The sequence below is a fragment of the Nyctereutes procyonoides genome, unplaced genomic scaffold (genome assembly GCF_905146905.1).
Source record: "Nyctereutes procyonoides isolate TBG_1078 unplaced genomic scaffold, NYPRO_anot_genome, whole genome shotgun sequence".
Lineage (NCBI taxonomy): Eukaryota > Metazoa > Chordata > Mammalia > Carnivora > Canidae > Nyctereutes > Nyctereutes procyonoides.
Genome location: NW_026575145.1, coordinates 22886712 through 22941093, shown reverse-complemented (window position 1 = coordinate 22941093; position 54382 = coordinate 22886712). Strand labels below are relative to the sequence as shown.

General features: G+C 45.1%; 1 protein-coding gene and 1 non-coding gene across 5 annotated transcripts; both read right to left on the bottom strand.

The window, feature by feature from the left end:
* Positions 1–2437: 2437 nt before the first annotated feature.
* On the bottom strand, positions 2438–49407 carry SLC7A8 (solute carrier family 7 member 8). Of its 4 annotated transcripts, XM_055309166.1 has the most exons (11): positions 48511–49407; positions 32799–33003; positions 31727–31878; positions 16551–16676; positions 14505–14658; positions 13742–13865; positions 12175–12278; positions 8655–8751; positions 6884–7033; positions 4885–5062; positions 2438–4401 (listed from the first exon to the last, which is right to left on the bottom strand). In XM_055309166.1, the coding sequence occupies exons 1-11, from the start codon at positions 48659–48661 to the stop codon at positions 4244–4246; spliced, it is 1599 nt and encodes a 532-aa protein (XP_055165141.1). In that variant the 5' UTR covers positions 48662–49407; the 3' UTR covers positions 2438–4243. The 4 variants fall into 4 exon arrangements, with proteins under 4 accessions (XP_055165141.1, XP_055165142.1, XP_055165143.1 ...); XM_055309167.1 differs by lacking the exons at positions 31727–31878; positions 32799–33003; XM_055309168.1 differs by lacking the exons at positions 31727–31878; positions 32799–33003; positions 48511–49407 and adding an exon at positions 22103–22215.
* LOC129499577 (U1 spliceosomal RNA) lies at positions 15693–15853 on the bottom strand. Its single transcript, XR_008662402.1, has one exon. It is a non-coding gene; the product is annotated as a U1 spliceosomal RNA (small nuclear RNA).
* Positions 49408–54382: the final 4975 nt, after the last annotated feature.

Genomic DNA, 54382 nt, shown 5'->3' with positions numbered 1-54382 from the left:
AGCCAAGCCATTCAGGCTCCCCTTTAATTAAACTTTGAATGAGAAAATGCATAGAGAGCACTGGTCTCAGTCTTTTTCTGCCCTTCCTCTGACCACCCCCTGTGGTTTATCTGGGTGTTTTAAACAGACACACTATCTGTAGCCTCACCTGATGCCTCAATTTGACAGGCATTTTTGGGCACATAGGTACCAGGCCCTGGGCAGGCACTCGGGACCTGGAAGATTCAGCTCCTGCCTGCAACAGCCCCCGCGGAGCGGGCAGTCAGCAGGGCCCCAAAGTTCACACGTATGTGCCAGGCACATCCTGCCTTCTTTTCCTTGTGGGCTCCTCGAGGGTAAGGTCAGATGCATTTTTTGGACCCCTTCAGCTGTAGTGACCATATTGCCTGAATTAAAATTAAGGGAAGGGGGATCCCTGGGTGGCGCAGCGGTTTGGCGCCTGCCTTTGGCCCAGGGCGCGATCCTGGAGACCCGGGATTGAATCCCACCCACATCAGGCTCCCGGTGCATGGAGCCTGCTTCTCCCTCTGCCTGTGTCTCTGCCTCTCTCTCTCTCACTGTGTGCCTATCATAAATAAAAAAAAATTAAAAAAATTAAAAAAAAATTAAGGGAAGGTGGATTGCCAAGTATGGGTATTTTTATGGAGACCATGGAACAAAGTATTTGACGTCTGTGCTGACTTGGAAAACTCAGGGATAATTTGCTATTCTCACGGCACACAGCAAACTCCTTGGACACAACGGTCATCAGGTGTGTTGTGTGACTAACAAATGAATGCTTAGGGAACCACAATTTCAGTGACCTCCAAATTTCCTAAGGTCTGAGCATCTGAATTCCTACCATTAAAGTGGCTGACAGGGTTAAGACAGGGTAAAGAAAAAAAAAAAAGAAAAGAAAAAAAAAAGACAGGGTAAAGGCCCAGGTTAAAAACAAATGCACATTGTCCTGGGAGAGACCCACATTTGCCCATTGACCAGGTTAAAAAGATCAGCACGTGTCACTTTATGGGGGAGTGGGGAGCTGCTGCTGGTGGTGGCGGATAGGAGGAACAAGTGTCTCCACAGTGTGAGAAGGCACTGGAGAGGGCAATGGGGCAACATGGAGAATATGCTGGCAGCCCATGGAAAGGAAAAGGGGAAGAGGGGGTTCAAAAGGGTGGATTTGAGACCTGGAGAACAGCCTCTTGCATAAGACTGACCTCTGCTTGGTTTTGATTAGGTTCAATCCTTTCCCCGCCCCTTTTCTTTTTTAAAAAAGTGCTAAATAGGTTAAGTGACTTGCCCAAGGACACACAACTGTTTAGTGGCTGCTGACCTGGAAATTAGAGCCAAGCCTCTGTGCCCCTGTGACTGGCACGCCTCCGGCGTCTAGAAGAATGCCAGCCACAGATGAGGAGAGTTGGGGCTGGCCCGGGACTGGGAGTGGAGGCATCTTGTCTGCCTGTGTCCTCACGTATCCCAGATGGTGGAGGATGATGTCATACCCCCCCCCCCCCCGCCCATGTCTGTCAGAAGTGCTGTCTCTGGAGTACTGCCACCCCAGGTCAGGCAACAGGGAGAGCTGCCCACAAAGGAGGCACTCCAAGCAAGGACTGGGTCTAATCCTATCAACTTCCTCCAGCAATTAACCCTAAATCACCAGCAGATGTGTCCCTACTGTACCTGTTCCTTTGTCCTCACTCAACAGCCTTCCTAGTCCTTGACTAGACACGTTTCTCTCATTAGATTCCATGCAGCTGAGGGGACTCCACCTCACCCCCTAATCCCTCCTGTCAAACCCCTTGGGTCTGGCTTTCCTAAGTCCCCCTGGCATCTCTCCACAGGCTCAGCCCGTCCCTTCCTTTCCTACTTGGTGCCAGCTGCCCCAGGGCCAGAAGTCTTTGCCGAGCAGTTTTGGAGCCACTCTGCCTCTGCCTCCCCCCACTCAGCTCGGTGCTGTCCTCCACCTTCCCACCTGTGCAGTAACGCGGTTCTTCTCCCTAGCTAGTTTCCAGGCTCTCAATGCAGTGCACAGAGCAGGAACTTACTTAACACTTTGTGACTTCACTGAAGAAATGAGAGGTAGTTAAAAAACAAAAACCAACTCCTCCCCCCAAAACCTGAGAGATAGATGTTTGGATGTGCTGGCACCGGGTTCCTGGGACAGAGCAAGGGCTTTTGGGAATGTCATCCTGGAAGGAACCTGGCAACCAGAGACCTCCTGAAGAAGATAGGAAATGCCTGGGGACTCTGTCTCAGAAGACCATTGAATTGTCACCACCATCACCTTCATTTCCATTTAAAATTTTATTACATCAAAAGAAAAAAAAAAAAAACCCTCCACAAAACAAACTCTAACTCTAAACCAACTCAACAACGGAAGATTATTCTCCAGGTATAACTAATGCCTTCCCCATCCCAAACAACCTTACATTAAAAAATCCAAAAGAAATAAAAATGCCAGCTTCAAAAATATTTATCCAAAAAGTAAGGCATTCACTTTACGAAACAAACAGACAAATAAATCCCAACAATTGAAGGAGGGATGGAGGTTGGAGGAATGAGAAGAGGGAACAAGAGGATGGTCCCCTGACCCACCAGGGGCCAGCCCCAGCCCACCTGGGGTCCACTCAGAAGGGACCAGAACTCAAACTAAACCTGACATCTCACCAACCTTGGGGGGGTAGGGGTGTCAGGCAGGTGAGGAGGGAAGCTGGGAGAGCCAAGCAAGCCAGGAGGATTCCCCACATATTCTAGTCTAAGCAGATAGTACATGGAGGTAGGGAAGGGGGGACTCCTGCTTAGCACAGCAGGTATGGCAGGGAGGCTGCAAGGCCCAGGGTAAACACAGTGGCCTTCCTCTGGAGGGCAGGGAAAGGCACCCTCTGCCCACAGGACGGCCAGAAGTCCATATACCAAAGAGAACGTGTCTCCAAGATGGGTACCTTCAGCCACTGCCCTTTCATCCTGCGTGGGAGGCTGTCTGAAGACAGGGGGCAGCGGTGGGACCAGAAAGGGGGGTGTTGGGGTTGGGGGAGGAAGAAGGAACTGGCCTTCAGAAGACACTCCCTTCCCAGTCTCCGAGGTTAGGGGATGGGCACTTCTGGGAGGTGGGGGAGAAAGCACCCTCCATTCCAGGAAGGTTTTTCATACCAAGTCTGTCCTGAGGGCTAGAAATCAGGGAGTATTTTTAGGTCCAGTTCTTGGATGGGAGGCGATTTAAGGCTGATTTGGCTTGGCTTTCGGGGCCTGAAGGGCTGAGGGAGCCCTCACACCGGTTGGTCCCACAGCCAAGCCGGAGAGGGGGGTGAGGGCATGATGGGGGTGCTGGCAGTGCTGGCTCCATGGGGGTGTGTTGGGGGTGTAGCTGCAGGGGTAATGGAGTGACCACTCCTCGGTGGAGCAGGGAGGGAGGAGGAGCTGAGCAGCTTTGCCATTAGGAGAGAAATGTCCACTACATTGAAAATAAGAAGACTTTCTGGCTTCAAGAAGCTTTGGCACCGAGTGGGGGTCAGGATGCAGGAGAGAGGGGCAGGGCTGGGTTTCTGCAATCTGAGCCTTTCCCAATCTGTTCCACAGGCCTGGCTTGGGGCTAGGAGGAGGGGGCAGTTCTCCTGCTCATTGGTCCATAGCTCAGTAGGGAGGTGGTGTCCTGACAGGATCTTTGCTCTGGACAGGGAGCCCAAGCTGGGGTGGGGGTATGTTACCATGAGGACGGTGAGGGGAGGGTGAGAGGGAAGTATCGCTCTGATTTCTTGGGTCCCTAGTGAAGGGAGGGTGATATAGCTCTCTCCAGCTGACCTTTAATGACGACAGATTTGCTTGAGTCTGTCCCTCCCCAACTGATTCACTGTTGTTCCGTTCCAGTTCTCTGAGCAGAGGCCTCTGTTGGGCTCAGGAATGGGGTGGGGGGAAGGCAGTATTGAACTGGGCTCCCAAGGATGCAAGTGGAGGAGTGCGGAAGGCCCTGTAGGGTACCCCCAGCAGCTCCACACTTCTCCCACTGCTTAGAGCAGCCCTAGTGAGGGTGTTGGATACAGGCCCTGGTGCTGAGAGGCTGGTTCTTTGGGTACAAATGTCAATGTCTTTGTTTATAGTTTCTTATCACACACACCCAGGTCCTGCCCCTGCTTGACAGAAGCAGAGGCGTGTGTGTGTGTGTGTGTGTGTGTGTGTGTGTGTGTGTGTTGGGGGGACCCAGGCAGGAAAGGAGGGCAAGAGGGAGTGTAGGAGGGAGGAGCCAGCTGAGAGGGGATGGCAGTCCTCAGGGCTGGGGCTGCTCCTTGTCCTTGGAGGCAGTGGGTTGGTAGATGGGCTGCCGCTGCTCCTCTGTGTCCTCATTCGTTTCCTCTGTCCTCGAGCCCGCATCCATCTCGGGGTACACAGCCACACACATCTTCTGGCTCACCAGGGTTAGTGACTCTATGGGAGGTTATCCAACAGGTCAGTGCTGAGCATCCCACCGACCCGGCCAAGCAGACCAAGGCCCCACTCTGCTCCCCTATGCCAGGTGTTGCCTCAGTAGGGCTCCCAGTGTCCTCAGGAGACTCCTATTCCAGGAGACAGCCACCTTGTCTCCTCCTGGGTCTCCGGGCAGCCAGCAGACTGCCCTAGTCTCCCACCTTCCCTAAGCCTGGGCACCACCAGTTCGAGGCTCCCCACTGGCCTCTACTCAGAACAGCTCCTGCAGAATGGCTGTCAGGTTGCCTATGCCTCCAGGACTAGGGTCTGTGTGCAAACATCAGCAGTTCTCCTCTCCTCAGAAGTCTCTGGGAAGGCACCCACCCTTTCCTGCTTCATCTTCTTCTTCTCCAGAGCTCTGTGCACTAGCCTAAGCCTCCTAGACCAAGAGACCTAACCCAAATGAGGAGATCTTCTAGCTACCCGGCACCTTTAACAACTCACCAATGAAGTTATTGAAACACTTGGGCTTGTGTTGCCAGTAAACACCCAGGAAATAGACAGGCACTCCCGTCAGCATGATGGCCAGGCCAGTGCCACACACCACGGGCTCCGACCACAGGCTAAAGATCAGCAGGAAGGCCCAGAACAGCAAGTAGATGATGGGGAACAGCAGGTTGATCTGTGGAGCAGACATGCTATTAGCTATGTGGACTCTGTGGCTCGCCAGGATCAGGGCATCCTCCTTCTTTTCAACCCACAGGGAAGTACCTTTGAGGGCAAAGGCTGGGCTTCACTCAGCTCTGTGGCTTCCACACCCTAAGCCCTGATAAATCAAGTGCTATGTCAATAAATATTGGTAAACTTAGGTACTGGGACAGTAGAGGAGGGGCAAACTAGGGAGGGAATGATCCTCACTGCCCATCTCTTTACTCCTGGGTAGGCTCAAACAAGGCCTTATCATCTATGCCTCAGTCAGGGAAGCCCATGGGAACCGATAAGCTTGCTGGTATCCTGATATATATATATATATATATATATATATATATATATATATATATATATATAAATATGCTGAGGACCTAAAGTGGAGGAAAGGTGGAGAAATGAGTGAGGGGCAAGAAGGAAGTGGCCTGGGTCTATCAGGCTCCTTCCCCTTCCCTGGTTCTAGGTAGGGCTCTCATGTGGGCACCACATGGCAAATGTCCATTTTTCTTGCCAGGACCAGTCTCAATGTTTTTCTCTCAAGCAATCTGAGATGATGAGTCTGCCAAGCTCTGAGAAGTCAGGAAACCTACCACAGTATAAGGTAGTCTGGGGCCTTGATTTTATTCAGAAAGAAGCATTAGCTCTATGGGCTTGTTGGCCACAGGTGGGAGTTACCAGTAGAGTCTTCTTCAAGACTCTAGATTCAGCTGCCTTTCTCTTCCTTGTCATCTCCTCTCAGAGGATATGCAAGGGTTGGGAGAGGGATGGGTTATCCTACCTTGTCATCCCTCTAGCAGGCTTTCTAAGAGTGGTAGGAAGGTGGTGGTGGAAAACAGATTTGGAGAGCTGGAATTCCTTAGCTAGAAGAATCTTCTGGAAGAATCTAGTCTCCTCTATTTCCAGAATAGGATGGTTCAAATAGCTCAGGGCTGTACTCTAATTTGCAGGAGATCCTATAGCGCTCTTGCATATTTTGTTCTGAGCAATCCCGTTCATCCCCATCACATAGTTATTTCTTGCAGCCATTAGTAGGCTCACCAGGCACCCTACTACATATAGGGCGATAGCAGTTTAAAAAGGGAGGCTCGTGGGGGGCTGCAGTGGGCTGGGAAGCTTCAAGGAAGAGGAGGAACATGAGGCCTATGTGGTCAAAGGTTCTAATTTGGATATAGGCAAATGGGAGAAGGAAACTCCTTCTGGGATGGAGACATAGCTCAAGTGAACTCAGACACCTGGAGGGATGAGAAGAAGACTGGCTGTACCAGGGGGTTCAGGGAAATATTGGAAAGATAGGAAGCCTTGAAAAATCAACTGGAGTTCATAAGAGTCGTAGAAAACAAAGGAACCACCTGATGAAAGTATCATTTAATCTAACTTATTCTTCCAGCTACAGTTTGCTCTGGTTCTGTCTCCAGTGGAAAATGGAAATGGGGACGCCTGGGTGGCTCAGCGGTTGAGCGCCTGCCTTCAACTCAGGGCGTGATCCCACGGTCCCGGGGTCGAGTCCCACATCGGGCTCCCTGCATGGAGCCTGCTTCTCCCTCTGCCTGTGTCTCTGCCTCTCTCTGTGTCTCTCATGAGTAAATGAATAAAATCTTAAAAAAAGAAAAGAAAAGAAAATGGAAATGCCGTCCCCATTCATACATGGCCCTTGCTGTCCAAAGGGTCTGCTCCCATCATAGGGATGGTAGATCATATCTGTGGTCAGCAGCTGAGAACAAGCTGATTAAAAATCTCAGCTGCCGCTAGGACCAGTAGAGAAAGAGGAAGGGATCTCAAGGGGAGGTTCTCGCACCTTGATAGGTCGGGGGATATCAGGCTTCTTCCAGCGAAGAACTATCTGTCCAGCAATTGTGACTCCATAGAAGAGGTAGTTGATGAAGCCCACATAGTTGATGAGTGTGTACATGTCGCTGGTGACCAGCATCAGCAGGGTTGAGATGCACTGTGGGGAACGGGAGAAGCTCATCAGTGATCAGTAAGGTATTTGGATGCGGGTGGAGCTGTTTACAGGTCAGGGGACTGCCTCTAGGCAGATGATGCTATTTTATGATGACTGTCTCAAAATAGACACTTTGCAGCCTCCCATAGTCACCCTGGCCATTGCTAACACCTTTAGTGCCAGGAAGTTCTTTCTCACTGTAGGAGTGATAATCAAAATATTTAACCAGTGGCATGGCACAGGCACTAACCAAATCAGAATAGATACTGGCTGTAAACAACTGGATTGGCCACACCAGCAGCACTAGCTCAGGGAAATATTTCTTCGCTGGTTGTAGCTCAAGTTAATTTAGGTGGGTCCCCCCCACCATCTCCGCACCTTAGGGAAGATTGTTAACTACAGATTAAAGCTTTATTCTTGCCCTCATCCTCTTCTGGCTGAGTCATCTTTTTATCTCTTTTTATTTCTTTTTATCATAAATTATAGTTATAAAGCATTTACTAGGTGGCAAGCCCTGTTCTTAGTGTTCTACAAATATTAACTCATTAAACTCTCATAACATTCTTGATAGGCTCCAGTATCCAACTTCAAAATCAGTTCCGTGGCTCCCTAGGAACCATGTTTGGCCCCTCTGCTCATCTGTTAAGGCCAACAAAAGATTCAGTTCTCATATAAGATCTGATGGTGAAAATAATCTAGAAGATTTTAATGGTTGAATAAGCCAGATACTGACTGGACTTGCCTTGCAGTCACAGTACTGTACCAAAGGTTAAAACTGGAAATAAGTCTGTGTCTCCCTGGGAGTACTAGGTGGTCTCCAGGCACCCTTCACAGCTAACCAATCACCAAGGCCTTCGTCCTGTATCTGAACATTCTGAAGCTCCCTCTAATGTACAATGAATGCACTTGATTCCTGAGAGTTCTATTGTCCTGATCTAACGGCTTCTCTGATGGACCAAAGTCATTTTCAATATTTTATTCAGGATCCAGAAAGAAAAAAAAATTAAAAGACTCAGTGGGGACAAGTCTTCACTTTTTCTTTTTACCCCCTAAATGATTCTACTCTGGGCCATTCTATCCTTATTTCTTCCCTATTCCTTTTCTCCATTTTTAGTTGCTGGTCTTCCTTTCTTATGATTTTTCTTATGTACCTGTAACGATGCATTTGTTTCAGTGATGTTGCCAGAGAGACAGACAGGCAGAGACTCCTGGGGTATGAAGACTGATGGGAGGGGTGGGGGTATATGAGACTGGCCAGGAGTGGGGGCCCGAAGCTGTGACCCTGTGGGTAACAGGTGCAGGGGAGAGCCAAGAGAGGAGGTTTCTTTCTGAGACCATAGCGTTGTGAGACAGTCACCTCAGTCTGACCCAAAAGAATGGGAGAATGGAAATGAGCCAGGGTGAGAGCCTAAAGGTGTTTCAGGACTCAGGGTCTTTCCTTGTTATTTTTCTTGATATTCACACAGCCTATGTGTACCATCTGCCTGATTATCTAAGATTCAGTGAAACCTAGGAGTGGACCAGGAGGGTGACAGGGGTGTGCGTGGGAAATGTGAACTCCTAGCTCACAGCAAGTGCAAAGAGGGAGGGTGTGGGTAGGCCTGGCGGAAGGAGAGGCCCTTACTGTGAAGAGCAGGGCTGGGATTGGGGTGCAGCGCTTCACATGGATCATGGCCAACACGCTGGGAAGGTGGCCCTCTCTGGCTCCAGCAAAGAACAGCCTGGTAGAGAGAAAAGCAGGTCAGCCTGGGATGGCCCACAGACCACCCAAGGAAGCTCCCTCCCCAGCCCAGTCTCCCTTATCCATACCCATCTTCTGTTCACATAGGAGCATCTCCTCCACCCCAACCAGGTACCCACCTTCTCATGCACACTCGAGCCCACTTGTCACGGGACCCATGTTTATAAGTGCAGGTGCAGGCAAGCCAGAGGCAGCCAGTGAATAATGGATGGACTCTGGGGGCATGGAGACCCTAAGTATGGTCTGGGTCTCCTGGGGTTACTGATAATTGTGCCTTCAGTTTATAGGTCTCACTAGACCTTAGTCCCTTTAAAAATGGGCTTCCCCCATCCTCATGGGATATAGGTTCTTTGGTAGATGGGGACTGAACTGTCTGTCCATAGAAAGCCTTAAAAACATTGATACTCTAGTCAGGAGGTAGTTGCCACTGCGGGGATGGAGAATGGAACCTGATGTGGGACTCGATTCTAGGACTCTGGGATCCTGACCTGAGCCAAAGGCAGATGTTTAACCAACTGGTCCATGCAGGTACCCTAAATATTTACATTCTTTTTTTTTAAGATTTTATTTATTTATTCATGAAAGACACAGAAAGAGAGCGCACGCAAGACGCAGAGACAGAGGCAGAGGGAGAAGCAGGCTCCATGCAGGGAGCCTGGCATGGAACTCGATCCCAGGTCTCCAGGATTAGGGCCTGGGCTGAAGGCGGCACTAAACCACTGAGCCACCAGGGCTGCCCCCAAAATTCATACTCTTAAGCTACTTTTTCCTCCCAAATAAGTCATCTAAAGGAAATAAATAGTTAGTGAAAGTTATATATAAAAGATATTTTGATGATAAAATAAGATTGGAAATATCATAAATGCCCCAAAGTAAGAGATTGATTACATAAGTTATGATATATCTATAAAATGGGATATTTCACAGTCACAATAATGTTTTGAAAAAAAATCATTACATGAGGACATGCTCACAATACAATGTCAAATGGTAAGAGCAAGGTTGAGAACTGTATGATTCCATACAGTATGATTCTAATTAATTTAGAAATTATGGTCATATAAAAAGATACCAACTGATTATCTCTGGGTGATGGGATTATGAGTAATTTTAATTTTCTTCCTTAGGCTTTATTAAAAAATTTAATTTCTAAAGTAGATATGAAATTTTTAGTTGGAATAAAAATGATTTTTTTTACCCTTTTTAAAAATTAAACTTTTTTTTTGTGTGTGATAATTATAGACTCACATGCAGTTGGAAGAAATAATACAGAGAGATCCTAGGTATCCACCTTGTTTCTACTGGTAACATACTGCCAAACTATAGTACAATATCATGACAGGATGTTGATGTTTAAAAGTTATTTTTAAAAAGATAAATTTTAACATAAAAGGGAGCCCTTCTTCCCCTTCCCCAGAGAAAAGAATATTATAAGCCATTGAGAGTCATTTACATATTAGTATGAATTAGACAGCTTTTTCTTTTCTCTAGGATTTTGTAGGGAGAAAGAAATACCTAAGGGGTAGGAGGAGGGAGATGGTGTAATGGGGACAGAAAGGCACAGAATCAGCACACTGTGTGTTCTGAAGAAAAAAAAAAAACCCTGTCACTTCCTTTGTAATTTGTGTGTGAGCAGGAGTGGAACTAACAACAGCAGTTTGGCAGAAGTGTGGGAGTCCATTATGGCCCCAAGTGCATCACCTTCAATTGCCATCAACTACCTAGGCCACTGTTACTAGTTTCATGCAGCCACACAGCATTGTCCCTCTATGGTGCAGCCTCATGCACTCAACGGAGCCCCAGGTGCTCTGCGGGCCTCATCATGCACATAGCCAGGGCCCCGCATTCACATCCTTCCGCCACATGCAGCCAGGACCAAGTGTGATTGTCCAGATCCGACAGGATTTGTAAGTGTCAAGTTCACAAGAGACATGTCCTGCTAGCTGACAACAGAGGAGACGATGACATTAAGCATGACACACGCGCACACACACCCCTATTTCTCAGGAAGGGTCATCCTCTCCATATACCAAATACAAAAGAGTAAGAGAGAGGAAAAAAGGAGGGAAGGAAGAGGAAGGAAGGAAGGAACTGGAAAGATAAGCAGAGGAGGCCTCGTGGGTGAGCTGGGCTTCTAAATCAGAGGCCTCGTACACCAGGGCTGCCATGTCCTGCATGCACATACAGCTATACCGCATGCATGCAGACCGCTGCTTGGCCTGCCCGAGGGACAAACCCCACTCTAAAGTGACTGTAGCCAGTCACTCTCTTCCAATAGATCCCAGAGAGCCTCATGGGTCACTGCTCTTCCACTGCTCGCCCTCTGCTGGGGACTCCAGGTGGCCACTGCTCCTGTGTAACATGCACATGAGGTTGCTGTGGGTGAGTTTCATTGGGTCCTGGGGTACAGGGGACACCCACGCGCCCTCTTTCCTGCCCTGGGTCTTGAAAACATGGCACTCCCTTGACATTTTATGAGAGCTCCTCCCTGATGTAATGGGTGGCTTTGGAAGCAGCTGAACTCACAGACTCATTGCTTTTGCTGTATTTTTCAAGTGGTACCGTGTTTTAGGGGCAAGGGAACTTTCCCAGAAATGTGATGGGACCCTTGAACACCACCAATGGAAACCATCCAGCGTCTACTGGCCTCAATAGCTCATTCTAGAGATGGAGAGAAGAAATTCTGAGTAGGGGCCAGATTCCTTGGGGTATAGAGTCAGGAGCTAGGGATTCCTAGACCCACTTGAGCTTCTGGCTTCCCTGAGTTTGGGAGTTGAGAGCCTGGCTTTAGACAAATGCTCTCCTTCAGCTCTTCCCCACTTCCCTCACTTTACACCCTCTGCCTGAGTCTCCTGAGTGGCCATGGAAAGGCCGCCCACAGCCACCTGTCTAGAGCAGGGAGAATGATCCATCCCACCTCCAGGCTGGTCCCAGAACTTCCATGAGAGGTCAGCCCAGAGGTCCAGGCTATGTCCCTCCTGGTCCCTTGTAGAGTGGGGTTGCTTTCAAGCCAGTGTAGCCTGTTTGTAGGCAAGTAGCAAAGGGGCTCTGGGGGCTACTGCTGAGATGCTGTCCTGCTGCCAATCAGAGTGCCTAGACCGAGGGCTGCATCAGGCAGCCTGGGACCTCCTCAGCCCTCTGCTCCTACTGAAATGAGGTGGGACAGGGCTTCTCGCCACTACATGTGAAGCCACACACATCGCAGGTAACCACGTGAGCAGCACACACCCCTCTGCGTCCAAGCTGATACACAAATGCCCTTTTGTGAGCAATCACCCCCTAAAAGGGCACCACCCAGGTGCCCACACAGACCCCTGCTGACGGAGACAAGCCCCTTACATATACACAGAGCGATATGCACAGCAGAATGGCCCGTCCCAGGAAGGACTGGGATAACACTCACCGGGAAGAGGTGAAGAGAGACCCATTGACTCCTCCAAATGTGGACAGGGCAACAGATATAGGCATGATCCAGGCCATGACCCCTAAGAGCTTCTCTCCAAATGTCTAGGAGAGAAAACAAGGGGATGAGCAGAAAAAGTGAGGTTACAACCCTCTACTTGTACATCACTGCTGGGAAGGCTCCCTCCCATCTCTACCCTTGCTGAGTCTTTCCTACTAGGGTCCTCATGGAGGGCTGCATGCCCCAGCTCCTCCTGTACCATACCACCACTTCCCTTTCCACGGTAATCACACACAATGGGGATTTAATAAGTGTTTGGGGCTATTAACTGAAGAAGACAGTGCATGGTGGTAATAATAATAAGAACAACAGTAATGATGATGATGTGCTAACATTTGTTCTCCTTGTTTTACAGATGAGGAAACTAAGGCACAAAGTAATTAGGTAGCTTGCCTAAAATCACAAACTCAGGGAGTAGAGGGCCAGGATCAGAAGCCAACTGTGTGAATCCAGGCCTCACGTACATTGTACACCAATTAGGCAGGTTGGGGTTCAAATCTTAGTCCAGCAGTTTGGGGCTGTGAGACCTAGAGCAAGGTCCTTAATTTTAGAGAGTCGGTTTTACCATCTGTAAAATAGAAATGGTTTCTAATTCATAGGGTGAGAATTTCTAAATGAAATAATAAGAAGGGAAACATGATAAGAACAAGCTACTATGTAGGCTGAGAAAGAGGCAGTAAAGCTATAGATTAGTCTGCCTATACTGAAGGAATGTAAAATGTCAAGGGCCTAGCCTTTTCTATATTCTCTGAGCCAAGGACAAACTCGATTTCTAGCACATTATGGGGGACAGGTTGTTTAGAATATTCTGCTGGGTTAGGTTGGTGGTCATGGAAATAGGCTGCCACAGGACCCTGGAGGGTCTCCTTATTTACAGTCTTTTGAGATGAAACATGTGATGACAGTTTGGCAAGGTGGTGTCGGGGCCCAGGTGAAGTCAGGTGAGGGGACTGCATGGTTCCCAGGTTTTCCCTGGGTATCAAAGACACCACTACCTCAGATCTGCATGATCTCTTTCCCCAAAGAGCACAGATCATTTCTACTTCCTAACTGTTTACTGCCACACACTTTTCCATGATGAAATAAGGGGTCAGGCTGCATGATTTCCAGAGGAAGAAACGAAGGCAGAGAAAAATGATGTTGTCTTGTGCAAGATTATATCTTTCTGAGGAGGAGCCTGCCTCCTTTATACAACCATCACATTTAGAGTTTAAAGTGCCCCAGATCAGGAGCTGGCAAACTTTTTCTGTAAAGGGCCATATAGTAAGTAATTTAGCTTTGCTGGCCATATAGCCTGTAGCAACTAGTTGGATCTGCTTTGTCACTGTTCTGTATTCAATATGGCTGTCCGTGTGTGCCCGGGCCCTGGACTTGTGGTTTCTGCTCTGAGAACTTGGGATGACTTCCAATTCCACAAATTCATGGATCAGGGAAAAGTGAGTGGGGCCAATCAGGCAAGTCTATGTCAACATTCCTGGTTTCAGGGACTGTGAGTTTGATTTCTTACCACGGCGACTGCGTTTGATGCCAGCAGCTCCTGGGGGGACATTGCAGTGACATAAGCGACATTGGCAAAGACATACACAAATGTGACCAGTGGGATGGAGATGAAGATGGCTCTGGGAAGGTTCCTGTAGAAGGAGAGGAGGTGAGAGGGGAAAGGCCTGGCACCTGCCTCATCTCGGGGCTTTGGAAGTGCCTTGTCTTTCTGCTTGAAACTGACCTTGCAGCCTTTTGTGACACTCCCTATCTGATTTTAGTATATGTGCTGCCGAAGCAAGCACAACACTCCCTCTCACTGGGTGGGGGGTGGGTGGGTGGGGATTTTGTCTTAAAATGGGCAGGACAATTTAAAGGAAATGAAACAGTATAGGCTGCATATCTGTTGATCTCTTCCTGCCATCTCCAGGATGCACCCCTTTCCCCCAACTTTAAGACACAAAGACCCTCCTGTCCCAAGACAGATAAGTAAGATGTCTAGAGGCCTCTAGCACATTTCATCCTCTAAGGCAATGGTGCTATCTCACCACTCTTTCAGCTTTTAATCTGCTCTGGGACAGTCACAGGATCACTTTTCTCCTTTTGGCAGGGTGGATGGCAAATGGTTTAAGTTCCCAGGAAATAACTGTTTCTTCAGGATAGACCAGGTCATGGTCAGAACAGGGGCTGGAGGTGGAGAAGTGGCTAGTAGACACCTGGCTCTCTCTTCCTAGTAGCAGGTTCTGTGGCCTTTCAAGGGATTTGGGAAGAGCTGGGCTATTTCAACTCACTTGTAGGGATCAACAAGTTCCTCAGTCACGTAATTAAGAAAGTTCCAGCCTCCGTAGGCAAAGGAGCCCTGAAGGAAAGCCAGTGCGATGAGGCCGATGTCGGGTTCTTGGAAATTCTCAAATGCATTCTTTGGCTCCAGCCAGAAATACTCTCCTGTGGATGCAAGGGGCAGGAGGCTGCTCAGAGAAAGGAGCCAGAGGCCTGGTGGCCTCTAGCCTGACTAGTCCCATCTCAGTTCTTCCCTGCAGTGATGATCCAGCTCTTTATCTTGTTTCCAGCGAACCCCACACATTGGAGAAGTATGACCAAAAGGAGCAGGGAAACAGAGGTTAGGACTTCCCCAGAATGTGGGAACCAGAAGTCCAAATTCAGGCTCAGATTCAAAGCACAGTTCTCAATGTTCTTTTAAAACGGCAGATTTAGAAACACCTGGATGGCTCAGTCTGTTAAGCATCTGCCTCTGGCTCAGGTCATGATCCCAGGGTCCTGGGATTGAGCCCCATTTGGGGCTCCTTGCTCAGGGGGGAGCCTGTTTTCCCTCTCGCTCTGCCCCCAATTCCTGCTTGCTAAGTGCTCTCTCTCTCTCAAATAAACAAATAAAATCTTAAAACAATAATAATAAAGGGCAAATTTACTTGGAAGGAAAGGCCAGGGGAGGTCACTGGGCAGTGCAGGGGGTGGAGGGTGGGGGTAGGGGGTGGTATTTGGACATGCAGAATCAGGGCCATTGTCAGTCTCTTGACCACCTTCCTGTATATCCAAGTCTATACATTTTCACAAAGAAAGCATGAAGAACAACAAATACTCAAACATAAGTTCCTATAATGCCATGTTAGTTTATGGCTTACTCTGCTTTGTCAAGAACCTCCTGTCTCTTTCTAGGGTATCTGGTCTCTCCCTTCATGGTATAGATTCCCTGAGGACAGGGTCCTTCTGCAAAGAGCTTTTCCACTGTCTTCCTAACATTAGCACAGGGTCCTGCGCACAACTGGGCCCTCAAGAAAGGTCACTGACGATGTTGTAATGAAACACAGAGCAACTGCCCATTTTTTACTTATTTATCTGCAATATAACCTTTGGACAGGAAATAAGGAGATTAGAGTGATCAGGAGAAAGCATTAGGGCCAGAATAGGAGGGACTTATTATCTCTGAAAAGATAGCACAGTAAACCACTTTCTTTTTTTTAGGGGAAAGCATGAACATGGGTCCCCACTACCACAAATTATGCAGTTGCAGTTTTCACATTTGGGGAAATTGCAGGAGCCAGCACATCCATAGTGCAACAGATAAGCCTCGCCCTAGGAATACCACCTTCATGATCATGGTATCTCCCCTGCAGGTAGGTATGCACAGTGATTTAAGTTTACACAATATGACCTGGCTAGAGAACTTAACACAACTGGTTAAAATAACAGCAGAACCTTAATTATATTTTCTGAAGTAAATATCCAGGCACCCCACATGGCCTTCAGGGCTTGTAGGCAGGTGGGAGCTCTCTGTCATCTGACTTTCTACAGGAGGCAGTGACACTGGGCAGAGCCTAGTGGTGCCATGGTCCCCATGGAAACCAAATACAGACTCGGACTTGGAAGGGACCAAATCCAGTGAGGAATGTTGGCAGGGGCCCCAGGAATGTCTAGCTCTCTCTTATAGAGATTATGAGTAATTTTGAAATGTGTAAAAGTCTCCTCTGTTCCACATTTTAAGATACAGACAACATACAATATAAGATGCAGGGAGCTTCCCTGGGGATGTGGTAAGAGGACAAAAGGAGCCCAGATATCTGGGGTCTACATCTTGCTGTGCTAGAGTCATGAGGTCAGCATGGGAGAACTGAACTCTGAAAACCAGGTGGGGCATGCTCAACTTCCAACCACCCCAGGGAAAATGGTTTCTCTTCCCCTTTGTCAAGCAAGTGAAGAAAAATCATTTAAGGCCAGAATTGGGAAATCTCAGCATGCACATGTCCAAAGACAGTGTAGGGGGTATGTACATGCAAGGAGCAGAAAGTTCAGTGGGGCCCAGTTGTTTGAGTCATACTCACCTTTGCAGATCTGTACAACTCCCATGATGATGATCAGGGCCAGGGCCAGGAGCTTCCCAGCTGTGAAAATGTCTTGAACCCGGGTGGCCCACCGCACACTGGCACAGTTGACCCATGTGAGGAGCACTAAAATGACAGACCCACAAATATACGCTCAGGGCTATGATGAGGCTGTATGTGGCCCTCTGCACAGAAGCAGAAATGCTCCTTGCTTCTGATGAGGGGATTGTAACAGGCAAGCCAAATTTTCCTCAAGCTCAGCCCCAATGTCCAGAAACTTTGGCTAGTTTAATGGGTTACAAATGGGGATTAAGTGCTTCAAATTAGAGTTCGGTCAGAGCATGCCCTGCCCAGGGCTGGAAGCCAGAATTAGGCATGGAAGTGTAGGCACTGAGTTTGAGGAAAATCAGCATCTGACCAGGGTGCAAGTATGGGCTTTTTTTTCAGGCCATTGTATGTTCAGGCCCCCCACCCCAGCAGCTGGTGTATCCTAGTGTCATCTTCCTCAGCCTAATTTTGGAACAACAGAGGGTTAGGGGGAATCTTTTTATACATGAGAGACACACACACACACAGAGGCAGAGACATAGGCAGAAGGAGAAGCAGGCTCCATGCAGGGAGCCCAATATGGGACTCGATCCTGGGATCACGCCCTGGGCTGAAGGTAGGCGCTAAACCTCTGAGCCACCCAGGGTCCCCTCTTTCTTGCTTTTTAAAGATTTTATTTATTCATGAGAGACACAAAGAGAGAGGCAGAGACATAGGCAGAGGGAGAAGCAGGCTCCCTCTTGGGTGCCCAATGTGAGACTCGATTCCAGGACCCCCAGATCTCATGACCTGAGCCAAAGGCAGACGTTCAGCCACTAAGCCACCCAGGTGCCCCTATACAGACCCTTTCCAACACTCCAAAAAGTTCACTGTCTTGCACGTTGAGCTCCTTTGAGGGTCAGTTCCCTTCCCCTACCTCTGGCAGCCGCTAATTTGGTTTCTCTCCCTATAGTTTTGCCTTTTCCAAAAATGTCACAGGAACAGAATCATACAATATGTAGACTTTTGTGTCTGGCTTTTTTCACTTTACATGATGCTTTTGAGGTCCATTCATGTTGCTGTGTGTATCAATAGTCCCTTTATTGTCAGGTAGTACTCCATTTTATGTATCGGTTTTCTACTCACTGGCTGATGGACAACTGGGTTGCTCCCAGTTTGGGGCTATTATGAATAAAGCTGCTATAAACATTGCATAGAAGTCTTTAAGTAGACTGTAGATGACTTTGAGAAAGGTTTTCCTTTCCCTTGAATAAATATCCAGGAGAGAGATTCTGAGTTATAAGGCAAATGTATAACTTTATTTTTAATTTTTTTTAAAAAAGATTTTGGTATTTTTTTTTTAAAGACATCTCTACACACAACGTGGGGCTTGAACTCAGAGCCCTGAGATCAAAAATCACGTTCTACTGACTGAGCCAACCAGGTGCCCCCTAAATGTATGTTTTTGTAAGAAATAGCCAAACTGCTTTCCAAAGTGGCTACATTGTTACCATTTCCACCACCAATGTGGGTGAGTTCCTATTGCTCTGAATCCTTTCAGCATTTGGTATTGTCAGCTCCAAAAGTTTGGCTATTCTAATAGGTATGTAGTGGTGTCCCATTGTGGTTTCAGTTTGCATTTCCCTCATGACTGATGACGTTGAGCATGTTTTCATGTGCTTATTTGCCACTATCCCTGATTTTTCTTTAGTGGCATGGGGGCTTTTAACTCTGCCTTCTAACCTAGGAATCATAGAGCTCCTACAGAGATCCAACAACATGGAACCTCCAAGGGCTGGAGGAGAGTTCAGAGGCTGAATCCTAGGACGGAGGGATTCCAATTTCACAGCCACACTCTGCAGGCAACCCAGGGAGCCTGTGCCACAGAAATGGGACTCTCACCTTTCTGGTGCTAGGAAGTCCTTGAGAACAAAGGGAAGGAGTTAAAACTCTCCTGTTTCTCCTTCCTCTGAGACAGTGACCAGGATGCGCCCCAGTCCTCCACAGTACAAGTCACACATGTAGAAGCACCAGGCTTTCTTCTCAAGCTCTAGCCAGGCCTCTGACTTTACTTGAACAGTTGATCAAGTTATGTCAATACCTGATCCTCAAACTGTGTGTTTACTTTTCAAGTATTTTCCAACCTTACTTGATTTTGAGACCACTTCAACAGGGAAGGACCTGACATTATTATCTATCTGTAACCTTTCTCTCCACACCATCCCTACCTGGCAAACTCCTCATCTTTCAAGATACAGCTCAAATGTTGCCTGTTCTGTGAGTCTTTATTATTTCACTTATTCCTGACAATGTGCTGGCTGCAAGGTAAGATGGATCAGCCACATTTTATAGACAAGGAACAAAGTTTGTCCTTCCTCTCTATTCTCAGATCACTTTGTTTATATTTAATTTTGGCATCTACTTCTTTGTATTATAATGATGTGTCTTCATGTAGACTAGGAGGGTAGGGACTGTGACTTCACATGCTTTTAATCCCAGGGCATCATTAACACCTGCAAATAGCAGGTGCTCAACAAATATTTAATACTTGGATACAGAAAATGCCCCAATTCATTAGCCCGGCAATCTCAGATCAGTCTACACATTCTACAATTGCACACAATATCCTCTGCTCCCCAGGAATCTCATCAAAAGGAGACATGATCCCTAGTTGGTTGTACAGAACCAAAAGAACAACAGGAAACTTGACTTCAAGAGTAGACACTCTTGACTCCTCATGGAGGAGCTGTTTTCCAAGATGGTGTCATATAAGGAGAACCAAAACATGTTGTCAGAGGAAGGATTTTAAGTGCCTGAACAGAGAGAACAACTTGTAAATACTCGAATGTTCCAGATGGACTGAGACATTCTGATAAACACACATTTGGTTTATCTTACTCAATTCAAAAAGGATTTCAGGATCACATGCCTGGTGACAATCTAACCCAAATCACTGTAAGCAACAGGGCCTGTGATCTGTTTCTCCTCAGGGCCCTGAGGACTACTAGGTACAAGACTGGGCCCCCAGGCCCTAGGAGTTGAGGTAGACACAAGCAATGACTTAAGGATAAAGGAGATTGATTTATGAAAAGATTAGTACACAAAACCCATAGGGTTCAGGGATAGGTAAGGATTACAGAATAAGGAACCAGACTGTGATCACAAGGAAGAAAATTGTCTTCTACCAAGGGGAGGAGAGGGCACTGTGGGAGATGATAGGAAAGTATTTGGAGGGAGGGAAGTAAGGGATGAGCAGGACAACTCAGACATTCTTTTCCCAGCAGGTGGGGGAATGTGGCCACCTCCTGGTGGGCTGGGATAGAAAACATAAAATCATCTATCTCTTTAAGAGAGGTACCTTGTCAAGGCAGTTAGAAAGATTCCTTCAAACAGCTCCACAGTATTCCTAGGGGATGGGAGATGTTTGAAGGAAGGGATTATTTGTCAAACAAACTTGTTGTGGGTGTCTTGTGTCCCACCTGACCTTATCTTCACAATTTCACAAGAACCCAGCCTTGACTAATATTTAACCTTTTACCATTACAGAGATCTTCCAGAAATAAAAAGAGAAATCCTGAGAATGAGGTGGGGAGACATTTTGCTTGTGACACTAATCTCCTTAGAACAATGGCTGCAGGCCCTCACACCTGACCTTTCACCCTGCAGTTGGGTGATCACAGCATGTGACTGAAGGGAAAGAGGGCACTTTCAGTCTCCCGCTACCACAGGATAGATTCCCTCACAGCAGGCTGAAACCTGAGCCTCCAGAGAGGAAAGGTCAGTGAGGGAAGGCAACGACTGTCAGGTGCTTGCCGAGTCCCTGCCTTGTTCAGGCATCCTGTTTCTGCCTGTCTGCTACCCAGAGCTCCTTTCTGTTGTTAATGGCTATGCCCTCTCTCTCTTCTTAGCCAGACCCTGCATGCTACATCCTTGAGAAACAGTGACCTCAGGGAAGCCACATGTAGATGGGACTAGTGGCCACTGCAGCTCGAAATGTGAGGGTTTTCATCCATCCATCTATCTACCCAACCATCATCTACAAAGGGCCTACATGTGCTTGGCACTCTGGTAGGTGGGAGAGTTATAAGACACAAGTCTCTGTCCTCAGGAAGTTGAGAGCATAAGGTGGGGGAAATGAGTGAGCCCATGGGAGGGCCAATGAATGCCTTCCCACATGGATCCCTAAACCAATCCCATTCCTTTTGCCAAGCCAGCTTCTCCTTCCTGGACCACACTGTTCTGGTGTGATGGGGTGAAAGCCAGGACGTGGCCATTTGGAGAGGGGACTGGACTGATTGTTCTTTTTTAAGATTTTATTTATTATTCAAGAGGAGACAGAGAGAGAGGCAGAGACACAGGCAGAGGGAGAAGCAGGCTCTATGCAGGGAACCTGACGTGGGACTCTATCCCGAGTCTCCAGGATCATGCCCTGGGCCGAAGGAGGCGCTAAACCGCTGGGCCACCCAGGGATCTCCATGGACTGATTGTTCTAAGAAGAGTGCTCAGAAGAATGAACTGTGCCCTACTATCCAGAGGCACATTTCTAGCCTCATGAACAATCAGAGCCAGGAATGACCTGAGAGATTCAGAAACTCATTTTATATGCGAGTGGAGTAAGACCCCAGCTAATGTCCCCCTGCCCTCCCTCCAATTCCCAGTTGCTTATTCTGCCCCTATGTCAGCCTTTCTTTTATCACATACACATTATTCTACTTACTCTTTGCCCATTCCCACATTCTCTCTCACCCTGCTCCTGTCAATGGTACCCATGATCATTGCTCAAATGCTTGAGTCAGTCACCTGAAGATACCAGCCAATTTTGTTTCCAGGACAGCGGGAAGTAAGATGCCAATGTGGCAAAAGGGGGAAGACTAAGATGGCTACCCCTGAGAGACTGCTGCTTCCAGAGCTTTAGAAAATTATTTCCCACTGGCAGACCTGACTCCCTGCCTTGTATTCCCTTCTCTGGCCCCTTGTCTATGTCACCATCATGTGTTCTCTTGAACTCTGGGAACTTCTTAGGATTTCTTGGTCTTGCTGGCTTCTATCTTCCTCGGGAGTGGGCTGGAGGCAGCTTGGAAAGGTTTGTTTTCCTTTAGCATTTCCAGAACTAGGCCTCTCTGTCTCTTCAGATAAGAGAAAACAGGCAATAAAAAGGGGGGAAAATGCCCAGACTTGCCAAAGTCCATAAAGACAGGTAGTGGGGAAGAGAGGGGAAGAGTGAGCCTGAGAAACGACAGCAGGGATTAAGGAAGAGGAGGAACAATACACAGTGTTATGAGTGAGGGAGAAAGAGCTCGAGAGAAGGCAAGGACAGAAAAAATAAAGATGTAATGGACTAAGCAGACAGCTGCTGAAAAGGGAAGCTGTGACGCCAAGTTGTAGAAGTCAGAACGCCCTGTTCCTCTCCAGAACTTCAAAATAAGCACCTTTCCTGGGTGGAGCGCCCAGCCCTCTGAAACAGCCGTAAATTTCACCTGGGTTATGGGGCCTGCCTGCCAGAAGCACTGGTTTCTTAGCCTCACCTTTTGCTGGAGCACACTTTTCCACCTTCAGCCTTCTGCCGTGGTGCCCTGCCTCCCTCCAGACCTGGAGCTAAAGGGGTGAGGTGCCGCCCTTCAGACCAACCCCCTGGTGTCCATGGTGCCCAAGCTGGAGCTGCTGGTGAGCACCCAGCCCCTACGAGGGGGGGTGTGGTGACAGGGCTCTGTGATAGGCTGGACCGGGCTACTGGCTGCCTCTCCCCCTCCTGCTCCTGGAAGGATCTGGGCACGTGTTTCTAATTGGGGAAAGGCTGCCTCGGCTTGGCCTGCCTAACCTCAGCCGTTTCCAGATCTAGCAGGTTACCAGTGCTGGCTGCCAAAAGGCACTGATAGGCAAAGAAAACACAGAACCCTGTTTGAGTTCTAACGCACACAACCCAGGGCCCTGATAAGGTTCCAGGCCTGCCCATGCCGGCCAGCCTGAGCTATCTTTCCTTCTCCGAGTCCTCAGACAGAGCTGGAGGGAAAGTGGGGTATGAGTGCAGAGATGCAGCCAGCTTCCTCGAATCCTCTGCTGTGCCCAGGGTGAGACATTTTTCATCTGGGATGAGGAGCTGCATTACAAAGTCTCAAGTTGTTGCCTACCTAAAACAAAGGTTGTATTATGATACATGTAAATAACTTGACAGATGAAAGACACCAAAACAAAGCAACAGCAGTTCTACTAAAATAAATCAAATGAGCCCTTCCCTATAAACTATGCTTTGATCCCAGCTTCTGTAAGGCCACAAGGAGGCTGTGAAACAGATCTTGCTACGATGCTACAGTAACATTTTGTCCTTCTCCAGCCCCTTTCATCTGGAAGCATTCTTCAAGCTAAGCTCTCACCCATGCTGCCCCACCCCCCTCCCAGCTCTCTCTTCCCCTTCTTTCTTCCCCTGACCCCTCTGTGCCAGTTGCTAGACCTGGAGTTTCTGCTGAATCACCATCTGGTACTTAGTTTAGCCAAGAAAACCCAAACTCCCAGCTCAGCATTTTCCAAGAGCTGAGTAGTTCTGTCTTCAGCATAAGCTAAACATGGCCTCCGAGCTGGGGGCAGACGGGGGAATTGGGAGGCAGCTGGAAAGGAGGGGAGACAGACCTGTTTCAGGAAGCCTCAATTCCATTTGTTATTCTCCCAAGTAGGGCTAGATGCATTCCCAGAAACAAGCTCCTCGTTCCCCAATTTCCAGGACTTGGCTATGTGCACCCTTTGAACACCAAACTCTAATCTGAGAGTAAAAGTTGGAGACCAGAAAAGACGGTATGGAAAGCCAGGAAAGAGGAGGTGATCTGGACCAAGAGAAGCATATTGAAACTAAAAAGACCCTAACTTCTCAGGTAGCTGGTGGGGACAAACAGCCTGGTCTAAGAATGAAACTGGATTTAGACCAATGGACATCATCAATACATCTCTAGGGAAGAAGACCTCCATGAAAGTCTAGAATTCACTGTGATATTTATAATTGCATACTGTGATATATAAACTATAAAGCACTTACCAATAGTTATTCTTCTGAGAGTTCAAGACTGGGTTGGTCTTATGGAAATGTAAGATGAGGATAATGAAGATACCTTCACTCCAGGGCTGTAAGCATAAGGAATACTCCAGAAGCCATATAGGGCAGGGAGGAGATGAAATGGCCCTGAAAAGCAGGTGTTCACTCTGCCATTATAGGCGTGGAGTCCAAAGCACATGGAATGCCTTCTTCAAGTCCCAGCATCAGATCTTGAGTATTAGAGAGTGAATGGGAAGGGTCGCAAAGGCAGAGGGGCTCAACCCAGTATGAACCACACCAATGGCAAGGCATTAAAATATGATCCAGTGTTGTCCTAGATTTATTTCACCTGCGTTCCAACAAGAATGTGCCATCCTTGACTCCCTAAACACTCTAATCACCAGGTCCTGCCATTTCTACCTTGTAAATGCCAAATACATCTTTCTGTTTATTCCCACAGCTCCATCCCCAATACACATCATTGTCATCCCTATCTTGGATTTCTGTAACCACACTGTAATTGGTCTCCTTGCCTCTGATCTTATTCCCCTCTCCAATTCATCCTTTACCCTTGCAGCCATGAGTCTTCTAAATAACATAAATATGATCATCTCAGTTCTCTGTTTGAAACCCTTTAATGCCTTCCCGTTGCTCTTAGGGGAAAGTCTAATCTCTCCAACATCACTTACAAAGCCCTTTCATGGCTGAATCTTCACTTCTATCTATACCTCCTACCTCCTAGTCTATGCTGTGGCTATACTGAAATACCTCGAGTTCCCCCAGGGGGCCATGTTCTTTCTTGTCCCCAGACCTTGGCACATGCTAATCCTTCTCTCTATAACATTCTCCCCACCCTATCCTGTTTGACTTTTCTCTCCATGCTGGATACTGCCTGGCTATCTCCAACTGGTCTTTCCTCAACTTACATGTAATTTTCTCCAAGATTTTCCTCAATCACGTCCCTACCCCTATTTCTGTTATATCTAGCTCAGCCTGGATGTTGTCTTCTTGGGGATTTACAACACTTAGAACTGAAATTCCCTGTGTACTTGCCAGAATCATCCAGTGGATAGTGGGTTCCTTAGTACAGGAACTAAGTATCCTTATGCCTAACACAGTTCCTGGAGCAGACACTAATATTTGATAATGATGGAATGATTCTGTATCCTCTGTGGTACTTAGAGGACACAGAAGTGGACTCAATAAATGCTGATTAAGGCTTAGTTCCCTACTGCTGCTGCAAACAAGAATGAGGGTTTTTTGGTTCACTGTTGTATTTCTTGAGCTCAGAAAGTATCTAGCACATCCCAGATACTTGGCAAATGTTTGTTGAATGAGCAGTGTTGAGATTCTCGTTTATATAATGCTTTCCAAGAGTCTTAACCTGTTTCTAAGCCATACTGCTCTAGAGCAGGCTTTGGAGCAGCAACCTGAGGTGGCCATCCTGAGGAAGATTTCCAACCAAAGACCTGCTAAGGTCTCCCCAGGGCTTTGTGGGGGCAGTGGAAGGCAGAAATGCAGAACACATTGTGACTGCTCATTGTAAATGGTAGACAGTTGAGATATTTCATTTTGATTTGTACTAGATAAACTAGATTGCTCTCTCCTTGTAGTCAATCAGTCACTATGTACAGCTAATTCTACTCTGAAATCTTTCTTTTTTTTGCTACCTTGTAATTTCATTTTTATTTCAGGCCAGAACTTCTCCAGCCTGGACAAAATGCTTAGCTTGCTAACTCGTCTCCCTGCTTCAAGTGTCATAGTCCTTTTTTCACTTAAATGTGAACCTAATCATGTTACTCTTCTGACCAAAATCCTTCAGTGGTTCCCATGTCTTGGACGAAGCCTACTCTCTCCTGCATGATATACGGGATCCTTTCAGATCTTGCTCCTGCTCACCTGCTCAGCCTCATCTCCTGTACTTGTCTCTACACAAAAGTACTTGCTTTTTTCCAACAGGTCATTTCTCTCTCGACGCCAGGTCTTGCTTGTGCCCTTCCCTCTACTTGGCTGTTCTATTTCATGCTTATCTGGAGCTATCTATTTATCTTGTGAGACTTAGCTTTATCTGGGAGCCTTTCCTAGCATTCCTCCCCCAACTTTAAAGCACCTTTCTCTGTGTTGCAAACACTTTTATTATCACATTGTATTGTAATTATTTGTTTGTACACCAATCTCTTCGTTAGCCTTTACTCTCTTCTCAGACTCTGTATAAATAATGCCTTATCTCCACTCTCCATGTAGGAGCTCAGTATGGTGATTAACTGATAGATTTGCAGTTTCTTTTTTCCTAGGAAAGCCAGTCCTAAGCAATCATAAAAATGAAAAATGGGGCTTTAGTCAAATTGACCTTCGGTAAAAAATTAAGAGATTTTTCAAAATGCAGTTGACCCTTGAACAACATGGTTTTGAACTGATCAGGTCTACTTATATGTGGATTTTCTACAGTATAGTACTATAAATGTATTTTCTTCTCCTTATATTTTCTTTTTTTTTTTTAATTTTTATTTATTTATGATAGTCACACACACAGAGAGAGAGAGAGAGAGGGGCAGAGAAACAGGCAGAGGGAGAAGCAGGCTCCATGCACCGGAGCCCGACGTGAGATTCGATCCCGGGTCTCCAGGATCGCGCCCTGGACCAAAAGCAGGCACCAAACCGCTGCGCCACCCAGGGATCCCTCTCCTTATATTTTCTTAATAACATTTTTAGCTTACTTTATTGTAAGAATACGGTATATGTAATACATGCAACATAGAAAATATGTGTTGGGCAGCCCTGGTGGCTCAGCGGTTTAGCGCCACCTCCAGTCCAGGGTGTGATCCTGGAGACCCGGTATCAAGTCCCATGTCGGGCTCCCTGCATGGAGCCTACTTCTCCCTCTACCTGTGTCTCTGCCTCTGTCTCTCTCTGTGTGTCTCTCGTGAATAAATAAATAAATAAAATCTTTAAAAAAAAAAAGAAAAAGAAAATGTGCATTAATCAGCTGTTTATGTTATTGGTAAGGCTTCCAGTCCTTAGTAAGCTAAGAGTAGTTAGGTTTTGGGGAGTCAAAAGTTATATGTGGATTTTCAATTGTTCAGGAGTCAGTGTCCCTAACCGCTGCATTGTTCAAGGATGAACTGTATTTAGAGTTTAAATGCTGGCTAGCTAGAAGATGTACAGAGAAAGAAGATGACTTGGATGTATGGGAATCAAATGTAGGCAGTCTGGATTTGTCTGGATTCATATGTACAAGGATAATGAGATACCCAAAGAACTCTGGGGGCTAATGAGGGCAAGAAGGCATTGTTGCTCAGGCATCTGAGGCAACAGGTTTAGTTTATGGTGATAATTTTGGGGCTAGAGAATGTGAAACCTCAAAGGAAAATGAACCGAGATTAAGGGACTTAGAAGTTAGGAAAGACTAGAACCCTCTGATGTCAAGGGATTAATTTGCAAGAGACTTGCAAAACAACACACAGGTTTATCGATCATAGCATTCTGCATCAAGGACCTAGGAACTTACCACAGAGGAATTGGAAAGCAATTCAGGGTTAAAAGTTATATGTACAATAAAGTCCTTTCTCTTCTAAATTGCTTGAGGGAGAAGAAGAAAAAGAAGGAGAAGCAGGAGAAAAAGGAGAAGAAGAAAAAAGAGGAGGAAGAGGAAGAAGAGAAGGAGAAATCTGAAGCCCTAAAAAACCAGCCTCTTAGGAATCTCAGTAGAAAGATAGAAAGCAAGATAAGAAGCAGGTTTTTTTGTTTTTTGTTTTTTTGTTTTTTTTGTTTTGTTTTGTTTTGTTTTTGACTTGTGACATGCATGCAGGGCACTCTTGTTCCCTCAGGGAGAGAAATGAGAAGGAACTTCTGTAGTACAGGTATTCAGGGGGAAGAGGAGACTTGAATGAGAAGAAAAAAAATTCTGCTTCAGATCCGGACATGACCCCAGCCCCCAAGAAGAGGAAGGAGGCCAGAAGTTGCCTGAGTGGAAGGGGCCCAGTCCCAAGGACAGGGAGACAAACAGATCCTGAAGGAAAACCCAGAGTAAGGAAGCAAGAAGCACACATGGGGGACCCCCAGAACACCTGATGCTGCTTCAGTGTCACTGGGACCACTTTGTTTATAGCCAGAGACTCAGGAAATAGCCAAAAGAGATAGCTAAGTGATAAAACAGCAAGCTGAAGAAATAATCTAACAATATATATGTCTATATGCCCAGGCACACGCGGAGAGATGTATTTTACTTAGAACTGGGGGCAGCCTGGGTGGCTCAGCGGTTTAGTGCTGCCTTCAGCCCAGGGCATGATCCTGGAGACCAGGGATCAAGTCCCACGTCAGGCTCCCTGTATGAAGCCTGCTTCTCCCTCTGCCTGTGTCTCTGCCTCTCTGTGTCTCTCATGAATAAATAAATAAAATCTTAAAAAAAAAAAAAAAGAACTGGAAGGATACCTGTCCACTGCTAGCAAGGCTCCTGGGCAGGGGAGAGGGGTGAAGATAAGGGGAAGTTTTCACAGTCGACTCTCTCTCTCAATCTCTCTCTCTCTCTCCCTATATGTGTGTGTGTGTGTGTATATATATATATATGTATATATATATATATATATATATGTATAGAGAGAGAGATTGAGAGAGAGAAAAGATAGTCCTTTATTTGCAAAGTAGTGAAAAGAGAAACTTTCCAAGCAAATCACAGAAGGCACCCAAACCACTTTAAACCAAGTTTCAACACCTCGTATTACTTTTTCCTAAGTTCCTCCTCCCACTAATATGCATGCTCTGGAGAAGGGAGAAAGCTTTTTATTTAATTAAAATGTAAAATATGGTCTTTTTTTTACTGCTTGGTAGCTAGGGATATTCTGCTGACTCAGCAGTGAATAATCAGCTTTGACCTACATAATAGAATAACTCAAAGTGGCAGCTGCAGTTGCATAAGCAGATCCAAATCTGCAGTTCCTTCTCCCTCCCCCCAAGGCTCCTTGCAGGCAAGCCAGTTCCAGCAGGTTCTCCCCACCTCTCCAGCCCCATCTGGCTGTCCCACCACCATTTTTCATCCAAAGTACTCTGGCTCTACCGCAGAACCAGACTTGACCTCATCTCCTCCCTCCCACAGCCAACTCCAGCCAGGGGTTTTGCCACAGGGCTTCTCCTTGCTAGGATCCCTACCTTGACTTCTAGCTCCCTCCATGACACACCAGTAACCCCTGCAGAGGGTGGCCTTTCCCTCAAAAACTCTGTCCTACAGTGGGTGGAGCTTTTCATCTGCATGCCCAAATGACACAGCAGAAAGCAGAGCTTCTTGTTTAAATACATTCAGAAGAGCCCAAGCTCTCCAGTGATTCTCTCAAAAATATACCTAGACTGGGCCACTCTTGGTTCTACTGCCAAAGAACACCAGGCCTATTTTCACACAGCCGGCTGGCCTGGCACCTGCTAAGATGAAAGCATTTAGGGAAAGTAGCACCCATCAAGCCTTCCTGACTGTTTGGCTATTTCATTTGATATCTTAAGAGATGATTTGAGGGGCCTGTAAAAGTATGTTTAAAAAAAAAAGTATTCAACAAACCAGAAAACAGAACCTTTCTTGGCATAGACTTGAATAGCTGGGAGTGTTTGGATGAGAAAGTGTGAGTGTGTGGCTACATCCACATGAATACCTCTGTAGGGAGAGGGGTTATGGGTTCCACATGGCCTTCATATCTGGGAGGAAGGGGGTAGCACTTGGACTGAGGTGAGGAGCTGTTTCCCATCTCCTCTAAAAGGAATGAGGATAAATAAGTTTGGGTTTAAGAAAGGTTTTCTGCTCATGAAGGTCAAAAAGTACTTGAATACCTATCTCAAGGACACTGAAAAATTCCTCTCTCTGGAGGACAAGATTGACCAATGTTAAGTTTGAGATAATCTCCTTGCAGTTCTATTTAGGAGGCAGAGGACAAACCAGATAAGCTTTATTGAACTTCGATGGTAGGAATTGAGAGAGGAGAGGACTTTGTTATTTTGTCATCAGAGTTTCTAAATTCCTCCTTCTCTTGGTGCTAGGATTGTCTAGGTGAGGGATGGGCTGCAGAGGGGACAGCATACAACCTGTCTTTCTGGAGCTGGGCTATAGGCAGTAGCAGTCCTCATCTCCTGTCTGGCCTGAAGGGACATCTATGGGGCTATTTTAGTGTAGAGGGTCTTTGCACAAGGGGTCACCTACCCTTGGCAGATTAGGGGAAAGACAAAGGAAGCTGTAGGTCAGCTGCCTAGGAACTCTACCCTATGGCCTGGTTTCTCTTCTTAGTGACAAGTCTTAGGGTTCTCAATTTCCCATTGGAGACTAAGGGTGGCCTCTTGTCTGACACTTCAGCAGTATCAGCAGGAAAAAGGAAGCCGAGTCTTCATGCACGAGACACTGAAATAGCAGTGGCCAGCACTTATGGGGTGCTCCTTCCCACCCTCACTAACCTGACTGATGGCAGAAACAGAGACTCTTCCTGCATTCCCACGCTCCTCCCTGCCACCGCTCCCTCCCACATCTGGATCCAGCTAGCAAGCAAGGACTGAGTGACTACACTCAGTGACCACCCTCAGTGACTATGTGACCCTGTGCTAAGAACATGTGTTATCTCATGCAACCCTTGCAACCATGACCTCCTGTGCAGGCAGGGTTACAACCCCCATCTCACAGTAGGGTGGGATACAGAATTTGGCCAAGCACTTGGCACAATTAGAGAGCTGTGCAGGGATACAGCCTCAGGCAACCTGGTTCTGGAGCCCCCATTCCTTTGCCTTAAGGGCCATAAGCAGGCCTGACTAAGCACAAGGAATACAGCCCAAACAAGTCTCTTGACCCCATAGTACCACTTGCCTGTATGGTTGGGGGCTATCCCAGAGCTGAATACCACTGCCAAAGAGGGCACACTTGCCAAGGAGACTACTCATTGGATCCAGCTGACTGCCCTGTGAGAGGTTTTGGGGTGACCCCTCCCTCCCTTTCCCACCAGCATGACAGAAGGAAAATGTCAAGACCTAGGAAAGGCTGTGACCTGGATGGTCACTGGTCTCAGCTAAGTGTATGTGTGTTGAAAGGTATGGTAAGGCAGGGATCATGTTAACTCCAAAAATGGACCCTTTGAAAAAAATCCAAATATTTACTTTAGAAATTAGTTTTGTGGGGAGCACCTGGGTGGCTCAGTTGGTTAAGTGTCTGACTCTTGATTTTGGCTCAGGTCATGATCTCAGGGTCCTGGGATCCAGCCCTGTTTGGTCTCCCCACTCAGCAGGGAGTCTGCTTGTCTCCCACTCTCTCTGCCCCTCCTTCTGCTCACATTCATGCTCTCTCTTTCTCAAATAAATTAAATCTTTAAAAATTAGTTTTTGGTTAAAAGATATAAAAATACCCCAATCCATTGAGATTCCTGAGAATTCCTAAAAATATGGGTTGCAGACCTTCTCTACAACAAATCTCTAAACTATCCCAGCTCACAGACATCTTTCTCCCTTCTCTGAATTTTTATTGCAATTGAATCCTCACCGCAGAACCTGTCTATATGGCTTTTCTCCCCAGTTAGACAGCAAATGTATCAAGGGGGGGGGGGGACCACGAATAATGCATTTATTTTCTCCCAACTCCCGACTTCACACTCTCCTCCCATAGAGTTTTAAGATGAGTGAGCTGGCAGGTTGAGGTAGAGGTGGCTGAAGCCAGAAAAATCTCCCTGTGTGCAGCAGGGAGCCTCCAGCACAGTGTACGGTGTACATAGTGAAGGGATCAGGAGACCTGGGCTCCACTCAGGGCATGCCACCTTGGGTATGTCACTTGCCTGGCTCCTTTCCTTATCTGTTCTAGGAAAGTGATAATACTGGCCCTGCTTACCTCATGGATTTGTCATGAGGCTCAGATCAGATAATATAGATGAAAGTGCTGTGTATGATGTAAAGAGCCTTGCTGGTGAAAATTACTGTGCCTCTGAGCTGCTACCCACGTTTCTTCTTTTTTTCAACACCACCTGATTACATGCAGAATGAATTCATCCAAAGCACCCATGTAGGAAAAGTAATGGGGAAAAAATAAAGGAGGGAAGGAAAGAAAGAGGGAGAGGAAGGAGAATTGGAGACATGTGGCCAAAGAAGTCCATCCTGAGAACAAGGCCCAGATGGCACTTACATAAGCAGATGGCAGCCAAGAGTCGAAGGCCAGACTCGGGGGGGAAGCAGGTGGGGAAGAGCGGCTGCAGCACATAGTTGGAGAAGGTGAGAGCGATAACAGCCTGGTTGGTGGGGTAGATCACCAGCACCGCAATCCATAGCCTCAGGAACCTGAAGGGGAACAGGACAGAACTTGACTCAAGACAGCTGCAGAGACCCTTACCCCCACCAACTGCACTGCAAGGATTCACAAGTCATTGGGGGAAGCCTGGGCATGTCACTGGGCAGCGTTAGGAGAGGTGGGTGGGCGAAAGGGGCGAAAGAGGTATGTTTCTTTTTTGTTTTCTGGAATGCTGAGAAGCCCAGCCCTTGCTCAACAAGACAGCTGGCTGTCTGCAATGACAAAGTGGTGTGATGATGAGGAGCTAAGTGTTTACTAGTATGAACACACGTCTTGGCATTCCTTCTCTCTCCTCTCTCCTTTGACCATCTTTTCTCTATTCTCTGGCCCCTCACATCCAGCAGTGGAAAATAAAATTGGAAATCCCAGAATTCTGATAGCCAGAACATGCTTAGGGTGTGGCTGCTTAAGCAACTGCCAGGTGCCGCCCAGAGTGGGGTGGTGAGGGGTAAGTGCCCTCCACATCCTTGGCACCTTGCTGAGAGTTCAGCTCCCCAGTAGCAGGGCTGCAGAGGCTGAGGAAATTCAAGATCAGGGCCTGGCTCTGTAGGGAGGTATCATCTTTGGTCATGTGAGATGAGGGTACCCTGTTTCTCAGGTGGCCACTCTAATTTGTCAAGAGAAGAGGGCTTTGTTTTGTGAGGTGCTTTCCCTGAAAATTTATGGTCAGAGTTGTCATAAAGTTCTGTTTGCTGTCACCCATTGAATCTTGCCCACTGAGATCAACAGAGAGGTCAAGACTACAACCTGGTTCTTCCATCACCCTCAGGAGAATCAAGGGGACACAGAGCTACACTAGCAACCATGACAGGGAGGCAAAAGAGGAATCCTATTCTGTAGCTCTCCTTGGCATACTGGAAACCACTGGCCTCGGTTTCTAGACCACCCAGGCCTCTACAGATCCTCTTACCCAGCCAGTCCTCCAAAGATGTCCTTGACGTAGGAGTAGTCACCTCCAGATTTGGGGATGGTGACCCCAAGTTCAGCATAGCACAGGGCTCCCACAGCTGTGATGAGACCAGTCACAATCCAGACAATGAGGGCGAGGCCTACAGAGCCAGCATTCTCCAGCACACCTTTCGGCGAGACGAAGATTCCAGAGCCAATGATGTTCCCTGCATGAAGTATCAAGGTTGCCAAGGGAGACAGGAAGTCAGCACAATTGGCAGGACTGGCATTTGCAGGAGTCGTCTCATCTCTGGTTTGATTCTAAAATGCCTTTGGAATGTGTAAATCCCTTCAGGCAGGTGTGTCTAGTAATAATTTACATGTCTCCTTTAGTCCTCAGGACACCTTTACAGAGTCAGATATCATTTCTCCCATTTTACAGAGGAGGAAACTAAGTCTTAGTGATACCAAGTGCATTGCCCAAGTCCACATGGTAGTAAGTGGTGGCTTGGGTATTGAACCTCAGAACCCTCTTACAGGGTTGTACCATGGTCCACCCGAGGTAACAAAGGTCATAAGACTAACTGGAAATGGCAGGACTGGAAAAGCAGGCTGTTCTCAGAGATACTCTGCAGGGTAGAAAGCTTCAAAAATGAGCCTAAAGACAATATGTTTTGGACAGATTGTGGTCATATCCCATGACTGGGATTTTTTAAGACCTATGAGTGTCGACAGCACTCCTGGAGGTTGGCTTTCACCCGAGACATGTCAGCCCCCTCTTGGTGAGGAACATGAAATAACCCTATAAAAACAGTCCTAGTCCTACAAAGTGGTTTGTAGAAGTGCAAAGGTTCAGTGTTATATCCTTTAAAGGTCATCCCCCTCCACTGTTTCATGTGACCCTCACAACAACCTTATGAAGTACAGGAAGAGGAGGAAAAGCATGTATTTCTCTCTCTATTTTACAAAGAAGCTAAGACACAGAGGGGTTAAGTGCCTTTTCCAAATTCCATGGCTACTGATGGATAAAATTGGATCCAAAATTTGGTCTCCTGATGCTTAATCCAGCACGCTCTCCACTAATCTATTTCTCCTTCCATGTGCAAGAGACTGGCTTTCTCCTGAGAGGTGAGGCTGGCAGCAAGGACTGAAGGTTGGCTACTGGAAGTGTGTTGGGCAGGGGAGGAGTAAGAGGGTAGGGGCAGCTCCTGACATACTCCTTCCCAAGCTTTCCTCTACTTCTTATGATTCAAGGTGGTCATCAAGGTGCACTGCACAGGTGCTCTGAAAGCTCTCTCCTTGAGCCCCATCCAGCTGCACTACTAAAGGTCTGAGGGAAGAGGCAGAGACTAAGTGGATCCAGGTAGAAGTGCAGAACTGGAGTATTATGAGGCCAGCTTGGTTTAACAGTGTTCTGAGGACATCTCAAATTTCTACTGACTCTCTTAAAGGGTCTGGAACCAGGTCTGGGCTGAACAAGATGCAGAGTATAGGATTTTATGCTCAACTTTCAAAAATGAAAAGTTTTCAAAAAGAACTTTCAGATCTTTTTTTTTTAAGATTTTACTTATTTATTCATAAGACACACACAGAGAGAGAGAGAGAGAAAGAAAGAGAGAGAGAGGGAGAGGCAGAGGGATAAGCAAAGCAAGCTCCATGCAGGGAGCCTGACGTGGGACTTGATCCCGGATTTCCAGGATCACACCCTGGGCTGAAGGCGGCGCTAAACCGCTGAGCCACCTGGGCTGCCCAGACCTTCAGATCTTAACCATAACTCAACCTCAGTCCAGTCCTGAAACTTTCACTTCTAAATCAAAATTCATTTTTTAATCCCAGGCCATGCATCTGGTTATTTTGGTCAAAGGGGACAAGAAGAGAATTTTCACATCCTAAAAGCAATATATTTTATTCCTCTGGGATACAGAATATACTTTTCACACTGAAAAGTTGTAGGATGAGATTGTGAATGGGAGAGGGAGGGGGCCTAGGCAGGTGGAAGAGCAGCAACCATACATACAAGATCTGAGGCTGGATGGAGCTGGAAAGGAAGCACCTTTGTCTCAAACTTGCCTTCTTCCTGGGCGGATAGTCTATCTCAACAAAACTGGGCTGCATATAGAGATGAAGCTAAAAGAAGAAACAATCCCTCATGTTCAACTGTGTGATCTATATACCAGGCAAAAAGAGATAGAAAAATGAGATTCTGGGCCCCACCAGTTCTTAAAGGCCTTTCCTTTTTTTCGTACATTTATTTAAAGTCCTATGATCAGAACAAGAGGACATCTTTAAGCAACCCCCTCTTCTACAAGTCTGCATATGTCCTTTGCATGGAGGTTGGGCTAGTGGAGATTAGGAGGCCTTGTGGGAGTATGCCAGGACTCAGGACACAATTACCCTGGCAAGCAACCTTTAACCTGCCAAATGAAACGTGCAGCTGTCCCCTGGAAACTAAGTGCCGGAAGCTGAGAACTGGAGACTAGATTGCTGACAGTGCTGAAAGGTGTCCGTAAACTCCTTGTCTAGCAGGAATTTATCAGAAGAGTAATTTGTAGTGCATTTAAAAGCCAGCTGTGAAGACAGTAACACACCTAGAGTTATAAAACTAGTTCAAGAGATTAGAAAAACAATCAATAGGAGAAAAACAAGGTTTGTCTTTGGTCTGCAAGGTCCTGAAAAGGAAGGTGGTGAGGGAACAGCTAGGTGTTTCTCAGAGCCAGGAAGGGCTGTCACAGGGAGGAAGTAGGGGTGAATGTTATTAAGAGATCCTGTCTTCTCATGAATGAAGTGTCAATGTCCCACTAAGGATTCTTGGAAAACAAAGAGCACAGTGGGGATCAGCAAGCACTTTTGCTCTCCAGCTTTTGTTCTGGCATTTTCAGAGTGTGTGCTTCTTTCCTCATTCCAGGTGGAGGCAGCCACTGGAAAACGGGATGTGCAACACTGACAGCCATTTGCAGGGTTCAATCACTTACTGCCTCCCCTTATTCTTCTATAAACATGTCCTTCCATGGAGTTGCTGGAGTGATGGTGAGGGTTGTAACCTCAGGTTGGCACTGGGGCAAGAGTCTTCATTTTATAAAAACTGGATTCTACCCCTCGCCCTGCAATCTTAATTCTGACCAAAATAAAATTACAAAGCTAAAAGCTAAAAGACAAAAAAAAAAAAAAAAAAAAAGAATTATGCTAGCCAAAACAGAGTGCTAGAGAACAGGAAGGAGAGGAATGTTTCTCTCTGATTCTAGGAAGCCACTACCTAGAAAACCAGAATCAGATAACATTTCCTCCACCTCACAGCCTCTGGAGCTTCTGCAGGGGGAGGAATGTCACACATAACTGAAAGAACATTCACATTACATTTACTCAAAAGTAATGCCTACTATCTACAATCTTAGTGTGATTATTTGATTAATATTTCTGTCTTCCACTTGACTATAGGCTTTGTGACAGCGGGGGTTCTGTTGCTTCCCTTCACCTGTAAAGTGTCACACAGTAGACACTCCATAAATGTTTACTAAATGAATGATGTCAGACATCCATCTAGAACTTTCCTCCACAGAGCAATATATGTGCTTCTTTGGAAACTCCAAATCCTGTGAAGTATGTCAAGGATGTACTGTAGGCAAATAAATAAAGCACCCCATTTATTTCACTGCTGGAGAGAGTGATCTGGCTGATATTCTTCATTTTTTCCCCAAGATTTTATTTATTTGAGAGAGAGAGAGACAGAGAAAGAGTATGAGCAGGGAGGAGGGAGTGGGGGGGGAGCAGAGGGACAAGCAGACTCCCCAGGGAGCAAGGAGCCCAATTCAGGGCTCCATCCCAGGACCCTGAGATCACCTGAGCCAAAATCACACACTTAACTGACTAAGCTGCCCAGGTGCCCCTACCATCTCCAATATATAGGGTAAGAAAGTAGGGCAATTACTATTCCTATTTTCCAAATGGGAAAAAAATGAGGGAGATATTACTATCCCTATTTTATGGATGAACAAACTGAGACCAAGAGAGGTAGTTATTTACCTAAACTACAGAGTAAGTTAGTAGTAACTGGATTAGAGCCTATATTTTCTGTTGTAGCCTCAAGCTTTTCCCAGGGAATAGTCAGTTTTACTAAGATGATGCTTATTAAGGAATGCTTATTAAGAGAAGATGCTTATTAAGGAACTAGAACACAGATCTGATTCTTTCCTTCTACTGCACCACCTTCAATGGTGATTTACAAAGTGGTCACAACTGTTACTTTATTTGATTCTCAGAACTACTTTTTTAGGTGCACAGGGTGGGTACTTTCATTTCTATTTACCTTTGGTAAGACTGAGTTTTAGAGAGGTGAGGAGACTTGACCAGTCACATATTGCATAGGCAGCAAGGCCTGGACTAGGGGCCAAGTCCTTGGACTTCCAGCCTGGATTTCCTCCGCTCCTCTGCATGGCCTCTCCTCTAGAAATTGCACAACAGAGGTTTTAATTGCAGGACTTTTACACTTGGTCCCTGTCCAAATGAGGTTTTTCTGGAATGGCTTTGAAAAAAGGAGAACTGTAAAAGGACTTGTCTATCTTGACTATGAACCTTTCTTGATGAGAGGTTGGAAGAAAGCTGATTACTGTGGAGATATTTCTCTAGACTGTTTTCCTCTTAGACTCCTTGTTTATAAAACCATTCAAAAATGAGATGCCCAGGCAGCCCCGGTGGCTCAGCGGTTTGGCGCCGCCTGTAGCCTGGGGTGTGATCCTGGAGACCCGGGATCGAGTCCCACGTCGGGCTCCCTGCATGGAGCCTGCTTCTCCCTCAGCCTCTGCCTGTGTCTCTGCCCCTCTCTCTGAGTCTATGAATAAATAAATAAAATTAAAAAAAATGAGATGCCCATCCATCTGGTAGCCAAGGTCTGAATCCTGCTTTTCATCCATCCCAATTAGAAAAATAATCATCTTATCATACAGATCTTCTTTGGTAAGAAAGGGTCCTAAGATGCCTGGACAATGAGGCCTGGCTTGGCTTCTTCTGCCAAAGAAGAGCCAAGCAAACCACTCCATTAAAAAGGGGCCAAGTTGTAACAGTGGGCAAGTCTTCACTAGAAAAATGTTGGAATTAAGAAAATCCATTTGCCATGAATAACCACTGACTTCCCTACATGTGGGCCAATACTAATGTGACTCCTATTAAGGCCTTACTCACATCCAGGCCTGTCCACACTAGAATGCTGTAGGCATCAAAGAATTTCCTAGGGCATAGATTTACAGACTTCTAATGCCCAACGGGCCCTCAGATACAAAGAATTTTGTTCTTCCTTAATAACTCATGCTAGTCTTGGAGTCTAGTCAGAGCTTCTCCTAGGGATGATGTTTAGAGAAAGCCAAGATGAACTTTATGCTTCTTTCTTGAAGTGGCTAAGAAGATCTCAGGATTTTCAGGACCGGGGGAAGCATAGAAGCAGGTCTGGTATGTTGGGGGCTTTGATCCTCATGGTAGGAAGCTCGCTATGCTTCTTACCCTGTATGTACTTTCCCATCAGGACCGTGCAGGACCCCCAAGCAGCCCCCCAACCCCCCTTTCCCCTGGGGGAGCTGGGGAATTCCTGCCAAGCACCTTGAAGGGCAGGGGCCTCAAGTGGGCAGGGCCAGGGTCCAGCGGGGGTGGGGGGGTTCCTGCTCTGCCTCTGCCGGTCCCCACCCCATCTTGCCCTCCCATCCTCTCATCTATTCCCCGCTGGAGATGGAAGATCTTTTATTTTCTATTATTTATAACCTCAGACTTGGGCCCCCTGTTTCTTTCTTCCCCATTAACTTGAAGTGACCTGTGTGAGAGAGAGACAGACAGACAGATGCCCCACAAGGATAGTTGGACAAGGACTTTTACTTTTTATTACATAAAAAATATTAAAATAAATAAAATAAATAAAATTTTAAACTACATCAGGGTGATAGCAGGTTAAGACTCTGACACAAGCCCTGTGGAGTTGCCATCTCCAGCAGAATAGAGACGTGGAAGGCACTGCAGGACTCTGTTGTTTTGGATTCCTTACTAAAAAGTGAGAAGGGCACTAGGCTCCGAGTTAGGGGAGCCACTGATTCCTTGCTTTGCCACTCACAGGCCGTGTAACCTGAATTTTTCTGACAGTCCTTTTCTTCACCTGCTGAATGGAATAATTGTTCCTGCCCCTATGACCTCACAGGGTTGTTGTGGGGATCAAGGAAGTCACATTACATGTGGGAACACTTTCTAATCTCTGAAATGCTAGCAAATATAAGGAGTTGCTAGGATTTACAGCAGTAAAGTTAGATAGAGTCCATCTCTAAAAGAATCCAACTGGCTTGCTTTGGAGGCTTGGCTCCAATACAGCACTGCAGAGCCAGGACCATGAAACATTCTGAGTCATTTGTCTGCTTGTCTAGGTATAATTTTTAGATGCTGCAGGTGGGCGGCCAGCAGGTAATTGCATCTTAAAAAGTATTTATTAAGCACCCACTCTGTACATGCTTGTTTTAAAAGGTAATTGGGAAGCACTTGTTCACACATGGTCTTTTAGTGAAATAGATGGAGCCAACCACCACCCACCAGCCCCGGAAAGGCAGGCATCCTGGCCTGAGGGGCTGTGAGTGCTGAGTCCTCACATATGCCCAGTAAGGATTCACATCTGGCTTCCAGCATTTCCCTGTCTTGTTGGGGAACCAGGCACCAACAGAGACAGGTTTTGTCTGTCTCAGTGGTTCTCAAGCAGGAGAAATTTTGTACCATTTTCCCCAGGCCCAGGGGACAGTTGGCAATGACTGGAGACATTCTTGATTGTTAAAACTGGAGAAGGGGGTACTACTGGCATCTAGTGGGTAGAGGCCAGGGCTGATGCTAAACATCCTTCAAAACATGTGACAGCCCCCCACGATAACGAAGTTATCTGGCCTATACGGTAACAGCACTGACATTGAGAAACACTGTTCCAACCTCAAGCCTCATGTCATCATCTGGTTAATCCTAAAATCCCTTTTAGATTGGAACTTGGATTTTTTTTTTAAAGCCAAGCACAAAAATTTACTGTTCATGAGAATAACTCATTTTTTAAAAGATTTATTTATTTTAGAGAGAGAGAACACTAGTGGAGGGAGGGGCAGAGGGAGAAGAAGAGAGAGAGAATCCCAAACAGACTTCCCGCTGAGCCTGATGTGATGCATGGCTTGATGCCATGACCCTGAGATCATGACCTAAGCCAAAATCAAGAGTTGGACGCTTATCCAACTGCACCACCCAGATACCCCGAGAACTCATTTTTAAGCTAATTTTTTTTATTATGGTGAAAAACATATAACATTAAATTTACCATCTTAACCATTTTTAAGAATACAGTTCAGTGGGGATCCCTGGGTGGCGCAGCGGTTTGGCGCCTGCCTTTGGCCCAGGGCGCGATCCTGGAGACCCGGGATCGAATCCCACATCAGGCTCCCGGTGCATGGAGCCTGCTTCTCCCTCTGCCTGTGTCTCAGCCTCTCTCTCTTTCTCTCTCTGTGACTATCATAAATAAATAAAAATTAAAAAAAAAAGAATACAGTTCAGTGGCATTAAGTATATTCACATTGTCAAACGTCTCCAGTGGATTATGTGTTTTTAACTGGCTGCTCTCATTCAACAAAACTTTCTAAGCACTTGCCACGTGCCAGGCTGAATACTTGGGGATGTGAAAATGAGTAAGACCCAGTCCCTGCCCTCAAGGAATTGTGTGAAGTGAGGACATGTAAGTGGACATGGAGCTGACAACAACTGTCCTATATGACAAGATATCAAGAATGGAAAGGTCACTGGCATGGGCCACTCACAACAAGCTTCCTGGAAGAGGGGAAGTATAAGATGGATGCTGATGAGTAAGAAAACTCAAATCAGCAGAGAGGAAGGGGAAAGTGCTGGCTGGCTGATAAGCAGGGCAGGTTTGTATTGAATAGGCCAGTTCTTCTCATCGGCCCAACTGGTCCAATCTAGATTTCTTTTCTTTCTTTCTTTCTTTCTTTTTTTTTTTTTTTAATTTATTTGACAGAAGAGAGAAAGAGTGCAAGCAGAGGGAAGGTCAGAGGGAGAGAGAGAAACAGGATCCCCACTGAGCAGGGAGCCCAATGTGGGGCTCTGTCTTAGGACCCTGGGATCATGACCCGAGCCAGAGGCAGACGCTCTACCAAATGAGCCCCCGGGTGTCTCCCAATCTAATTCTGAACCAGAATTAGTGAGTGTATGTCAGGGAATTGGAGGTGGGAGGGAAGTGAGGGTGGTGGAAGAGGAGGAATTCAAGGAGAGAAGGAAACTAATATTTATTGAATATATACCAGGTGATACCAGCTTTATTTTAACACTGCACAAAAAATTTCCACTTACAGGGAAGTAAAGTGATTATTAACTTGTTACAGGTTACAAAGTTTATAAATAGACAAGCAGTTTGCATACCTAAGACTACCTCCAAAGACCCTCCTCTTCCGCTACATCATTGATGCTTCCTCCCTTTCAATGACACAGTGCTACAAATCACGGAAAAAGTCCTATGCCTTTTACACTAGCTTCAGGGCCTGTTAACAAAAGCTGCTTTATCCCTAAGGCAATTTGATCTGCCTGTATCAGGTACTTACTAAATACTCTATGCAGAACTGTACTCTAAAGAAACAGCTAAAGCATTTATGCATTTCATAGATATATTTAAAATCTATATACAGATGAGAAAAGTACATTGATAATTCTGCAGCAAGTATACCACTACTCTCTCTGGGTAATCCACCTTCACAGGATGAAGCACTGTGTGAGATTGCCTGGAACATCTTCCGGCATACTTTGAAACCCTCTCCCCAGAAGTGACGTCGCTGCTCATGCTGAGGTTATTTAAAGTAGGTAGCAAACCAATGGGAATACTTGTGACTGTGACAAAGGATGAAGGATGAGATGTAATCGATAAAGCTTTTCAGCTCAAACTTCATTCATTCTATAAATAAAATAGCTTAAAATAGGCCTGAGGGACACTTTTTGTTTCTTAGAAATAAAATTCACCCAGTGCTCAGCATGGGGCCTAGCATATAAGGTGCTGAGTAAGTGTTTGTTGAATGTCAAAATATGGACTAGTCTCAGATCCTGGATCAGCAGCTCCCATCTCTGTCCCAGGGAATAGCCTGCAGTTTGCCATTTCCAGATTTCCAGGGAGAAGGGACTGGGGGTGGGTATGTTCCTCTGTAGGCATGTTCTAGGAGGGAGCAAGGCATAGTCTTTCTTGCTCTGTATGCTATGCTCAGCCAGGAGTTAAAAATTGGAAGGGAACAGTTCCTATTCCCTGGGCTTCTGAATGGTTGCTGTTTTTGGTGGTTCAGAATATATTATTGGATTATTTGCTCATGCCGGCTTTTTTGACACCTCTGCATCACCCCAAACATAAACAACAAAATAAGACCAACGAATGACTGAGGCATTTCTTTATGAGGTAGCTATGATCTGGATTAACCCTCAGAGGAAAGAAAACCTTAGTAGCCAGGCAATTTGAGAAGTCCCAATTTGTATGCCCCATACTTCCATGCCACTTTAATAAGCTGGTTTAATTCAGAAAAGCTATATATAAAAAAAAAAAATTAAAAAAAAAAAAGAAAAAAGAAAGGGATCCCTGGGTGGCGCAGCGGTTTGGCGCCTGCCTTTGGCCCAGGACGCAATCCTGGAGACCCGGGATCGAGTCCCACGTCGGGCTCCCGGTGCATGGAGCCTGCTTCTCCCTCTGCCTGTGTCTCTGCCTCTCTCTCTCTCTGTAACTATCATAAACAAATAAAAAAAAAAATAAAAAAAAATAAAAAAACAGAAAAGCTATATATATATGCTGCCATATATATATGCTATATATATGCTTCTCTCCAAGAAGGTCATTTGATCCAGGTACAGGGTAATTGTTGTTGTTGTTGTTTTTCTAAATAAGATGAGCTATTTGGTTCTGTTTCTTCGACACAGTTTTTACCTGCTGGGTTATATTTTCTTCCTCCAACCCCAAGAGTCTGCTAGTCACTCAATCTGCATAACTCTGCTCTAGGGGAGAACATATTATAGCTCTGCTAGTAGCTGGCTCAACCAGATTGCTCCTTGAGTTCCATGGTTCCTGGAGGCAGGAAGCATGCAACAGGATCCCTGTCCCCAGCTGCCTGGAGCTACATGCTGTGGAGCACTTTGGTTAAGCCCAGTGGCTTCAGAGTTCAATGACCTAAGGGGAATCCTGGCTCTATCATTGACCTCTTGTTCATTCAAACCTTTCCTTTCTATAACGGTACTAATTGCATGAAATTAGAAGAGAATATTTATAAAGCACTGATCAGGTACTACTACCAGTGCATAGCAGTGCTCAGGAAATGGTAGCTACTTATTATTAAGATTGCACTGCTGGGTATAGCCTTTCTCTGTTCACCAAGATATGTTTGTTTTGACAAGCCTCCTACTTGGCTTCCGTCTCAGAGTTTTCTCTGAGAACAATGAGTTTTAAATATGTTTTTATCTTGAATGAACCAAATCCTAATCCCTCCATGTTTCTGAAAAAAGTTGAAGTACAAACTCAAGAAGCAATTGCCACACTCCATCCTCTGGTTAATATCCAGTAGACATTTTGGGGATTAGAAAGCTAATACAAAAAAAAAAAAAAAAAAGAAAGAAAGAAAGAAAGAAAGAAAGAAAGAAAGAAAGAAAGAAAAAGAAAGCTAATACATCATACTAGAGACTAAAATGTAAAATCTTCTGAAGTGGTGGAAAACACATGGGTTTGAAAATCTTTTGAACTTGAAAAATTTCCAAATCAGCCCAATGCCATTGTAGTATGATCACAGATACCCACTTCTTTGTTGACAAATACTCTTTTAAAAAAAGATTTCCCCCCAACCCTTTAATATCAGACATTCAAGGTCTTTCCTGACTCTGATAGCAGGGGTATGGTCCTCCCTTGTCTAATCCCCTGCCACACAATACACACTGGCTTTATTCCTTTCTGTCTCAGTTGCTGATTAGAAATTAGGAATGGCTAAGAGCTTTGGCTCTGGAGTTAGACCATCTCAGTGATCAGTTGTGTGACCATGGGCAAATTACCTACCAGCTCTGTGACTCAGTTCCCCATGTATAAAAATAGAGATAATTATGATATCTACTTCCATGGGATTGTGGTCAGGATTAAATAAGGTAATATACATAAAAAGTTCATAGCACAGGAACTGGCATTTAGAGCTCAATAAATACTATTTTATTGTATTTATCTTATTGTTTTGAAGATTTTATTTTTAAGGAATCTCTATATCCAGTGGGGCTCACCCACTATACCCACAACCCTGAGATCAAGAGTCACATGCTCCACTCACTGAGCCAGGTAGGCTGGCTTTTTTTTTTGTTTGTTTTTAAATCCTGTTAGTGGGAAAGAGTGGTCTAACAGCTAGACCTGCATTCAGTATTGCTCTGCAGCAAGTATACCATGTCCATTCATAAACATATATTGTGCTAAAAACAAAATGGTCTGACATAATATGAATATTTTTTCTTTAGGCTCTGCAGCTGGCCTGGTGCCATCAGACCTAGATTCTGGGTATGTACCTAAATATGGTATTGGTATAAAGTGATCTAAATAGCCAGAAACTCTGTGGGTACCTCGACCATGGCTGGGGAGAACTCTGGTCCTCAGAGGAAAGGTGGGCATGTGAGAGAGTTAATAGGAGCATCGTCTGTGCTGGTCAGACCCTATAGAAGCTGAGCCAACACCACCTCAGGCTGCCCCTGCCCCAAGTCTTACTGCAATTGTACCAGGAATGTTACCTTCTATCTCCAGCTGATTGTTTAGCTCCCCTTTACACTGGGACACTCCTTTGCTATGAACACACCACTAACTGCTTCATCTGTAAAAAACAAATAAGGACCTCTGCCCAGGGTCTAAACGAAAGCATCCTTTTAGGACATAAACATAGAAAAAGCTCAGTTCAGGACTCAGACAAGCTCCAGGTTTAAATCTCGCCTTCAATAACTTTTTAGGTGGGCAAATGTCAACACGTTGCTTATCCCTCTGAACCTCTATTTTCTTATTTGGAGAAAGGGATAAGAAGTGCCTCCCAAGAAGGGTATTGTGAGGGATAAATAGGATACTGATGTTGGGTAATTGTACAAGTTTCTGGCCTATAATAATAAGTGCTTAATAACATTGGGGCACCTGGTTGGCTCAGTCAGTGGAGCATGTAACTCTTTTTTATTTTTTTAAAGATTTTATTTATTTATTCATGAGACACCACACACAGAGAAGCAGAGACACAGGCAGAGGGAGAAGCAAGCTCCATGCAGGGAGCCTGATATGGGACTCGGTCCCAGATCCTGGGATCATGCCCTGAGCCAAAGGCAGATGCTCAACCACTGAGCCACCCAGGAGTCCCAAGTGTGTAACTCTTGATCTCAAGGTTGTAGGTTTGAACCCCACATTAAGTGAAAGATATCTTAAAAAATAAAATCTTAAAAAAATAATGATAGCTCTTAATAGTAGCTTGGGTATCACTGATAGATAAATTTTGCCATTCCATCACACTCTCTTTGGATTTTGGAGGGACTGCACATTCATGGGGAAATCTGAGTTCATTTGCTGCCAAGAGATTCCCTTAGCCAAGTACACAGAGAGCAATAATCTGGTTAGCTTAGGGCAAAGATGATGTTAAAAAATTAAAATGGCCTGGAATTCTTGGCTAGCTCAGTCAGTGGAGCATGCAACTTTTGATCTCAGGATTGTGAGTTCATGCCCCACTTGAGTGTAAATCTTACTTAAAAACAAAAACAAAACAAAACAAAACAAAACAAAAAAACAGCTCAACCTACTTGTCCAGGCTGATTCTTCAAGCCAAGTTCCCAATAGTCCTTCAGGTAAACACTTCTTATTACTACCATATTCAAATTTTTGTCCAAGAGCCAATTAAGTACAATAATCATTTGAGTGATTGTTCCATGTCAGGCTAAGCACCACAGATTCAAAGATGTAGAAGATATTTTTTTTTCTCAAGGGATTAACTGTTTAATTGTTATTCTTTTACCTATGAAATCTCCTAGAATCATCTTCTCCATTCCATCTTTCCCCATATCCTTCAATATATTTCTTAATCTAGTGCTGGGTGACAACTCTCTTCTTACACTTCCTACCGTTCACCTAACTTTGACCTCATTCAGCTCCTACACAACTCAGACATATCATTTTAATTTTTAATGTTCTTTGTTTAATGTATATGAATCTCATCTCCCCAATCAGATTATAGGTAACTCTGGGGCATGAGTTTCTATTAGTTCATTCTATATTCCCTAACACCTGCCATTCTGTTATTACTAATTTAGATCATCGATGATTGTCAATGAAGTTTTATGAGCTTGTATGAAACACATAGTTTAACTTATTCCCCTAAGTCAATTGGGTATGAGATAGATAGATTTGAGGCAAATGCTACTTTCCCATACTGTATCACCTGACCTACTTAGGAAATTTCCTTTCTCTTTTTGCCTAATTTTCTCTCTTCCACAGTGTTGGAAGATCACTGAATTCTGCATGGAAAATGCCATTTCTATTTTTGCAATTGGTCTTGAAAAGACTTGAATCATTATCATCTACTCAGAAACTCCACTAGAAGAGGACAAAGCAGCTGCTCAGTACATCTGCAACTCAACAACTGTGCAGGAGGAGAAGCAGAAAGGATTTTGCCCCCATATCGTCCTAAAGGGGAACTCTGTGTCTCACTCTAGCTTAAATGGAGGTAGAATAGTGCCTATCAACACTGCAAAGACTCTCATGGTTTGGAAAAACATCCTGCTTTCTCTGAAATCACCTATTTGGGATCTCTCTTCACCACAGAGTTATTATTCTTGTCATTGTAACATCAATGGGAATATTGGGACTATTCTCACACTGAAGCACAATCTGTAAGGTTGTAAACAAATCAGTAGTAACATTCACCCAACTGAGATTGTATTTCTTCAATATTTATTAAGCTATTGAAGAAAGAGACAAGAACAACCTTGGTATATATGAAAATATCCTCTACCTTGAATACCTGAGCATATACAGAAGTGGGTGAGCAAGGCTGAGGCAGGAAGGAGGTTTAATTGTGCTTGTGTGCATGTGGGTGTGCACATCTAGGTATGAATCAGAACCTTCCCAAAGGGAGGAAAATGCTTAATCCTATCAGTTAAACTGGTGAAAGAGTTAACAGGCTCTGGGCTATTTATAGACCTTAAATTGGCATGTGCTGTACATATCGAATACTTTGCTGATTTCATTTTTTAGAGCAATTGAGATAAAGGAGAAGCAAAGAAAAGGTAATAAGAGATTCAGATTATGACTGTAATTTTAAAAGTAACATTACCTTTCTTATAACTGTAAATGCCTGGAAAATTTCCCAGACTCAGAGAATTAGATAAAATGGGATTCCATTTTGAAAACAGAGCAGATATAACATGATCACTGAATTCTGGGTGTAGAGGTGAAGAGGATTATCTGAATACTGTACTGATTTTATTTGATTTCAAGGGTGTTCTCCAGTGTCACTATTGCTCAGGTGACAAAATGCCTCTGTGCTGCTGCATATGACATGGGCTCATCCAGAGACACTGATTCGTGGGCAACAGGACACAATAAGCCTTCAAAAGGAACTTTGGAGAGATGACACAAACATACCTGGCCTGACCTACCCATGCCCCTTTCGCTGGGCAGAGGGTAAAGCCCTCTATCAAAAACAGCAAAAGAAACGCTCACCCTCTGAGTTAAGGACAGTAATGAGCTATTGCTCATCCATCTCCAGGGCCTCTCTGGAAAGAGGAAGATGTATTGTCTAGAGATGGAACCATATTTGGGATCCTCTGCCTAGCAGACTGTGGTTAGGGGATTGGAGTGGCTTGTACTGGCACTCTTAGGGAAACTCAGGCCCCCCAGCTTCAAAGTCTTCCAGCTGGGACACATTTTATCCATCAGTTTCCCCTTGACTCCACATTCTAGTCCTTCTAGTTACTCCTATTTCCATTTGAGAGCCTCATAAGGTCTTCTATGAATGTTAAGAGATCAGTGGACTCTCTAGGGAACCAAAGAAATTGCAAACTCTACATTTATGAAGAGGCATAATACATCTAATCTCTCCTTTTCTTCTATGGTTTATTTCCTCTTCTGTGAAATGGGAACAACAGCCCTGTCACATCTACAGAGTGGGAGTGCTGGATAAGATGAAAAAGCTACAGAAGTGTAAGGCGTTAATCACTGCTCTTGTAGCTATTTTCATTATTACACATCCCTTAGGCCCACAGTTTCTCAGGATGTAAAACAACAGAATATCTAAGTAGGTCTCAAAAGCCCGTTCACAGTCTGCTAAAGAGATGGCTACATGAAAGCTTGCTGGAAATTCCGGTTCCCTAGCCCCACTGTAAGTCAATGGAATCAGAACTTTCAAGTGTGGAGCCAGGAGACCTGTATTTTCAACAAGCTCCCAGGCTTGTTGACCATCAGCCAGGTGTGTGAGCCCTATTGCTCCATTCTATGAACACTGTACAGAACTGCTCAGCCTAGTTTGGAGGAAGAGATGGATGACATACACAGATTCCTAGACCCCTCAAATGTGGGGGGGGATGGGTTGCAGCACAGGTGAATGACAATCCTTTTCTAAGGAAGTAGGAAGCAAAAATAGCACTTTTGAAGGGCTAAGATTCCACAAGAGGACCACCAGAGAAGGGAAAGAGTGGTGGGTAGAAAAAGGAATTGGACTCACCTACAATGATACCACAAGCACTGACCAATCCAATCTCTTTCTTCAGGGCTACTCCGCCCCCTGTGGAACCAGTGTCCGGGCTGGCCTCCAACTCGCTCCCACCTGGGTGGTTCTTTTCAGCGTTGTTTCGGTGCCTGGCTCCTTTTTCCATCTTTCTCACAGGGTTTTCACCTCCAAAAGGTATCTCCCTTTCTAAATACTTGTGGGTGCAAATATATTTTAAGAGACCGTCTTTCAAATTGAAATGTCCTTTTCTGAAATAAGGACCACTCCTACCCTCTTGAAAAAGACTCAGGCAGATAAAAGAGAAAACCAAAAATATTCCTATTCCGCACTGACACTTTCTTGTCACTTGTGCTGACGAACAACGGAAGGGTTGTTAAAAGGGGGCGAAAAGAGACACAGATATTTGAATATAAAAATAGAACTGTACCAGCTACTCCGGCTGGAATTTTCCTGAAGGGGATGTAGATCTTCAGAGACCAGGATGGCTCTGCAATGTGTACCAGGCAATGGCTTATTTTAGACGCTTCAAAGATATAGTCTGGGTTTCACTCAGCTCTGCCTCTAAGGAAACAAAGATTGTCTTTACCTCCCCTTAGACCTTTCTTTTACGATGAAGATAAGAGTTTTCATTAACTGAAGGGGGAAAAAAAAAAAAAGGCAATCCTCCGGTATTTTCTTCTCTTCCAGAAAAACAACTGTGGACCAGACCGGTTTGCTCTAGATCTTGTTTCCACCTGCTGTGGGTTTGTTTTCCCCTCCCTGTCTTCTGTCTTCTGCTTTTTCCAGATGTCCTCTTATGTCTTGTTTGTTTTCCTGTTCTTGTTTTCTTTCCTCTGAGCTCCGACCTCACGGCACAGACTGCCCCATCTCTCTAGGTTATGGGAGAGTGACTCTGGCACACACGATTGTGCTTCCCTTTTAGCCTGGGGTTTTATGTGCCGAGCTAGCTCCGCCCCCACCTCCACGGTCTCTCCATCCTCTGTCCGTCTCCTCCCTCCTCTTCAATTTAAATATTAGCACACAGCCCCCAAAGATCACCGAGAAGATGGATTAAAATATTCTGCTTTGTAATCGTCTCTCATGCTCCATTTTTCTCCTTGTGAGAAGTGGAAGTAAAATCCTTCCATGTCAACTGTTCTGGGAGAGTTCATTAGCTGGTATAGCGTTACAGGTCACACAGCATTTGTGAGCTTTATAAATAAGAGACTGGTTGTGCAGACACTTAAATGCCATCAGAAATACACTGGCGACTGTGCTAAAATATTTATGTCCGGATCATTTGAGGATACAGGAGAGAAGGTTATAAGGACCTTGTCTTCAAGTTTCTGAAAGTAGGAAATGCTTGGGGGTGGGGTGGGGAATGGAAAGAATTAAGAATAATGGAGAAGAGGTTCATTTGGTATAATTGTGAGCTGTGAAGAGCATAGGTGAAACAATCCCCAGGAAGAGGTGGTAGACTTGCTGTTCACAGCTCTTACTTAGGTTAGCTAAAACAGGACAAAAATGACTCCCACGCTGGACCCAGGAAAGAATGACACAAAATCTGGTAGAATGGAAACTTTCACAGCTTCCACCTTATTTTGCATTGATAGATTACTTGAGAGACAGCCTGGGGGAAAAAGTGGGGAGCTTTCAGCACCTTTCTGATCATAAAGCAGGTTGCTGGTGTTAAGAGATGGCCAACTTGGGCAGCCCCGGTGGCGCAGCGGTTTAGCGCCGCCTGTAGCCCAGGGCGTGATCCTGGAGACGCTGGATCGAGTCCCACATCAGGCTCTCTGTATGATGCCTGCCTGTGTCTCTGCCTCTCTCTGTCTCTATGAATAAATAAATAAAATTAAAAAAAAAGAGATGGCCAACTTATTACCATACTGATATTGTGTCTTGGCGTCCCTGAAGAATTTCACCCAGGAACTCCTGCCTTATGGTGAGAGCAATGATATCTATTATAATTGTAAAGTACTTTGAAAAAGCAGCAAGAAGCAATAGAGCAGACCGCTCTATAAACCCAAAATAAAATTACTTTGAATCTATATTAAATAAATTATGCAAAAGCATTTGATTTCAAAGTGAGTCTGAGGGGATCCCTGGGTGGCTCAGCGGTTTAGCGCTTGCCTTTGGCCCAGGGCGCTATCCTCGAGTCCCGTGTCAGGCTCCCGGCATGGAGCCTGCTTCTCCCTCTGCCTGTGTCTCTGCCTCTCTCTCTCTCTATGTCTATCATGAATTTTAAAAAAAAAAAATTTAAAGTGAGTCTGAAAAAATAAAGGTCCCCACACTGACCAGTAAGTAGAGAAATTTGGCCTCACTTTTGGGATAATATTCCAAAAGACTTCAGATTTTAAGGAAAATAAATACTTAATTGCTTAAAGTAGGGATGGTTGAGCTATTGTAGCAAAGACTTTCCAAATAAGATAAAGTCCAATCCACAGTATTTCCACTTTGCCCCTTAACACTCAGCAAGTATTAAGAAGTTTCAAAGGTTGGGAGTTCAATCTCTTCTTCAAGATACAGCAAATTGAAAGCCTCAGCAAAATAAATAAATAAATAAATAAGTAGGATTTTTAATAAAAAGAACAGACAAATAAGGAAATATATAGCACAGAACTCCATGGGAGGGGAGGAGTCATGGCAATTTTGAATTGCCTCTGGCCTTTCCTGAAGGACAAAGCATTGAGGAAAAATTTGATGGATTCATTTTTAAACAATATGATTTGAAGACTTCCGCTCAAATTTCCACATTCAGGTACAAAACAAATAATCTTTCTCCTTCTCAAATAGGAGTTCTTTCCATAATATTTATATTTCCAATTTAAATGATACAGATTTAATATGAGATAAAACATGAATGTGCAAATCAACCACAGAATGGTAAGCTTTAGCCAGCTGAATTTATGATTGAAGAAATTAAGGAGAGTTATGGGATCAAATACATTCTTGGGGTGAAGTGGTACTAAGTATAAATACTTAGTATTTATTACTAAGTATTTAGTATCACTAAAATACTTAGTACTAAGGACTCTTCCCTCTTTCAACAGGACTATTTATTCATGTTACATGGCTCTCTTCAGGTTGGAATCTTTTTTGTGAAATAAACCCTAGGTGTGTCAAAATTCCACATGACTAACATTGAACACAGAGAGTAAAAAAGTCTCAGTGTAATATGCTGGAAAAAAATCTATAGAAATGATTAACTGAAGTTCCTTATTGAAATTTTGAGCACTGAATTATTTTATACTTATAACTCTATTCAACATTTGCCTATATATCTTTTGTCCTGCTTTCCACATTTAAATAGTGTTTTAGAGTCTACAAACTGTTTTATGCACAATAGCTCAGGTTTTTTTCTTCTTTATAAAATACTTTGGGTAGACAGGGTAGTTACTTTTTCTTATTATGAAGATTAAGAAGTTGAGCCTCAGAGAAGCATGTTACCTGAGGCCAAAGACAAGACAATCTATTTCTGGGCAAGTGGGATGTCAATAGTTTACACAGAGAGATTTTCCCAAGGACACTATAGCTAATTGCTGATACCTCAACTTTTTCACCTGAGGGAAACAGAAAGCCTTTGATCAGGGCCATGTCCACATCTGAGTTGGTGTCATAACTGTGCCTTTTAGAGAGCCACCTTGATACCAAAACTTAACATCTGTTCCATGAGACCCACGGGACTTAATCTGCCCTCCCCTCCAACATTTGTCAACCCTTTCACACAGTTCCCAGTTTGGCCATTTCCCAACTGCTTTAGTACAGACAGCTCTGTTTCCAGTATCTGGGTGACTGTTTATTGTTGATTTGCACACTTAACGTGGAAGAAAGTGATTCTTTTAGCCAGGAAAGGGTGGGTAAGAGGGTCATTTTTTTTATGAATATGAACTTAACAAGAGAAAGGCTGTATGAGGCTGACACCTACTGCACAAAGAAAGATATGGCAGAGGAACATGCTACTTGTGTGTAGTGAACAAAAACAGTCATGTTCCCATGTTCCCTTTTTGAAACAATAGCTAAGAAGTATCTAAGTGTCTAAGTGCGAGGAGTAGAACACAAAGGTCATTACACCATTCTTTCTGTTTTTCTTTCTTTTTTTTCCCTTCTGGACCCTATAGACAAACACTTTCTTCTTGTTCTTTCTAACAGAGCTATGAAGTCTGGGATCGCAAAGAGAGGACCCAAATTTCTTCCTGGAGGAAACTCATGGTCCATGCTCCTACTCTCTATTCTTCTGCTTTGCACCTACATGCCCAGAGTCAGAGGAAACCCTGGTTCCAGTTAAAGCCAGCTTTCTTCCTAAAATTTAAGTGACCACTGCCTATGGTCAAACAGTGGTTTCCTGAGCTGGTGGTTCTAGGACCCTTTATTTTATCCAAAATGGAAAGCAGAGGAAAATAAGTGAGCAAAGGGGAAAGAAATAAAAGAGGAAAAGCCAGAATAGGTCAAAAAGAAAGGAAGATGAAAGGAAGAGATGTAGTTAGTTATTAAGCCCTTTTTAGTGTATGCTCCGTTTGCATTTTGGACATATTCTTAAGTTCAAAGGAAGTTGTATCTTCTAGGGTTTATGCAGTCCTGAGAATCTGGATGGAGCAGATTCTGTTCTGTTATGATAATCAATTACTTCATGCTCTTCTGGAGATAATGATGAATCCTTGCACTGACACTAGAGACAAAAATTCCAGCAGATTACTCTTCTGTCTGCTGCACTTGGCTGGATTCCAGGGAGCTAGTCCAGCACTAGTGGGAAAGAAATAAAGGTGCATTCCCTGTGGCAGCCCCATGTCCTTAATTCCTTTACTGGGCCAAATCTGTATCAGGACCTTGGTATTCTTTCTAAGCGTTTAAGTGACTCAAATTCTGAGTACCTAAATGTGGAAACTTCCAGTTCCTAATTGGTTTTCACTCAGGAATTGTTTACCAAAGATGAAGACTCATGTCTTTTAGGATATCGAAAATAAGTTCCCTGAAATGACAGATTTGTTTGGTTCATTGCTGTCAACCCAGTACCAAAAATGGTGCCTGGAACTCAATAAATATGATTGAATGAATGAATGAATTGTAATGTACATTAAGGCCTAAGAAATAAATTAAATAATAGTTGACAGACTGATGTATGGATTAACAGTAGTAGATATAGTTCTCAGTGCTTAGAGAGGAGCTGGACTGTAGATGGAGGAGAAAAACACAATCAAAGGTTTCACTTTGAAGATCATTTCATATGGAACATAGATCTCAACCAGGCCCCCAACAATGCCTGGCATTCCTACCACTGTCCTGCAGTCAACTGAATCTTCCACTTATTTTCATTTTCTTCTCTGCAAACACCATCCCCCAAATCCTTACTTCCAATTGATGTCCTTGCCTATTTCATGGAGAAAATAGAAAGGCAAAGAGAAATGCCACATCCTCCGGCCACTAACTCTGCCATTCTGCCTGAAGCTGCACCCACATACTCTGTCTTCTCCCCTGTAGAAATAGATGTGCTGTGCCTGCTTCTATGTATCTCCCTGACTTGTGCACCAGCTACCAGACCTGGTTCACCTACTCAGGGACTTTGCTCTACAATTATTCCTCTCTCTCCTGCATCATCAGTTTTTCACTCCCTAGGAGATTATTCCTATAAGCAAACATGCTGTAATACTCGAAAGAAAGGAAGAATGAATGAATGAATGAATGAATGAAAGGAAGAATGAATGAAAGAAAGAAAGGAAGGAAGGAAGGAAGGAAAGAAGAAAGAAAGAAAGAAAGGAAGGAAGGAAGAAAGAAAGAAAGAAACCCTTTGCTCTACATTCCTTTTCAAATGCCACCTAACTTCTTTGATCCCTTGTTTTTACTTCTGCACCTCCATTCATGCTTGAACCCACTACACTTAAGCTCTCAT

Excerpts from the sequence above, each read along its gene's own strand:
- SLC7A8 (XM_055309166.1), bottom strand. The coding sequence starts at position 48,661 with ATGGAAAAAGGAGCCAGGCACCGAAACAACGCTGAAAAGAACCACCCA. Across the intron at positions 31,879-32,798 it reads ATCTTTGGAGGACTGGCTGG|GTTCCTGAGGCTATGGATTG; the intron begins GTAAGAGGATCT and ends GTTCCCCTTCAG. Across the intron at positions 5,063-6,883 it reads ATATCCCCCGACCTATCAAG|ATCAACCTGCTGTTCCCCAT; the intron begins GTGCGAGAACCT and ends TCTGCTCCACAG.